Source organism: Heptranchias perlo, chromosome X (assembly GCF_035084215.1).
Source record: "Heptranchias perlo isolate sHepPer1 chromosome X, sHepPer1.hap1, whole genome shotgun sequence".
Taxonomy (NCBI): Eukaryota; Metazoa; Chordata; class Chondrichthyes; order Hexanchiformes; family Hexanchidae; genus Heptranchias; species Heptranchias perlo.
In genome coordinates, this window is record NC_090370.1 from 8,541,544 (window position 1) to 8,602,491 (window position 60,948).

At 44.9% G+C, this 60,948-nt stretch overlaps 1 protein-coding gene across 1 annotated transcript; it reads left to right on the forward strand.

Annotated features, from left to right (window-relative positions):
* Positions 1-26,861: 26,861 nt before the first annotated feature.
* Positions 26,862-60,438, forward strand: smarcd1 (SWI/SNF related, matrix associated, actin dependent regulator of chromatin, subfamily d, member 1). The gene is made up of 13 exons (XM_067976678.1): positions 26,862-27,071; positions 35,254-35,447; positions 37,008-37,050; positions 37,979-38,101; positions 39,744-39,866; positions 41,721-41,837; positions 42,530-42,631; positions 44,403-44,564; positions 47,474-47,571; positions 48,124-48,259; positions 49,868-49,990; positions 54,796-54,897; positions 57,173-60,438. Exons 1-13 carry the CDS (start codon positions 26,907-26,909, stop codon positions 57,224-57,226), a joined length of 1,542 nt encoding a protein of 513 aa, XP_067832779.1. The 5' UTR covers positions 26,862-26,906; the 3' UTR covers positions 57,227-60,438.
* Positions 60,439-60,948: the final 510 nt, after the last annotated feature.

Consider the following 60,948-nt stretch of genomic DNA (forward strand, 5'->3'; position numbering starts at 1 on the left):
GTCACATTAAAACAGTGACGCAATGATGTCTTACACTGTAATTGCATAACACAGATCAATGTTCTGGAAAGGATTTGTGAGGGAAAACAAACAGTTTATAATACTTCCCCCCTCCCCCACTTGAGGCTTCGTTGAATAAACAGAATGTGCAATACATAGGTGTGAAATGAATCCAATTAAATGTTGATGTACATGTAAGTTCCTGTTAAAACCGTTGGAGGCTCCAAAAAGGAAAGTAACTGCAGGCAGGATTTGGACTGCACTCCCCCATTTGTGTGTCCTTATACGAGATGGTGTTCCATCTTCAAAGAAGGAAAGGTTGACTGATCTGCCTCCCCATTCCCCCTTCCTGCTGCCATCTAAGAAATATGGCAGCCATTTTGAAATTCAGCCAAAAAGAGCAGCAAGCCAATAAATTGTTGATGAAGTAATCTTGGAGTCGTTTTCTCCTTTTGAATATCTACATCAGGTATTTCTGATCCTATGCTCATCATAAGAAAATAAAAAGGGCATGGCAGAAGAAAAGGTCGTTTAGCATGTCAATCCTTCCACAAGCTATGTACTACTGGTCCTCCCATGGACTCTGCCAAACCATCACAATCCTCGAGAGGAGAGACTAATCAGGAGTAAAACTTCCAAGAAAATTAAGCTCTGTGAAATTTCTCCCTGGCAATCAAGCAGAATTGCAGGATATCAATCCAACCCCTACAATCAACATAATTCAGCCCTGACAAGTGCACCTTTGACACAGCGTTCCGTAGAGTACTCAAATGATTTATTTCTGCACACACCCTTACCCTCTTCAGTCTCGTCTATATCCTAGTCAGATATTTATCCAGCTCTTTTTGAAAGGAACTAATCAATGCAGCAGTAACTGGTTTTAGGCAAGACTGTGACAGATGGATTTCGACGCGGGTAAGTGTGAGGTCATCCACTTTGGACCAAAAAAAGATCGATCCGAGTATTTTTTAAATGGTGAAAAGCTGGGAACTGTGGGGGTCCAAAGAGATTATGGGGTCCATGTACACAGATCACTAAAATATAGTCAGGTACAAAACATAATCAAAAAGACTAATGGAATGTTAGCCTTTATAATTAGAGGGCGAGAATATAAAGGGGAGGAAGTTTTGCTACAGCTTTACAAAGCCCTGGTTAGACCACATCTGGAGTACTGAGTACAGTTCTGGGCACCGCACCATTGAAAGGATATACTGGCCTTGGAAGGGGTGCAGTGCAGGTTCACCCGAATGTTACCAGGGCTCCAAGGGTAAAACTATGAGGAGAGATTACATAAACTAGGCTTGATTTCCCTGGAATATAGAAGGATAAGGGGTGATTGTTTGAGATTTTTAAGATTTTGAAAGGAATTGATAGGGTAGATAGAGAGAAACTTTTTCCTCTGGTGGGGGAGTCCAGGACTAGGGGACATAACTTTAAAATTCAGGAGAGAAGTTAGGAAACACTTCTTCAGGTAGAAGTGTGGAATTCTCTCCCACAAAATGCAGCAGATGCTAGCTCAATTAATGATTTTAAATCTGAGATCGATAGATTTTCACTAGGCGAGGGTATTAAGGGATATGGAGCCAAGGTGGGTAAATAGAGTTAGGATACAGATCAGCCATGATCTAATTGAATGGTGGATCAGACTCGAGGGGCTGAATGGCCTACTTCTGTTCCTATATTCGTACGTTATACTTGGAGTCTGTTCCACATATCCCCAATTTTGTGTGGGGGGGGGGTGGAGGGGGGGTGTTGCAGAAATCCAATTTTTACTCTTGGCCAAGACTTGTGTTACATCTTTGGGTTTCCATTCTGGATCATTTCTTTGGGTTCAGCATCTCAGACCATTCCGATAGGTGAGCGCTCACTCCCTGTGAGCCTTTCCCTGCCCACTAACTTGGAGCCAGTCCATGGCTAGGCCAGAAAACCCTCAGCACTGTATTTCAGCTACTGGTTATACCACTGCCATCATGTGATCTTACTCGACTTTGCAAGATGCTAAAATGAACATTGTCCAAAGTTTATGATGTGCAAGAGGACAAAGCAATGCAGTCTGTCTGCCCAGGGACATCTGGTTTCACTGCACTGGTTGTCCCAGCCATTTCATGCAAAGTGATCTGGTTGAAATTTGGGTTGTTTCAAATGACAGCAGAAATGGCTCATTTTGGGATCATTTTGCATCTGGAACAACTTCTCTGACCACTTCATCGTAATAATGGTCTCCGCACATAACATTAATCACTTAAACGTAACCTATATGTCGGTGATAACTGCATTTTTGTGGTAGTGATCATAATTCAGGTAGATTTAGCGTAGTTATGGAAAAGGACAAAGATAGACCAGAAGTAAAAGTTCTCAATTGGGGAAAGGCCCTGGAACTCACTGCCTGAAAGGGTGGTAGAGGCAGAAACCCTCATCGCATTTATCGGGTACTTGGATGTGCACTTGAAGTGCCGTAACCTACGAGGCTACGAACTAAGAGCTGGAAAGTGGGATTAGGTTGGATAGCTCTTTTTCGGCCAGCACAGACACAATGGGCCGAATGGCCTCCTTCTGCGCTGTAAATGTCTATGATTCTATGATTCTAACTGCGACTGTGTTATAGCACGATCAAAACAGGCATGCGTATCAATTTTTTCAAAAAGGCCAGTCACTTCAGGTATAGCATGTAGCAGTTTATCCCAGCAACGTTAATTAAGAAATGTTCAGTGGCTCTGTAATTCCACTCTCTGCTGTTAATTGGTACAAAGGACATGGGAAATTAATATTTTAATGCTGTAATGGGTACAAATCAGCAATGTTGTCACACAAACACTTAACGGCTTGTACCAAATTTGTCTCGCTGGTATTTTAATGGGGAACATTAACTCATTTCAAATTAAAATAGCCCAGAAAGGAATCTGGTGCGGGCACATTAAGCATTTGTTCAATAACATCGCAGACAGTAATTCCTGCCCTCAAGTCTCAGGAAGGTCCCCAGATTCAGTCCTGTGTCTAGCGCTGGGTTAGCTAATCTCGGCCTGTTTGGCAGTTGGGGACAGACAACATTGGATCAATCCTAGGTGTGAGACTTCAGGTCCAATTTCAATGGCCGGACCTCATTTGAATGCCGCCTGTCAGCTGCTCGGCCATTTCCAGCGGAAAGTGGCAGGTGGGGGAGGACGAAGATCAGGTGGCCCAGCACCTCCTGCTCCTCCATGGACCCCACAAAGGAATTTTTTGAATTTAAACTTACCTTCAGTGGTCTCGCTGGCTTCCCGACAACTTTACCTGGCGGAGCGACTGCAGTGGGGGCCACAGGAGTGTGTTAAAATGGCCATCGGGGTCCCATGTGCGTCACCGAACCCCGATTTGCATTTTTATTAATGAAGCTCCTGCCGGAGTCCAACAGGAGCCTCATCCGCTGCCAGAATCAGCAGCGTTAAAATCATCAATTGGCGGGAAATGGAGTTGCTCCATTTTAACTGCTCCCCTTCTCCATTGGGGAGACCTAATAGAGGTCTTTAAAATTATGAAGGGGTTTGATAGGGTAGGTGTAGAGAAGGTGTTTCCACTTGTGGGGGAGACCAAATATGGTATTGAGATAGAGGATCGGCCATGATCATATTGAATGGCGGAGCAGGCTGGAAGGACCGAATGGCCCACTCCTGCTCCTATCTTCTATGTAAAACTAGGGACCATAAATATAAGATAGTCACTAATAAATCCAATAGGGAATTGAGGAGAAACTTCTTTACCCAGAGAGTGGTTAGAATGTGGAACTTCCTACCACAAGGAGTAGTTGAGGTGAAAAGCATGGATACATTTCAGGGGAAACCAGATAAGTACATGAGGGAGAAAGGAACAGAAGGATATGCTGATAGGGTTAGATGAAGTAAGGAAGGAGGAGGCTCGTGTGGATCATAAACACCGGCATGGACCAGTTGGGCCGAATGGCCTGTTGCTGTATTGTACATTTTATGTAATACTATGTAATTACTCCTTTACAGTCATGAGCTGTGTTTCTGAAACCTCAAACTGTGAACAAGGTTAAAAGCGGCAAGCTATGTCCATCACCAGCCCAGTCCCTACAGACCTGGGGCAAGAGAATGGTGATCCCACATGCAAGATGATAAGCATGCAGTTAGGCTTGGCTTTGATGCCCTCCGCAGACAAATAACTGGCTGATAATCAATGTTTGGTTGAAATGAGGAATGCCCACTCCCACTTGAGTGAGATACCAGAGAGCGGCTGGCACCTGTGGAACTGTGCCGTAGATGGAGCCAACACCTTCAGGAGAGAAGGGAAGAAGAGACTGAAGAGGAAAAAGGATTTGTCTGTTCAGCATTTGAAGGGTTAGTTTATTACATTCTAGCTTTAACACAGCAGACACTTACAAGCCATAGTTGAGTAGCAAGTGAATCATGTCATGTTTGATCACTATCCACTGGGATTACACATTAAACAGACGCAGGTTACAGCTTTACATCTGTTTGATGTGAAAATTGGCTCATGGGCTTCATTATATGCCAAAGGACATGTGTCTGAAATGCATCCAAATCTATTTAAAGGCCCCAGTTGAGCCCTCGGAGCCAGGCTCACTCTGGAAACTGAAACGGTGCCGGTGTCCTGGAATTTCCAGGATTGTGCAGTTGACATTCTGAAGTGGACCAGTTTTGACTCCAACTCAAGCAAGCCATGGTGGGGAAATGTGCTACATATGTGCAAACATGGAGCACTAGCCCTCACTCGGGTATGTCTATGGTCCTGTGCTCCACATATGCACACGAGTACCCTGAATTTAGGCTTGATAGAGCAATACGTATTGGAATGGCAGGAGAAACAACCGTTCTAGCAATGTGACCTGACATGGAACTTTGGAGGTGCTAATGTCTGCCCTTCATTCAAGACTAGTTTATGGGACTAAGCTTTAGGACATTGGGAGGAAGTCAGGATCGGGCCCAAGACCAACCAGCCCACTGATAGTCATGGTCTAAGTTCACACGTGAAACATGACCTCTTGGCTGAGGAATCAGAGAACTGCTGGTGACAATGGAACTGCCCCCCCAGCAGAGTCAGCGCCTTCGAGGGTGGGGGGAGGGGGGGTAAGGAGAAGTACTTTATAAAACGGGTTCCTGTACTGGGTGCCATAAGTTTATTATTCTCTCTTGAACTTCTGCTTAACATCAACCATTTTTCCATAGTAATTTCAACTGATTGAAATGATCCATAAAATATGTCAGGATGACAGAGAAACCCTTATTAGGACCAACAGTGGCAATGGAAGAGGACAGACACATTACACAGGGGCCAATGGCTTTATTTCAAATCCTATTTAAATTCTCTTTAACTATTAATGTGAAAGTCATTCCAATTTTAATATTTTTCTGTGTTTATATTGATTACGTGTCACTTGACTCAATATAAAATTGACCTGAAATTCTCAATGATATTATCAAATATGATAATTGAGTCCTGTACATAAAGCTAAGGGATTATGGTGCAGTATTATCTTTTTATATTTTATTAAATTATAAAGAAAGAAGGAAGAAAGACTTGCATTAATAAAGCGTCTTTCACATCCTTAGGATGTCCCAAAGTGTTTCACGTCCATAATACTTTTGAAGTGTAGTCCCACAAACAGGAATAAGATAAATAGCCAGATAATCTGTTTTTGGTGTTGTTGGTTTGAGGGATAATATTGACCAGGATACCGGGGAGAACTTCCCTACTTCTCTTCAAAAAAGTGCCATGGGATCTTTTGCATCTGCCTGAGAGGGCAGACGGGGCCTCAATGGACCTCAAAGTCAATGGAAATAAAAATCACTATCACCCATTTTACACTATCGCACAATGTCAAGATCTACCCTAGGGAGTCAGGACCAAGTGCAGTCTTCGGGTGAAGTGGTGCTAGAGGGCAGTGGGATAATTGGACCAGGACATGCAGGTTTAATTCAGTCCCTATTTTAAAGTCATACATTCTGTCCTTATTCCTATGTCCACTCTACTAGGGAAAAATGTAATTGCAGTGTGACAAGTTTAGGTAGGCAGTTTCAATTATAAATTATAATGATAAATGTTGAAAAAGTGTGTAGAGGTAAATTGAGTAGATCGATAGATACACAATATGTGTTCCGTAACATGCGATGAATTAATACCCATTATCACTACACCTCAAATTACGTGATACAAGAACATTTCTGTTCCCCTGGAGACTACGATTTGCCAATGGCAGCTGCTACTGAAACGAGAAAAGCAAAATTCTTGCCAAAAAATGATACGACTTGCCTCACTTTATGAACAAGGTTAAATGTTGTTATGTTTCAAAGATGTGAACACATCTCGAGTTCATTTCTTTTATTGAGAAACGCAGGTGAAAGGCCAATGTTGAGTCAGACTGAGGGAAGTGAGGAGTTCCACAGTTTTGAGGTCCTGGGAAAGAGTTAGTGTCGGAGATGGTGCAAGTAAGGAGGCGGATGGGGTATTTATGGGAGCTTAGGAGGAACAGGAAAGGGATATTCAGAGGAACACTGGTCATAGAGAGATAAGAAAGATTGCGAAGGAGAGAGAGAATGTTGTGCCTGCTGATCTCATTAAGCCCTTCTATTTAAAACAACAGTATTCAAGAATTCACAGAAATGAATGGAATAGGGATGTTCATATCAATGATAATTCTTTTTAAGTGTCTGTTTTTTTTAAAAGGGGTCCCGATGATGAGATACTCTTGAAAATCTGATGGACATTATACACTGCACAGAAACAAATTACTGGTAATTGCACACTTTAGCAGGGAAAAGTTTAAATCAAAGCCTAAATATGAGTGATTGGCAGTTGCCCTTTATTAGGGGGCAAAATCTTGATTGCCTCTTCAAATGCAGTTCTTTTGAAGGTCAAATGCCGGGCCACAGCAGTACAGAATTATTACTGGAGATGTCCCATTTACAGCTGATCATCATTTAAATGACTTTTAACTGGAAGGATACATTTAAAATGGAATGCCTCTCAATGTATTGATTATAAAAGCCCTTACAGAGCAATCAGAGCGAGACATCATTTGTCAGTTCTCTCATTGTTAGGAAGCAATATTACCACAAAATGTGGCTGATTCTGAACCCTTCTGTGATCAATCTTCAATAAAAGCGTTTGGACGCTATTTTGAAGAGGCTTTTGTTGCTAAACAATGGTTGGAAGTGATAAAGAATCAAAGTGAGATCCTCCACTGGTACTGATGGGAGGGGTGGAGGGGGACAACTGCTCTAATTTTTGGTGCCACAAAAAATCTATTTCAATCAGAACCAAAAGATAGTAAAAGATCCCATGGCACTATTTTGAAGAAGAGCAGGGGTGTTCTCCTCAGTGTCCTGGCCGATATTTATCCCTCAACCAACGCCTAAAACAGATTATCTGGTCATTATCACATTGCTGTTTGTGGGATCTTGCTGTGCCTAAATTGGCTGCCACGTTTCCTACATTACAACAGTGACTACACTTCAAAAATACTTCATTGGCTGTAATGCGCTGAGGTCGTGAAAGGTGCTATATAAATGCAAGTCTTTTTTTCTTTATCTATCTATTTATCTAGCTATCCAGTTATCTTAATTCATCTATCCAGAATGAGCCCAAAATCCCTCTGTTGCTGCTTCTATTTTTTTTCTGAGAAGATTTCAGGTTTTGCCTCCAGTGCTCTGACCAGGAGTCCATTCCATGTGTGAAGAAAAACTCCCTGATATCAGTCCTAATTTTGCCTTTTACTAGTTTGAACCCGTGGCCCCTTGTTCTGCTCTTGCTGTTTAATTTAAGGTAATTTTCCACATTTACCTTTCCCATAGCCGGGAGGGGGGGCGAGACAATGGCTTTGGTCGTTGCAATGTTTAATTGGGGGGGGAATTTCAGCTCATTCACAACTGGATGACGGACAAGCATGCTGACAACACAAAGGCAGTGGAGGGGGTCAAGCGAGGTGCTGATGAGGTAGAGCTGGGTGTCGTCAGCGGACATGTGGAACCTGACGTGTTTTCGGATAATTTTGCCAAAGGGCAGCATGTAGATGAGACAGTTTCCTCTGCTCTGTACTCTACTGTTTTGACTATATTTTGGCTTCGTTGAGCATCAAGCCTACTAAAACCCCTGGGCCTCTTTCAACTTCATCTTCAGCTACTTCAACACCATTTGTGGAGTACGCGTGTTGCCCATTTTCCTTCTGATGTGCAGTACTTTACGCTTGTCTGTAGTAAATTTCAACTGCAACTGTTCTGCTCTCTTACATATTTTGTCCAACTCATTCTGTATTTCTTGAGCTGCCTCCTCCGATTTCACTGCCCTTCCTAGTTTGGTTTCAACTCCAAACTTCTGAGGCCAAGCCATTGATTTAAATTAGAAAGAATAGTGGTCACGACTCCGAGCCCTGGAGCACCCTCTCAGTACTCCTTCCCTCTGCCCACCTGTTATAACTCCTCTAATAAGTATCTGTTGTTTTCTGCTCTTCAGCCAATTTCTTATCCATACCTTTGAGCTTAGCTAACAGTCTTTTGTGTGGAACTTTGTCAAATATCTTCTGGAAGCTTATCACATTCCACTTCGGATGTCACCTCCTCAAAGAAGTCAAGGAGATTGGTGAGGAAGGATCTTCCCTTCTGAATCCATGCTGACTGCTGTTAGCTATGTTATTGTGCAGATAATTTTCAAGTTTACACCTGACAATCAATTCCATTATGTTAAACAGCATGGGCCTGAGTAAGACTGATGAGCTTATAGTTGCCTGTTTCTCATTTGTTGCCCTTTTTGAATAGGGATATCACGTTGGCCTGCTTACGATCGACTGGTGCCTCCCCAGTGTCCAGTGAGTCCCTCGTAGTGATTGTTAACGCCTCCACCAATTGCTCAACTATCTCTCACTGTGTGGACTCACACATGAACAATGACCACTTGGTCAAGACACTAGACAGCTGTTGGTGCCCATGAATTTGTTTTTACATGCTCTTGAGATTTGAGCGACGCATTTATTGCCCTGAGGAAGGTGGTGGCGGCCCTTCTTCTTGAAGCGATTGTGTTACAACTGAGTGGCTTGTGAGGCCGCTTAAGGGAGCATGAAGAGTCAACCAGGTAGAGTGGATTAAAGTCATGTGTAGGGCAGATCGGTTCCCTTCCCTGAAGGACATTAGTGAACTAGTTGGGCTTTTAAGACAATCCGGCCTCTTTTGAGGTAATTTTTTTCCTAGTACTAGTCCACAACTTCCAAATTTATTGAACTAACTTTCACATTTGAACTCATGGCTATTGGGTTGCTAGTCCAGGACCATAACCACTGTGCTAATACCCATGCAGAAACTGTACCCCAACATTTCGTGATTTCAGGAGAAAAATTGGAGAGGAGGGGAAATATAAAAAGGGATGCTTGTCCTTAACAAAATGGATGAAAATATTACAAAGAAATATATTCCTTGCCGCAGCCATTCTGAATTACGTAAATATTAGAATAAGGAACACCACAACTGTGTAAACACAACAGCTCTCACTTTCAAACAAGACATTTGTTTTTTATTTGATGAAATGTAATCCTGGAAGCATTGTAATATCAAAGGTGCCAATGAGCAGATTGAGAGCTGGTGATTCAATATTAAATAGGTTGGACCGTTCTGAAGAGCAGGGACTTGCACATAAATCCGTTTTTATGAAGATCTCACTCACATTGGTCCGAAATATACATTTCCCCAAAGTTACATTTCCTGTTACTTGGGGTATGGGTCTTAAGGAGGAGAGAGGCTCCTCTCAGTGTCTCATTGAGTAAATGAAACGTACAGAACAGGAAGGTTTGACCCCTGGTCTGGACAATGATAGTGTTGCTGCAATTGGTCTCGATGCCCCTGGGTTGGGGGTAAAGATACCTTGGGTTTCCAATCCCGATTGCTATCCAGTGGCATATTTTGAAAGTGCATGTGTAGATGCCAGATGAGGGGACAATCGGGCTTGGCTGTGATGCTTCTCGTGGTCCATTAGCCTGCCAACATTCCCTGTCAAGGCTAAGCTAGGCGAGGTACCAGAGGGCGATTGTGGAACTCTACCTCAGCAAGGTGTCAATGCCTTCAGGCAGAGAGAGGCAAACATTGGCAAAGAAGATAAAAGGACTAAAGAAGAGGGGCCTATAAAAATATATTGGGCCGGATTTTGCTGTAAAAATAACGGTTATTTCAGTGCGTCTGGTACAGCGACTTCTGATGAGTGCACATGTGCAGTCAAACGCGGTAATCCAGAAGTTGCTCTACCAGATGCCCTGCTCCTCCGTAAGCATCACAAGAATGGCATCTCGCCTGCTGGCTCACCGTTCAAACGAATGGAACAGTGTGAAGTTCCTGCACTGACCTGATGGATACGAATTAATCTCACCAAAAAAAGTTATTTAAATCTAAGCACACTTTTAACGGCGTGGTAAATCTTAATGGCGGCCAAACAACCTCTCAGGCACTGAAAATTAACTTTTACAAGTGTGGAGTCTCATTCCTTCAGATTTTAATTGTTGTTGAACATTTTTTAAAAAATATATTTTCTTTCTGTCTCTTTTATCTCTCTCTCTTTTATCTCTCTCTCTTAATTCAGTATTTCTTATCATCTCTTTATTTCACTTTCTGTAGATCTGACTTTGAATTCACTATTCGAACTTACACTTCCTGGTTCAGGCTCTTCGCTGCTCATCAGATGCTTTAATCAGAGTGGTTAAGGGGATAGATGGTTGCTTGCCCCGTTCACACAGGTCCCAGATGCCCTGTAGAGGGTACCGTTTTGGATTCAGCGCCCAATAAGAGGAGCTTGCCATGAAACAAAAAACAAGTAAAGTTTATGGGCAAGTGCAAGTCTAATGAATGGTGGGCACTGTTCGTCCGCCACTCAGAGGAAAATCCGAGCCATTGTCTACCTCATTTCTCGTGGGTCTATCATGCAAGATGTTTAATTGACCCCTTTGAGAATCAGGAAGCCATTTCACAAAATTTTCCCTTGGAGACTTATTTGTGGTCTTCACCTCCACCAGGAGATTATGTCTCCCTCTCCTCTCCTCCCCTGACTAACTGTGGGAAAGTTCACACATGATGACAGCTCTCTGGTACCTCATCCAAATGGCTGCTCTTTATGTTTGAGCCTTGAGGGGGAGTTGGGAGGAGGGGTTGTGGTGCTTCAATCACTCTTCCATATGCGACCCCAGTTCAGAGGTATTCCACTCACTCTGGATCCTGTTCACAGAGGCAATGCACCCGATCCAACTCCCCACCGTTTCACAGAGTCTTGGGTGGGCGGTTTTAGCCCTACACGTCTGGCGGAAACCAGGCAGTTAAAATGGCCCAGGTTAATTCCCCGCCCTGACTGTTCACGATGAAAATTTGTTTCACATTTCCAGCACTTGCAGTGTTTTGCTTTTCGGCCATTTAAATGGTTGCTTTGGTGACCAACGCAGTTACAAAGCAGATTCCCTTTACATTGTTGGTTTTTATGCTCCAATGAGTCACCACAACCAGAAACATTATTCAGAGTTCATGTTTTTCAGGAATTTGACTTGTTTGCCACAAAGGTATTACTGTGAGTCTATTGTGTGCTCCTCTCTCGATTTTATCCTGCACTACTGAGCAGGCAGCAAGGACACCTCCACCCCCTCCCCCCGCCCCCCCCCCAAAAGCCAGTGGGGTCCTTTTTTACATATTCAAATGAAGACAGCGGGCAAGAGGATTGAGGCCAGAAGAGGCCCAAAAACGTATGGTTTTTTTACTTCCCCTGAGGGGCTCGGAGGAGCAGGAACTGGTCATTTATCTCCTTTGCTGTTTTGTGGGATCTTGCTGTGTGCAAATTGGCTGCTGCGTTTCGCTACCTTACAACACACACTGCACTTCAAAATAATCCATTGGCTGTGAAGCAGGACATCCTGAGGATGTGAAAGGTGCGATATTAAAACATCACAGAATTAGAATTGTCATGAAATTGTCTTTTCTCTTTTCAGATGCTGTTGTGTACTTCCAGCGTTTTCTGTTCATGCCAACATGCTTTTTGTCTCTTGCGTCTTACTTAACAAGGGGGTGGACATATGAGGAGAGGTTGAGTAGATTGGGACTCTACTCATTGGAGCTCAGAAGAATGAGAGGCGATCTTATTGAAACATATAAGATTGTGAAGGGGCTTGATCGGGTGGATGCGGTCAGGATGTTCCCAAGGATGGGTGAAACTAGAACTAGGGGGCATAATCTTAGAATAAGGGGCTGCTCTTTCAAAACTGAGATGAGGAGAAACTTCTTCACTCAGAGGGTGGTAGGTCTGTGGAATTTGCTGCCCCAGGAAGCTGTGGAAGCTACATCATTAAATAAATTTAAAACAGAAATAGACAGTTTCCTAGAAGTAAAGGGAATTAGGGGTTACGGGGAGCGGGCAGGAAATTGGACATGAATTTAGATTTGAGGTTAGGATCAGATCAGCCATGATCTTATTGAATGGCGGAGCAGGCTCGAGGGGCCGATTGGCCGACTCCTGCTCCTATTTCTTATGTTCTTATTAACTCACTCTTCTCCCTGACTTTGGATCTTTTCAGACTTGGCTGGTTCAGGCCAGTTCAGGCTTCAGATGACACATGCTGGCAGCATCAGGTAAGTGCAGCTACAGATAGCTTCAGCCAAACTGTCTCGGCTTAAATGCTTGTGCTGCTGTTATGCCAACGTGCTATGCCCATGCGTCGTGCCAAGCCCTTGCTCTTAAAAATAAACACAGCTCCATATGTTAACACGGGTTTCAGTGCCACGTCTGCCAATCAGAGATGTCACTGGGATGCTGGGATGTAAGTCTGCAGCCAAGATCCTTTTAGATTAAATGACATATTGTGCATCAAAGTGCAGGGGAATGGAACGTTCCAACTCCAGGCACCTGGCATCAAACACTCCAGGTTAGATCTAGCATGGTTAGATGCCGAGAAAAGCTCCCTCTTCCCCATTTCAAACGCCCCCCTCTCCCCCCTTCGCCCCCACCTCACCCCTCCCTTACCCCCCTCACCCCCCCCCCCCCGCACCCATCTCAATCCCCCTCACCCCCAACCCCCCCTTCACCCCCTCACCCCACTGCACCAGCGTGCCATTTTCCCCACACCACCCATACCATGCACGTTTAAATGAGATTCTGATTTGGATTTTCCGATTTGAACGTCAGATTTGGGCCCCTTCAGAGTTGCAGCCTCTTAAAAAATGTTAGTTTACTGCTCTTGGTGCAGGGCTTTGCGTAACAGGAACACGTAGTGCATCGCATCAGTGGCCCAGGCCATTTTCGGTTCCTCATGGGACCTGGGACTTTCCTGGGCTGTATAGCCCAGTAACCACACTGGCTGCACAGATACCCACTCAGCCAGAGCGTGGAGCTACCGTTAGCATACGATTAACTTCAAGGACGATAAATCAAATAAATTCCCGGAGACAGATATGATCGCCACCTGTCATTGGTAATAATGTTATTGCTTTGGTGATCACATCATTGCACTCTCCTGTATTTACAGTATTGTCTTGCACTTGGACCAGTTAAAATGAAACAAAAACAGAGAATGCTGGAAGCGGAGGGAGGTGGAGTCGACATTTCAGGTCGATGACCTTTCGTCAATCCACCAACCTGATAGATTGTGGCAAACGGATAATCAGGTTGATGACCCGATGAAAGCTCATCGACCTGAAACGTTAACTCTACCTTCCTCTCTTCACAGATGCTGACTGACCTGCTGAGTGTTTCCAGCATTCTCCGTTTCTGTTTCACATTTCCAGCACTTGCAGTGTTTTGCTATTCGGCCATTTAAATGGTTGCTTTGGTGACCAACGCGGTTACAAAGAAGATTCCCTTTACATTGTTGGATTTTATGCTCCAATGAGTCACCACAGCCAGAAACGCTATTCAGAGTTTATGTTTTTTCAGGGATTTAGCTTGTTTGCCACAAAGGTATTACTGTGAGTCTATTGTGCGCTCCTCTCGAGTGTATTACTGATGTTTCATAAGTGCTTATTAGGCTGGATTATGCAGTGTTGATGGGACCAATTGCGGTGCATGTACCATGTGCACTTTGAGCTCCAAGCTGACCTTTTGTGATTTTGTGAAGTCAATTAATTGTATGAATTTGTATCTATTCCACGTCAACATTGGCCCAGTGTAAGTGGGATGTACTCCTTCAACTTACTGCATTTCAAGGCGACTTCTCTGACTGCACAAGATAGCACATAATGTAAGAGGACAGGTCTGAACTGGAGGAAAGCCCAGAAATGACAGGTCCCTTGACTCCTTCGGAGTAGACTGGCCTGGACATCCTCTCACATGAAAGCATGGAGGGAGTAAGGAAGCTTGAAGCAGCAGGCTTCAAACAAGCTCCAGGCCTAGTGCCACCTTGCTCTTTTGTCTTGTCCCTTTCTCACTCACTCCCACACAGGCACATGCACAAACCCACAAACATCATACACAGGATCGTGGAATGCGAGCTCTCTTGAAGCCAGCATTCAGTCACCTGCCTCTGACCTAGAGGCAAGAGTGCTACCACTGAGCCAAGCCTGACGCCTGAGGCTTGTGTGATGTCTTCCTGCACCTCAAGGCACGCTCTCGTCCCAGTGTTTTGTTGCTAGTCTCCTACAGCCTCTAGTTCTGTGGTGAGTGTGGTCCAAAATTGAATCTAATTTATATTTTTGAAAAACGAATGGGACACGGAGATGACACAGTATGCTAGAGCTCTATATTTGGAGTTTCTCCAGATGCCTTGAATTCTCATTTTTTTAATGCTAATTTGGCAACTGTTTGAGATGAGTAGCACCTCACCATATGTGGAGCTGAGCTGAAGGCAAATTCCCCCCACTACTTACCTCTAGGGGGTTGCCAACTCTGGTTGAATGTATTCCTGGAGGTTTCATCACATGACCTCCAGCCCCCACACTCCCGCCATTGGTCACCCGACACGCCCATCCTCACGGTGCCCCGCCTTCTCACGGCCAATCAGAAAGCGAACAGTCTCTTCATTACCTGATTGGATGGTTCTTGACTGTCAGTCAAGCAGCCTTTTTTCCCCTAACTCCAATATTTTTATAACGAATAAACAAAAGTGTTCGAAGGAAATGAAAAAAATGCTTTCTTAATGCCCCCATGATTTTTCTCCTGGGTTTTGCTCACAGCAGTGTCCAGAAGATTAATCTTCAATTCCTGGAGACTCCAGGCCACTCCTGGAGGGTTGGCAACCCTACTTATCTCCCATTCTAACCAGAATCCTAGATCTTGACTAGAAAAAAGCATAGAATGCGAAAAGGCCACTTTGCCCAAAGCCAATGTTAAATTTTGTGGGCTTCACCAGATAGTTCTCATGTGCTCTGTGCCAAAAGCCACTCCAGTAAATGGGCCAGTGCACTCTATGAACTAATGGGTGACTATATACATGATACCTGTCAAAGTAACATTGCCCAGCGTCCAATAGAAACCCTCATTACTGAGATTAGTTCATTGCGAATGATACGTGCCCACTCCTATTCTCCTTGTATTCTGATGCCAGAAGATTAACCCCACCAGACCATGCAACTTAGGCTATAAACTACAGTCAGGTTTATTGAAAATAAAAATTAAGCAGGAGCAGAAAGTCAATACGGCAAGTTTCACTTGACTGCAGAACATTTAACTTCCGTGTTCGTGGATATATACAAAATATAGAGACATTTTGCTAACTCTCTTAATACTGAAGCCTGGACCAATCTCTGTAACAGAAACTTATATTGCCCCTCCCTATCTCTGTAACCTCCTCCAGCCCTACAACCCTCCGAGATCTCTGCACTCCTCCAATTCTTGCCTCTTGCGCATCCCCGATTTTCATCGCTCCACCATTGGCGGCCGTGCCTTCAGCTGTCTAGGCCCTAAGCTCTGGAATTCCCTCCCTAAACCTCTCCGCCTCTCTACCTCTCTCTCCTCCTTTAAACTCCTTAAAACCTACCTCTTTGACCAAGCTTTTGGTCACCTGTCCTAATATCTCCTTATATGGCTTGGTGTCAAATTTTGTTTGATAATCGCTCCTGTGAAGCATCTTGGGCCGTTTTACTACATTAAAGGCGCTATATAAATGCAGGTTGTTGTTGTTTGAGACAGAAGATAAATTCCTTAATGTTAAAAGTGGGGAAAAAAATCAAGAAACAAAAATACAAAATTGCAGATTTAATAGTCAGCAAGATAATTAAATTATTTTGGGGCTGTTTGGTACAAAATGTCAGAAACAAAAGATATTTTTCTTTAAATGGTTTGTGCTGCTGGGTATATTTTCCATTTGCAGCTTTTTGCAGTCAGCCACAGAGGAGACTTAAAAACGGTTCAAAAAGCAGCACTATTGATGCGTTTGAATGATGGGGAATCAATGCAAAGTAGCTTTGCAAATCTCTGGGTCCCTGGGAGATTGTTTCAGGCACAGTCTGCACGACACAGAGTGAAGAGCCTTTCAGAACACCTTTCACCCCGGGAGAGCTGCGACCTGTCAGTTGATATTAAATCGAAATACACTGCTTCAGATCACTGAAAGCTTTGTTAGGCTAAATGATGACGATGAATGCTGTTGCGGACCCGTTGTCCCCTGCAGGCTATCCTCTCTCCTTTGTTCAACCAGCGACATGGTGCACGCTGTTAAAGTTACAAAATCAAACGGAGACTAAGGGGCGCGGGGAGGTGGTTCAATTCTTAAACCTACTTCCGGTTTAACCGGGGCGGTCTGGAGGACGGGCGAGTAAGCTGCTCTCGAGAGGCAGGGCGGTAATTTTAATATGTTAATGAGGCTGCGTGCCTCAGATCTTAGCAGCCTTTTGGATTTAGCGTCTGCAGGCCGGGTTTCCCAGGACTCAGGGTAAATGCTTTTCCAGCACTTCTTGTGGGCCAGGAGGAGCAGGAGTGCTTCCCCCCCCCCGGACCCTTAAGCTAACCCGCCTCCCTCCCCGTGATCTGCCGGCCCCCTCCCCGCGATCCGTGCCGACCCGTGACCTCCCCTCCCCCCCCTCGCAATCTCTCCCTCCTCTCCGGTCCCCGGCTGCGGCCTTCCACCGCAGGCCTTCCCGCCCGCCAGCCAGCCAGCCTCTCAATCTGGTCGGATGCTGGGCTGCAAACAGAGAGAAAAACAATCAAATGAGGGCCTGCCGTTAAATTCGGCAGGACTTCCGCGTTCCCCGTATTTGCGGGTTTCCCGGCCGCTGAAAGTCGCCCCTGCTCCCTCCCTACCTCCCTGTAAATATCAGGACCTAAAGGAATTATCAGCACAAACACAGCTCCAAGGCTCAGAACCATAGAACCATAGAAAAGATACAGCACAGAAGAGGGCCATTTGGCCCATCGTGTCCGTGCCGGCTCGAAGAACAATCAAGAAATAGAAGAAAAAGCCAAGAATGTGAATAGGTCATTTAGCCCCCTGAAATTCATACCTCCAATACTCTTAAAAGATCTCACCCATTCTCATATCTAACTGCATTTTGAATGTCTTGAAGATCTTTGGGCGTGAAATTCCTGGAGTGGGAAAGGACACAAAACAGGCAGATTAGGGGGACAGCCATTTGGGGCTGAAACTTGGATCCTCTGGATTTCCGCTCCACCCCAAATTCCGGTAAGGTAGGGGCGTGCGACTCTTCCTCCCTTTCCAGGCCACTTCGAGGCCTTGTCTGGGTGCACCTGGGTCTACCCTGGCAATTCCCCTCAGAACGTGACCTAATAGGCCTACGCCACCTGAGAGCTTGTACGGGTCCTTTTCTGGGCCTTGGGAAGGGAAGGGCCCAAGAGAAAGGCAATCAATCTCAGAGAGGATCGATCACCTTTAATAAGAGGTTTAGAATAGCTATGGAAAAGGACACAGACCACTCTAAAGTAAAAGTACTCTATTGGAGGAGGGACAATTTCAATTTCAATGAGAACAGATCTGGCCCGGGTAAATTGGAATCAAAGATTGGCAGGCAAAACTGTAATTGAACAATGGGCGGCCTTTAAAGAGGAGATGGATCAGGTACAGTCTAAGTACATTCCCATGAGGGAGAAAGGTAGGGCAACTAAAGCCAGAGCTCCCTGGATGACAAAAGAGATAGTGAGTAAGATGAAACAGAAAAAAGGGACATATGACAGATGTCGGGTTGATAACACAAGTGAGAACCAGGCAGAATATAGAAAGTTCAGAGGGGAAGTGAAAGAGGAAATGAGTGTATGAGAATAGACTGGCGGCCAACATAAAAGGGAATCCAAAAGTCTTCTACAGGCAAATAAATAGTAAACGGGTAGTAAGAGGAGGGGAGGGGCCGGTCAGGGACCATAAAGGAGATCTACTCATGGAGGCAGAGGGGATGGCCGAGGTACTAAATGAGTACTTTGCATCTGTCTTTACCAAGGAAGAAGATGCTGCCAGAGTCTCAGTAAAGGAAGATATAGTTGAGATACTGGATGGGCTAAAAATTGATAGAAAGGCTGGCTGTACTTAAAGTAGATAAGTCACCCGGTCCGGATGGGATGCATCCTAGGTTGCTGAGGGAAGTAAGGGTGGAAATTGCGGAGGTACTGGCCATAATCTTCCAAACATCTGTAGATACGGGGGTGGTGCCAGAGGACTGGAGAATTGCAAATGTTACATCCTTGTTCAAAAAAGGGTGTAAGGATAAACCCAGCAACTACAGGCCAGTCAGTTTAACCTCAGTGGTGGGGAAACTTTTAGAAACGATAATCCAGGACAGAATGGACGAGTGTGGATTGATTAGGGAAAGCCAGCATGGATTTGTTGAAAGCAAATCGTGTTTAACTCACCTGATAGAGTTTTTTGATGAGGTAACAGAGAGGGTAGATGAGGGCAATACAGTTAATGTGCACAAATCGTTGAAGTTGGCAGGGCAGTTTGAGAAAGCAGTTAAAAAAGCATACGGGATCCTGGGCTTTATAAATGGAGACATGAAGTATAAAAGTATGGAAGTCATGATGAACCTTTATAAAACATTGGTTCGGCCACAACTGGAGTATTGTGTCCAGTTCTGGGCACCGCACTTTAGGAAAGATGTGAAGGCCTTAGAGAGGGTGTCGAAGAGATTTACTGGAATGATTCCAGGGATGGGAGACTTTAGTTACGTGGATAGACTGGAGAAGCTGGGGTTGTTCTCCTTGGAACAGAGACGGTTGCGAGGAGATTTGATAGAGGTATTCAAAATCATGAGGGGTCTAGACAGAGTAGATAGAGAGAAACTGTTCCCATTGGCGGAAGGGTCAAGAACAAGAGGACATAGATTTAAGGTGATTGGCAGCTTTACTTCACCTTGACCGGTGCAGGTCACCTGCCCTACTCTGGAAATGACCCCATGCCCGCAATTTGCGGTGGGGTCAACGTCTGGCTCAGTAACAGAGCAGGGACGCTGGAATTTCAGGGCTTTTAACTTCACTCCTTTACCTGATAGATTATTACACTTCCTGCACCTTGCGTTGAAACCACAGCCCCAATTTTAACTCGCTCAGCCTGGCGGAAACCGGGCTGGGGAGGCGGGGGGGGGGGGGAGAGCGGGGAGATGCAGTTAAAATGAGAGGACCGACTTACGCCTTCCGATCCCGCTGCTTTCCCGACGAGTCCGAATATTAACCTGCTCTTTTGAGCAGGCGAGCGGGACATCTGCAGGAGGGCAGAGGGGTCCTTGGGTCCGTCTTTAACTATGCCGATCAGGTCCTGACGATGTTAGCGGGACCCGAACGGCAATTTTAATCGGAGGCCGGAGTGGGGGAGCAGTGGCGTCTTCTCCGTCAGGCCAAACCTGCCGGGAGCTGGATTGTGGGCCAGAAGAGGCCCAGGCAGATTAAGTTTGAAAAATTTGATTTTAGGTTTCCTTGTGGGCAAGGAGGGGCATGAATGTTTCTCCAGGCCTCACAAGAAGCCTTTCCCCCCTCCCCCGATGGCCTTTGCCCCCCCACCCCTCCCCCGACTCCACCCCCCCTTGCCCTTTACCATTTACCTGACTGCCGGGGACCAATCTCACAGGTCACTTAGTGACACATAGAAAATAATATATTTCTTTCTTTCTCTGTGACTGCAGACAAATCTGGTTGTGGAGTTTCCAACAGTTAGTGCAGGACCAGCATTACAGTCAATCCTTTGAGGCCTCAGTATGGCGACCCTCCCTCAACTGGTGAACTGTCATTGCCCTGGTGCGTTAAAAATGCTGCTAGTACTGTAAGACAAATTGTTAAAAGGACTGCAGAGGAATTTGCCACATTCAATATTGAATAACATTTTGTTAGTTCAACATGGGACTCAACGTCATGGAACGTTGGAGAGTTTTATACAAGGTAAGTGTAGGGGGTTTAATTCTCAGCCAGACGCACGAAGGGGAAGCTATGTTGTACCTTTGTTGACGATACGTGGTCCGTAGAGTTGGCCGTATTGATGAGGATGGCTTTGAAATAAAGGGGAGGTTTAGATACCATTTACCAATGAAGAGTCCATAGGCTAGTGCTGATGGGAAAAGTAGGTATGTTGCCGTAGAAAATTAAAATGACTTTCCATTCCCTTTGTCGTTATAAGTAGATACAATTGATCAGCTGAACAAGAGGAAAGGCTTAAAAATTAAAACAGAAAAATACTGCAAACACATAGCAGTCAGACAACAATAACAACTTGCATTCATTTAGCGCCTTTAACGTAGTAAAACGTCCCAAGGCGCTTCACAGGAGCGATTATCAAACAAAATTTGACACCGAGCCACATAAGGAGATATTAGGACAGGTGACCAAAAGCTTGGTCAATGAGGTAGGTTTTAAGGAGCGTCTTAAAGGAGGAGAGGCGGAGAGGTTTAGGGAGGGAATTCCAGAGCTTAGGACCTAGGCAGCTGAAGGCACGGCCGCCAATGATGGAGCGATGAAAATCAGGGATGCGCAAGAGGCAAGAATTGGAGGAACGCAGAGATCTCCAAGAGTTTTAGGGCTGCAGGAGGTTATAGAGATAGGGAGGGGGCGAGGTCACGGGGGGATCTGAACACAAGGATAAGAATTTTTAAATCAAAGAGTTGCCGGACCGGGAGGCAATGCAGCGAGCACAAGGGTGATGGGTGAATGGGATTTAGTGCGAGTTAGCAGAGTTTTGGATGATCTCAAGTTTACAGAGGGTGCAAGTTGGAACCCCGGCCAGGAGAGCATTGGAATAGTCGAGTCTCGAGGTAACAAAAGCATGGATGAGGGTTTCATCAGCAGATGAGCTGAGGCAGGGGCAGAGATCAGGGGATGTTACATAGGTGGAAGTAGGCGGTCTTGGTGATGGAGAGGATATGGGGTCAGAAGCACAGCTCAGGGTCAAATAGGACGTCATTCTTGGTATCATTCTAGTGAATCTTTGCTGCACCCTTCAAATGGATCTAATATCCTTCCCGTTATGGTGTGCACATAATACTTCAACTGAGGCCCAACCAGTGTCTTGTACAAATTCAAACTTACTTCTTCGCAGTAGACGTTGGAGCATATTCATTTCCCTATACAACACAGATAGGATTCTCCTGTAAGAATAAACAAAATCTCTCATTGATCCAAGAACATTGCATTGATATGTCATTCACCGGAACAATGATCGGGCGGAAGTACCATTTCCGACCGACAGGCGGCGCTGTCATGGGAGAGCACCTGCCGATGAAGCTGCACAATTTCTGGCCGGTGGGAAGTGATCTGTCGAGAGTACAGACCCCGCCCTGTAGGTGGCGCTTTATCGGGAGTACAGACCCCGCCCTGTAGGTGGCGCTCTATCGGGAGTACAGACCCCGCCCTGTAGGTGGCGCTCTATCGGGAGTACAGACACCGCCCTGTAGGTGGCGATCTATTGGGAGTACAGACCCCGCCCTGTAGGTGGCGCTCTATTGGGAGTACAGACCCCGCCCTGTAGGTGGCGCTCTAGTGGGAGTACAGACCCCGCCCTGTAGGTGGCGCTCTATTGGGAGTACAGACCCCGCCCTGTAGGTGGCGCTCTATTGGGAGTACAGACCCTGCCCTGTAGGTGGCGCTCTATTGGGAGTACAGACCCCGCCCTGTAGGTGGCGGTCTATTGGGAGTACAGACCCCGCCCTGTAGGTGGCGCTCTATTGGGAGTACAGACCCCGCCCTGTAGGTGGTGCTTTATTGGGAGTACAGACCCCGCCCTGTAGGTGGCGCTCTATCGGGAGTACAGACACCGCCCTGTAGGTGGCGATCTATTGGGAGTACAGACCCCGCCCTGTAGGTGGCGCTCTATTGGGAGTACAGACCCCGCCCTGTAGGTGGCGCTTTATTGGGAGTACAGACCCCGCCCTGTAGGTGGCGCTCGATTGGGAGTACAGACCCCGCCCTGTAGGTGGCGCTCTGTTGGGAGTACATACCCCGCCCTGTAGGTGGCGCTCTATTGGGAGTACCGACCCCGCCCTGTAGGTGGCGCCCTGTCGGGAGTACAGACCCCGCCCTGTAGGTGGCGCTCTATTGGGAGTACAGACCCTGCCCTGTAGGTGGCGCTCTATCGGGAGTACAGACTCCACCCTGTAGGTGGCGCTCTATTGGGAGTACAGACCCTGCCCTGTAGGTGGCGCTCTATCGGGAGTACAGACCCCGCCCTGTGGGTGGCGCTCTATTGGGAGTACAGACCCCGCCCTGTAGGTGGCGCTCTGTTGGGAGTACAGACCCCACCCTGTAGGTGGCGCTCTATCGGGAGTACAGACCCCGCCCTGTAGGTGGCGCTCTATTGGGAGTACAGACCCTGCCCTGTCGGTGGCGCTCTAGTGGGAGTACAGACCCTGCCCTGTAGGTGGCGCTCTATTGGGAGTACAGACCCTGCCCTGTAGGTGGCGCTCGATTGGGAGTACAGACCCCGCCCTGTAGGTGGCGCCCTGTCGGGAGTACAGACCCCGCCCTGTAGGTGGCGCCCTGTCGGGAGTACAGACCCCGCCCTGTAGGTGGCGCTCTATTGGGAGTACAGACCCCGCCCTGTGGGTGGCGCTCTATTGGGAGTACCGACCCCGCCCTGTAGGTGGCGCTCTATTGGGAGTACAGACCCCGCCCTGTAGGTGGCGCTCTATTGGGAGTACAGACCCTGCCCTGTAGGTGGCGCTCTATTGGGAGTACAGACCCCGCCCTGTAGGTGGCGGTCTATTGGGAGTACAGACCCCGCCCTGTAGGTGGCGCTCTATTGGGAGTACAGACCCCGCCCTGTAGGTGGTGCTTTATTGGGAGTACAGACCCCGCCCTGTAGGTGGCGCTCTATCGGGAGTACAGACACCGCCCTGTAGGTGGCGATCTATTGGGAGTACAGACCCCGCCCTGTAGGTGGCGCTCTATTGGGAGTACAGACCCCGCCCTGTAGGTGGCGCTTTATTGGGAGTACAGACCCCGCCCTGTAGGTGGCGCTCGATTGGGAGTACAGACCCCGCCCTGTAGGTGGCGCTCTGTTGGGAGTACAGACCCCGCCCTGTAGGTGGCGCTCTATTGGGAGTACCGACCCCGCCCTGTAGGTGGCGCCCTGTCGGGAGTACAGACCCCGCCCTGTAGTTGGCGCTCTATTGGGAGTACAGACCCTGCCCTGTAGGTGGCGCTCTATCGGGAGTACAGACTCCACCCTGTAGGTGGCGCTCTATTGGGAGTACAGACCCTGCCCTGTAGGTGGCGCTCTATCGGGAGTACAGACCCCGCCCTGTGGGTGGCGCTCTATTGGGAGTACAGACCCCGCCCTGTAGGTGGCGCTCTGTTGGGAGTACAGACCCCACCCTGTAGGTGGCGCTCTATCGGGAGTACAGACCCCGCCCTGTAGGTGGCGCTCTATTGGGAGTACAGACCCCACCCTGTAGGTGGTGCTCTAGTGGGAGTACAGACCCTGCCCTGTAGGTGGCGCTCTATTGGGAGTACAGACCCTGCCCTGTAGGTGGCGCTCGATTGGGAGTACAGACCCCGCCCTGTAGGTGGCGCCCTGTCGGGAGTACAGACCCCGCCCTGTAGGTGGCGCCCTGTCGGGAGTACAGACCCCGCCCTGTAGGTGGCGCTCTATTGGGAGTACAGACCCCGCCCTGTGGGTGGCGCTCTATTGGGAGTACCGACCCCGCCCTGTAGGTGGCGCTCTATTGGGAGTACAGACCCCGCCCTGTAGGTGGCGCTCTATCGGGAGTACCGACCCCGCCCTGTAGGTGGCGCTCTATTGGGAGTACAGACCCTGCCCTGTAGGTGGCGCTCTATTGGGAGTACAGACCCCGCCCTGTGGGTGGCGCTCTATTGGGAGTACCGACCCCGCCCTGTAGGTGGCGCTCTATTGGGAGTACAGACCCCGCCCTGTAGGTGGCGCTCTATCGGGAGTACCGACCCCGCCCTGTAGGTGGCGCTCTATCGGGAGTACAGACCCCGCCCTGTAGGTGGCGCTCTATTGGGAGTACAGACACCGCCCTGTAGGTGGCGCTCTATCGGGAGTACCGACCCCGACCTGTAGGTGGCGCTCTATCGGGAGTACAGACCCCGCCCTGTAGGTGGCGCTCTGTTGGGAGTACAGACCCCGCCCTGTAGGTGGCGCTCTATCGGGAGTACAGACCCCGCCCTGTAGGTGGCGCTCTATCGGGAGTACAGACCCCGCCCTGTAGGTGGCGCTCTATCGGGAGTACAGACCCCGCCCTGTAGGTGGCGCTCTATCGGGAGTACAGACCCCGCCCTGTAGGTGGCGCTCTATCGGGAGTACAGACCCCGCCCTGTAGGTGGCGCTCTATCGGGAGTACAGACCCCGCCCTGTAGGTGGCGCTCTATCGGGAGTACAGACCCCGCCCTGTAGGTGGCGCTCTATTGGGAGTACAGACCCCGCCCTGTAGGTGGCGCTCTATCGGGAGTACAGACCCCGCCCTGTAGGTGGCGCTCTATTGGGAGTACAGACCCTGCCCTGTAGGTGGCGCTCTATTGGGAGTACAGACCCCGCCCTGTAGGTGGCGCTCTATTGGGAGTACAGACCCCGCCCTGTAGGTGGCGCTCTATCGGGAGTACAGACCCCGCCCTGTAGGTGGCGCTCTATTGGGAGTACAGACCCCGCCCTGTAGGTGGCGCTCTATTGGGAGTACAGACCCCGCCCTGTAGGTGGCGCTCTATTGGGAGTACAGACCCCGCCCTGTAGGTGGCGCTCTATCGGGAGTACAGACCCCGCCCTGTAGGTGGCGCTCTATTGGGAGTACAGACCCCGCCCTGTAGGTGGCGCTCTATCGGGAGTACAGACCCCGCCCTGTAGGTGGCGCTCTATTGGGAGTACAGACCCCGCCCTGTAGGTGGCGCTCTATTGGGAGTACAGACCCCGCCCTGTAGGTGGCGCTCTATCGGGAGTACAGACCCCGCCCTGTAGGTGGCGCTCTATTGGGAGTACAGACCCTGCCCTGTAGGTGGCGCTCTATTGGGAGTACAGACCCCGCCCTGTAGGTGGCGCTCTATTGGGAGTACAGACCCCGCCCTGTAGGTGGCGCTCTATCGGGAGTACAGACCCCGCCCTGTAGGTGGCGCTCTATTGGGAGTACAGACCCCGCCCTGTAGGTGGCGCTCTATTGGGAGTACAGACCCCGCCCTGTAGGTGGCGCTCTATTGGGAGTACAGACCCCGCCCTGTAGGTGGCGCTCTATCGGGAGTACAGACCCCGCCCTGTAGGTGGCGCTCTATTGGGAGTACAGACCCCGCCCTGTAGGTGGCGCTCTATCGGGAGTACAGACCCCGCCCTGTAGGTGGCGCTCTATTGGGAGTACAGACCCCGCCCTGTAGGTGGCGCTCTATCGGGAGTACAGACCCCGCCCTGTAGGTGGCGCTCTATCGGGAGTACAGACCCCGCCCTGTAGGTGGCGCTCTATCGGGAGTACAGACCCCGCCCTGTAGGTGGCGCTCTATCGGGAGTACAGACCCCGCCCTGTAGGTGGCGCTCTATCGGGAGTACAGACCCCGCCCTGTAGGTGGCGCTCGATTGGGAGTACAGACCCCACCCTGTAGGTGGCGCTCTATCGGGAGTACAGACCCCGCCCTGTAGGTGGCGCTCTATTGGGAGTACAGACCCCGCCCTGTAGGTGGCGCTCGATTGGGAGTACAGACCCCGCCCTGTAGGTGGCGCTCTATCGGGAGTACAGACCCCGCCCTGTAGGTGGCGCTCTATTGGGAGTACAGACCCCGCCCTGTAGGTGGCGCTCTATTGGGAGTACAGACCCCGCCCTGTAGGTGGCGCTCGATTGGGAGTACAGACCCCGCCCTGTAGGTGGCGCTCGATTGGGAGTACAGACCCCACCCTGTAGGTGGCGCTCGATTGGGAGTACAGAACCCGCCCTGTAGGTGGCGCTCTATCGGGAGTACAGACCCCGCCCTGTAGGTGGCGCTCGATTGGGAGTACAGACCCCGCCCTGTAGGTGGCGCTCTATTGGGAGTACAGACCCCGCCCTGTAGGTGGCGCTCTATTGGGAGTACAGACCCCGCCCTGTAGGTGGCGCTCGATTGGGAGTACAGACCCCGCCCTGTAGGTGGCGCTCGATTGGGAGTACAGACCCCACCCTGTAGGTGGCGCTCGATTGGGAGTACAGAACCCGCCCTGTAGGTGGCGCTCTATCGGGAGTACAGACCCCGCCCTGTAGGTGGCGCTCTATTGGGAGTACAGACCCCGCCCTGTAGGTGGCGCTCGATTGGGAGTACAGACCCCGCCCTGTAGGTGGCGCTCTATCGGGAGTACAGACCCCGCCCTGTAGGTGGCGCTCTATTGGGAGTACAGACCCCGCCCTGTAGGTGGCGCTCTATTGGGAGTACAGACCCCGCCCTGTAGGTGGCGCTCTATTGGGAGTACAGACCCCGCCCTGTAGGTGGCGCTCGATTGGGAGTACAGACCCCGCCCTGTAGGTGGCGCTCTATCGGGAGTCCAGCGCAGATGTCCCGATGCGCTGCGCGCGCCGGAAGGCCCTGGTCCGTTTCCGGTGCGAGCGGGTTCCTGCTCGAAGATGGCGGCGCGAGGCTTCCAGACAATGAGCCCGGGCGCGGCGGCCGCCATGGCGGCGGGGTCTGGGCCCGGCCAGGGACAGGGGCAGGGCCAGCCCCCGGGTCGGATGCCGCCTAATCAGCAGCAAAACATGTTCCGCTCGGCCATGCCGGGCCAGGGTTACCCGGTGAGTGTGAGGGGCGGTTGCGAGCCGGGTTTTTGGAAGTTTGTATTGAGGAGGGGGGAGGCGGGAGGCGGGAGGCCCTTTTCCCCTCAGACTGAGTGCGGCCCATCGCGCCGATCAAAGCGGGCACAGCAGCAGTCGGCCTCTCTCCTCCCTCATGGAAGGGTTGGTCTCCGATCTGTGACCAGCCCCCTGCTTTCTTTGTTCCTTCGGCCGGCTGGACAGTTCCCACCGCCTCCTCGGCCTCTCGCATTGTTCTCTGGCCCTGATTCCTTGTCACTTTTTTTTTTCAAATGTGATTGTCCAGGGGCTGGAAAAGGGGTTTTTTTTTTTTTTTTGGTTGCAAGAGCGATTTGATTCTTATTTTTGAAGTTTTAGCAGAAGTGTGTTGAAATCAAAACAGAAAATGCTGGGGGACACACTCAGCATGTCAGGCAGAGTGAGAAATAGTTCATGTTTCAGCTCGATGGCCTGCAATCCATCTCAGACTCTAGTTCTGGTCATGCTGCTCCAGCCACCATGAGGTGTGGGGGACGCTTGATGGTCTTTTCTGCCCGTTAATTTTGTATGTTGGTATTGGGCGCTATTAGTGTTGCTTCAGAAAACATGTAAGGAATCTTACAACACCAGGTTATAGTCCAACAAATTTATTTTAAAATCACAAGCTTTCGGAGATTATCCCCTTCGTCAGGTGAAGGGGATAATCTCCGAAAGCTTGTGATTTTAAAATAAATTTGTTGGACTATAACCTGGTGTTGTAAGATTCCTTACATTTGTCCACCCCAGTCCATCACCGGCATCTCCACTTCAGAAAACATGGTAGTGTTTTGAGTTCCCTTTCAACAAATAGCTTTAACGTGTTATGTGCTGTTTTCTGTGTGTGTCTGATACAGTTACAGTGGGCAGACTCTAGACCCTATGCCCACTGGGCTTGGCAGAACAGCTTGTGTGTGTGAGATAAGATTGGCGGGCTCAGACCCGAGTTCAGTTTTGATCAGGGCCACTGGCGTGGAGATAACATCACAGCAAAATTCCAGCTGTTTGAAAATTTAAGACCGAAGCAAAAGTCAGGTGCCAGCCAAGGTGGACGTAACTGGGGCCAACGATGCTTCAAGGTGGTGTTAGTCTTGGCTCACCTGAGTCAAGGTGGTAGTCCCACTCCAGAGACTTGAGCACGTAATCCAGGCTGACACTCCAGTGTAGTACCGAGGGAGTGCTGCACTGCCAGAGGTGCCATCTTTTGGATGAGACGTTAAATCGAGGCTCTGTCTGCCCCCTCAGGCGGACGTAAAAGCACAGCATTATTCAAACGAGCAGAGGAGTTCTGGCCAACATTTACCACTCAGCCAACGTCCCTAAAAATAGATTATCTGGTCATTTATCTTCTTGCCATTTGTGGGCCCTTGCTGTGCACAAATTGGCTGCCGTGTGTCCCTACATCACAACAGTGGTTTCAAAAAATACCTACTTCATTGGCTGTAAAGCGCTTTGGGATGTCCTGAGGTCATGAAAGGTGCTATATAAATGCAAGGCCGATCCTTTCCCACACTATCTGCTTTTACTTGTATTTTGAGGGGGTAAGGTAAGCTTCTTTAAAGGAATCCAGTATCTGATGATTCTTTGCTCTTGTGCAAGTCAAAGTATTTCCCGGTTGGAGAGGAATACATCTGTACGTTGACTGACCATAAGTTTGTCATGTTTTATGTGGTTGCACCAAGGGTCAGGAAACCCTAGTGCATTCCCCAGTGATTAGCACTTAATTTGTGCGTGCATTGTACTGTATGTGGTGGAGGAATTGTACCAGATCTGTCTTTTGGCAACAACTAGATTGAATGCTGCAGGAATAGTTTTTCGACTGTGATTGAATACATTGCGGAACACAATAGTTTCAGTCCTTCTGGGACCCTGGGAATGTCAGTCGTGGAAGCAACCGATCTGGGTTGGATAATGTCACAATGATATCAAAGTTTTGGTCATCAGGGCATTGAGAAGAGCCTTCAGGTTTTATCTCATCATTCACATCTTCAGGAGAGTAAATAAAACTGGGGGAGTGTTCACAGCACGTATTGTTCTTTGCAAAAGACAAAGTACAAACGTTATCACTCATCTGGCCTGTTCTCATTATTTACTTAAGACTTTAAACGTATATCTTGTTGCTATCTAGTTCACTTTTTATTTTAAAAAGCTGTCTTTCTATAAGGCCTATCTCACTTTTGATATTGTGTCATCATTGACAACTGGATTGAGAAGTTGCTAAGCCTGGCTGAATCCGTGCTTGTCCCTGCCCCATTGTTGCATTCCAATTTTTTTTTAAATCTCTGCTGATCTCCATTCCAGTTTCATTATGGAACTCTCTGTGATTGTAGACTTAGCTCACAACAGATGACAGCAACAGTGTCACCAGTGTTCCCATGTCTATGTCAAAGGCATCAGAAAAACGCTTAAAATGGCTGCGAATGACAACGCCCTTGATCTAAAGAGGTGAAAATCAGCCTGGATTCTTACTCCTGATTGCAGTCCAGTGACTGCTTCTGGAAAGCTTGTGTGGAGGGATGTCTGCTGAGAACAGGATTGAGTTTGGCTGTGATTCTTCTCATGGTAGAATAGCCTGCCGACAATCACTGGGCTCATGCATGGATAATGGAGGATGTCTAGTGCCCGTGGAGCCACAGCCCAGGAACAGTCAATGCCTTCGGGAAGGGGAGAACCAGAAAACAAAAATCTATTAGTGGCTGCAAAAAGCAGTTAATCTTTTATTATTTTGTTAATTGAACAGCCCTGGAAACTAATGGGAATAGTGATGGGATAACACAAAATAAAACACTTAGATTGTGGGTCTCGAATAACTAGTTATGTGGCTTGTCACTCAACCACATGTCACAATCCATCACCTTCCACCGTGTATACTCTTTTTATATATATATATATATATATATATAGTTATCAGCTTTTCATTCCTTTGTCACCTTTTCCTTAGTGCCTGATGTGCTTAGGTCCCGCTTTGGTTCGCTAAAAAGATTCTGATATTGTTTAATGGCAAGGTTTTATTTTTTGCAGTAAATTCTGGTGCATGTTGGTCCTCATGTAGAAATTTTGAAAGCAGCATTTAGCCACTTAATTGTATTTGTATTTAGTTTGTGATTGGTGTGTATAGCATTTCATTATATAATGCTGAATGTCCAATCAACCCAAATCTTTTTTGCAAGATCGATTGTGGTGCTTGGTTGTTCCTACTGGTGACATGGCAATAGCGCACGGCAGACAATAAAGCACTTTTTTCATATTGATTTATTTTTGATTTTGCTCGTGCTAGTTTGTCTTTTGCGGAAATAGCACTTTTGGAAATCACTATGGATGCTGACAGAACCAGGTTAGTTTCAAATGCATTCTCCTCCTCCAATAAAGGTTGCATTAGGATTCCGAATCCTGACTTGACATCAACGACTAATCAACCCAGCAAAAAACCCATCTCCCAGCAAGTATCATTTTCCAGCTTTTTTTCTTCCACCAGTCCATGGCCAATCATTTTTTTAAGTGCTTTGAAATTTGATAATCTTCCTAAATCCTGAAAAACTGCTGCTGCATGACAGTAACCAGAAGACAGTAAACTGAAAAGTGCCAGCACATAATCTAGGCTAACACTTCGATGCAGTACCGAGGGACTGTTACATTTTCAGGTGTTCTATCTTGAATTAGATTTTTAACCAAGAGCCCCGTCTTTTAGATCAGGTGGACGTTAAAAATTCCATGGCACTATTCGAAAGAGAGCAGAGTTCTCCCAGTGTCCTGGCCAAAATTCCTCCCTCAACTAATGCCACCAAATGAAGATTAGCTGGTCATTCCTTTTGTGCTATCTTGTGTGATCTTGCTTTGCACATATTGGCTGATGGCTAACATAATAGTGCCTCTCCTTCAAAAGTAATTCATTGGACGTGATCAGGCACGATATGGAACATAGATGATTGCAGCACAAAGCTAGGCCATCGTGTGTGTGCCAGCTATTTGCTGGAACAATCGAAAACTATTCCCACTGCCTTGCTCTCTCCCCGTAGCCCTGTACCCTCCTCTGTTTGAAATGTTTATCTACACTCCCTTTAAAAGATGCTGTGGTTTCTGCCTCAACAATTGCCTGTGGTAAAGCATTCCTTCTTGCTATCTGACAATTTTAAATTGATGACTCCTCCTTACTGACCTCTTGACCAGAAGAAATAGTTTTTCCATAGTCACCCTATCAGAACCCTTGATAATTTTAAAAACCTCTATAAAATCTCCTCTTGGCCTTCTCCGTTTCAGTATAAATAGCCCTCGTGTCTCAAGTCTCTCCTCTTAACTATAGTGCACTCACCCCTGTTATCAACCCGAACGCAAGTTCTTTCTAATAATCCCTGTTGCGTCGTTGCATTTTCATATAGTCTGTTTGGATTTCAGGTTCTTCAGCACCATTTTCTCATTCAGTGGCCTAACAATTTCTAAAAGTGGACCGGATCCCTTGGAACTTGAAAATGGTATCTTTGGTGAAGCTAGGAATTAACAATTACCCTCATTATGGTAAATTGTGTACTGGAAATTACGTAGGATTCCCACCATGTCTTCAGTCTATTCGAGTAAATAGAAATGTTGCTCGCAGACCAGAGATTCAAAACTAATCAAATTTACACACAGAAATTAAGCACAGTTATAAAAGTGAAATAGTATAACAGTATAAAAGTAACACTGCAAGATAATTGGGATAAATAATATACAGTACATCAAAGCTCTGAAACCCTTGTCCAACAGTTAGAAAGGCTATTGCAATTAAAACAATCTCTTGGAATAAAACAAAGTCACGAGAGATAATACAGTGAATATTAACAGAATGTTGTCTTGAGCCATATCCCTTAGGTTGAGAGCTTCACTTGATTTATATGAGCCATATGTTCACAGAGCACTCTTCAGAATTCAGGATAAAGGGTGAGTGGAATGTAATATTCATAAATTACCAGGCTCAGGTGCTGCACACTGAGATGGGTTGGTGAAATATCAGAAGTATTAACCATAAAATTCCAGAATTCTTCAGAAACAGGATTTTCACCGAAGGACTGAATGGTAAATGTTACAATAGCATCATGTTGGTAATAGGAATACTGCTGGAGACCATTGTAAGGGATAACACTAGTGACAATTTGGACCGGTGTGGGTTAACTAGGGACAGTCAAAATGGATTTGTACGGGGCAGGTCATGCTTGATTAATTTAATTGAATGCTGCGAGGAAATTAATCAGCAATTATAGACAATGGGGATGCAGAGGTTATGGTATATTTGGACTTGTAAAAAGTGTTTGATAGTGTGGTTAAGAACTGTGGTATTAAAGGCAAAGTGACACCATGGATGGATAGATGGCTAAAGGATAGAAAGTAGAGAAGTCGAGTAAATGAATGTTTCTCGAATTGCCAGCCTGCAGCTAATCGTGTGCCCCAGGGATCTGTGGTGGGACCTCTCTCGTTCTCCATTTTTAATTTTTTTTTATATATGTATATATATATATATTACACACAAATGATTTGGACATGGAAAAATAGAGAGAATATCATCGAAATTTACTGATGCCACCAAATTAGGCATCATAATAAGCTATGAGGAAGCATGCAGGAAGACCAAGGTAAAAGAAGTGGGCAGGTAAGTGGCAAGTGCAGTTCAACGTCAATAAATAAGTAGTAGCACATTTTGGGGAAAGAAACGGATTATAAATGTACCCTAAATGGTAACATTCTTCGTGGAGTGAGGAACAGAGATCTGGGGATATACAGATCTTTAGAAGCTGGTTTGCAGATTGGAAAAAAAACCATAAGAACAACAAATATTGAAGTACATGGGGAAAGAAGAAGAAAAATGGGATTGGAATTGACAGCTCCGATTAAAGCTAGCACAGGCTCAATGTGTCGAAGAGCATCTTGCTGTGAAATATCGATATTCAGCAGCAACTGAAAAACCTGCTTTTGTTCACCTAACAGCTCCTTTGGAAAGAAAGAACCTGCATTTATATAGCGCCTTTCATGGCCTCAGGACGTCCCAAAGTGCTTTACAGCCAATTAACTACTGTTTTAGTGATGTTGGTTGAGGGAGGAATATTGGCCAGGGCACCAGAGAAAATTCCCCAGGTCTTTGAAAAGTACGGTGGGATCTTTTACGCTCACCTGAGAGGGAAGACAGGGCCTTGGTTTAACGTCTCATCCGAAGGGTGGCACCTCCGACAGTCCAGCACTCCCTCACTACTGAACTGAAGTGCCAGCCTAGATTCTGTGCTCATGTCCCTGGAGTGGGGCTTGAACCCACAGCCTTCTGACTCAGGCAAGAGTGCTACAACTGAGCCATGGCTGCCACCAAGCAAAACACGTAATGTTTATATACAACAATGACCCAAATGAGCACTGGCTGACACCCCCTTTGGCTTGGCATCGATTTGTGCCTGGTTATGCCTCTGTGAAGTGCCTTAAGATGTTTTTCGATGGTAAAGACGCTAGACAAATGAAAACTGCAGTTCTGAACATTGTCAGCCATTTCCTGTCCACTTACTATTCTTCTGATGAGACAGTTTTGAATTGTTTAAATTTTCTCAATTTAAAATTCTCTCTTCAGTTCAATGGAATTTAATTGCAACCATTCACTTATCATTGTGCCAACATTCAGGGCTTTTCCTGAGCATTCTTCTCTGCTGGCAACTGTTTTGCTGTGTGCAAGCAGGGCTTTTTTATCCTTTGAGTCTTGATGTTAATTAGCTGAGACCTGCAAGAGCAGTAGTATGGAGAGTGACGCGACAGCCTCTGCTACAAGGTCTTTCACTGATTCATTTCTTTGTGGTGTTTAGAATGCACATCGTAGGGCCTTGGACTGAACAATGTAATGTCATCTTCTGGCGTGCCAGTTGCTCTTGTAGCTTGACTCTTGATTTGCTGAATTTCTTGTAAAAGTTGAGGCGATTGCATCTTCCCGACAATAAAATGTCGGATGCCCAAGACCGACAGCACCAGCTTGTTAAACGAGAGTGCAGTAAAGTAGAGCATAGCACACGGACAAAGGGTGTTTGAAAGGGACGCGTGGCATGCAGTCAGCAACCAGGAGCAAACTCTTTGAATTTCTTGCTCACGGTTTGGTAAGGATCTGTTTTCAAATTTAAAAAGCCTTTCTTTATGACTGTGGTAGCAGATTTTTGTAAATTGTAATGCAGCGTTTTGGGTCCATGCGGCTTACCTATCAGCTGACTCTTGTCCTTAAAGAGGAAGAGGTATTAGTGAGGCCAAGCACAGTCGGGTTGTGTTTTTCTCTAGTTGATGCATTTCTTAGCTTGACTGCAGGATTAGTTGTGGCTTTATGTAGAGCAGACTGAATGATTGGATTGATTATGTACCTTATTGTAACATGCCTGTACTGCTGTAATAATTTAATTATCTGCCAATTAAAACATTTTAGTGCTACTAATTTTTATTGGATATTTTTGTTAAGTTTTTTTTCCCCCTTGAAGATACGCAACTGGGGCTTTTCCTAATTCAGATGTTGGGTCACACTGTAGTAATTGCCTGCGCTTTGACAGCCAGGAGAGAAGGCATTAGAACTGGTGACTTGTCAGTTTCATTCCTTGCTACTGGAATAAAATTCAGTCAAAACTTGTCTAAATTTGCATATTTTAAAATTTAACTGACTGGAACTGTTCTTTTCCCCATTGTTCTGCCCCCCTCTCGCCATGGTAACTCGAGAATATACTATTCTGTAGACGAGAGGGCAGTTAGTCGGCCAATAGATAGCCACCCCACACCTTTTCTCGGGACAGGTCTTTAATCTGTCGTCTGGAGTGCAGGTTTGACGGGGCAGCTCAACCTTTGAGTTCCCATCACATATAAACTGAGCTTGCTGCTACCCTATCTTGGTGTCATAGTTTTGTTTCCCAGCGCCTGACTCTGTTTCTCTGGCTATGTGCACTGTGCATATGTCGCGGCTTGTATTATGTGGCTGTTTTAATTAACCGTGTTCAGATTTGCCCTCTTGTAGCTTCCAGTATTTTGTGGCATTTTCTTATCAAAAATCAGACTGTGGGCATAGTGGTGTGGAAGTTGGCTAAGTTGATTTCTTTGGCTCTGTTTGCTGATTTCAGCTTTCCTGGTAAGGACAAATCCTTTTTGCGTCTCATTTTGTTTTCTTCCATTTAACTAGCGTCCAGGGATGCCTCCGGGCAGCCGCATGCCCCCTCAAGGTGCTTCTATGGGTCCGCCAGGTCCTTCGTACAGTGGGAGCCCAGCGGTGCGACCAGGCATGCCTCAGTCGATGATGGACCAGTCTCGCAAACGGCCAGCTCCACAGCAGATTCAGCAGGTGCAGCAACAGGCAGCCCAGAACCGCAATCACAAGTACGTCCAATACCTCTTAAGAAATGAAGTTTCTCGTTATTCACTGCAAACTAGCTTTGCCAGAAACGCTGTACTTTTAAACACTGTGTTTTCAGCGGCAAGGGTACCAGAATTGTTCTGTGTCCCAGGAATGAATTTTTTGTTACTAATTTTCTTCCCTGCAAAGTGCAGACACGTGCTGGGTGTGGTTCCGCTATCTTCAAATACTTCGCCCGAGTGACCACACTTTGAGTCAAGAAAGTGAATGTTGGCTGGCTATTCTACTGTAGATGGCATCACAGCTGAGCTGGATATAGGGCAATCCTGCCTCCATTCAATGTCCACATGTGTGCACCTCCTGGATAGTGATCAGGAGCAGGAACTCTGGCTGATTTTTTTTTCTTTTTCTCCCTCTCTCGCCCAAAGCATTATAGCACCCCATAACTGCTGAACTTTTTTTTATTGTGTCAGCCAGAGTAGTGGTCTTACTAGCAGCAAACACAATGCTTCTACGGAGTTGCATGATGAACACAATTTCAAAATAATAAAATTGATATTCTTCGTATAACAGGACTCTTACAATCTGTACAGCCAATGTCAGCCATTCAGATGCTGCAGTTATTTCATCTTCTTTGTGCTTCATCATATTTATCTTTGCCAATCATTAATATCGAGAAACCTGCATCGAAATGTCCCTGTTGGCTTAGACGGTAAATGCATTGCTTAATGTACACACCATGTACAGTCCCCACCGTTTATAGCGGGCGCGTTGGTGTTAATGATTTGCCCGCTGTAGGCGTGGACGGTTTAAGTGGTGGGAACTGTAGTGCAGAAGATCGATCCCTGCTGTGTGCTGAGTTAGTTGATTTCTGCCAGGGGAGCAATTTGGGCACTGCATTTCACTGCTGTACTCCTGGGCTGATTTTTTTTTTCCTCTCCTGATTACTATCTAATGACTCTTACTGAATTGCACACGGGCAGGATTCAACATTGCTATGATTTCTCCCCCATACTATCAAATAGCCTGTTGACACGCATTGTCCAGGCTCACACATGAAGTATAGCCACTTAAGGTGAGGCATGTATCCATTGAGCTTTACCCCAGAAGAGGGAGATGGAGGGCGTTAGGGAGGGAATTCCAGAACATAGGGCCTAAATAGCTGAAGGCACGGCCGACAATGATTGGGGGAAGGGAAGGGAGAATGCAGCAAGAGCCACTTCTTTAGGGGAGAAAACTAGAAAGGAAAATAGTTTAAAAGCATAAAAACCTATTGGGAGTAAAGTTCTTAATCCATAAATGCTTTCACTTTATAATGACTGGATAATTGTGTGATCTCATTTTAATTTGACATTTGAACAGTTTTGTGATTATTTCCCAGAAGTTGCTGGGAACTCGGGTCATCTTTCTATAGTTTTGTCAGTGTTTTAATATCTATTTATTCCAGGTAACCTCTTATGGTGCCTTGTGGGTCTAATGGTCATTGCACTCTGTGTCTGAGTATTAAAAGGGCTCCATTTTGGAGTGGCAGATTTTGGAAGATCAGTTGCCAGAGTAATGTGTTTATTCTTTCATTTGAATAGTGCAAAGAAGAAGAAAATGGCAGATAAAATTCTACCTCAGAGGGTAAGTATTTCCTTTTGTTGTTGTTAAAGGTTTTCCTGCACCACATTCTTCACCTCGGGCACCTGATCCAAAAGTTTTGGATTTTTTAAAAAAATGTAATTTTCGCATACCATTCCCTAGCTGAAGGTAGGATAGGTGAACTGATCGTAAGCCTGTGCAAATCAACGTGTGTAAAGTGGCCACTAGGGCTGATGGGGGAGCAAGAAATTTTTTTGGTTAATGCTGGATGTGTCTAGGCAACTGTATAGTGCAGTGGGTTTGACGTAGACTTTCACTACTGAGACCTGGGTTCAAATCCAATTCAGAACATTCTGGTTCAGCCTGCAACAATTGCTGGGGAGGTGGGGGATGGAATTAGTGACGAGGGTACGAAGTTTGTGGCAGGGCTGAAGACGGTGGCTTTGGTCTTCTCAATGTTTAACTGGATGAAATTGTGATTCATCCAAGACCAAATGTTGGACAAGCGGTCAGACAACACTGAGGCAATAGAGGGGTCGAGAGAGATGTGGAGAAGTAGAACTGGGTGTCGTCAGCTTACGTGTGGAAGCTGACCCCTTATCTTCAGGTGATGGCTTCAAGGAGCAGCATGTAGTTTGAAAAAGAGGAGGGGTCTCAGTATAGATTCTTGGGGGACTCCCATGGTAACTGCGCGAGGGCAAGAAGGGAAGCCATCGCTGGAGATTCTCTGGCTGCGACTAGATAGATGAGAGTGGAACCTGGCGAGGGCAGTCCCATTCAGCTGGACAATGGAGGAGAGGTGTTGGAGGAGGATGGTGTGGTCGACCGTGTCAAAGGCTGCAGACAGGTGGAGGAAGGCAAGGAGGGATAGTTTACCACAGTCACAGAGGATGTCATTTGTGACTTTGGATAGGGCTGATTTGGTGATCATCAGTGATGATCATTGTGCACGTTATCCTTTTTATTGTAGATTCGGGAGCTTGTGCCAGAGTCTCAAGCCTATATGGATTTGCTGGCATTTGAGAGGAAGCTGGACCAGACTATAATGAGGAAACGCCTGGACATCCAGGAAGCATTGAAAAGGCCAATAAAGGTAAAACATATTGCACTATCTCGATTATTTACCGACAGTCTGTACTTTGGCCTACTAAAATCTAATTTTTAAGCCATCAGATCCTCTGACACTTTTTAATCAAGTGTTAAAACCTGGTATTAAACTGTTTCTGACAACAGAATGGGACTCCTTGAAGCCTTTCTTTACGGAAGGGGTTTTGCATAACCGATAGGACCCATGTGTTACAACAGTTTCATTTCTTGCAGTTATTCATTTTAATGTAACCGTTGTCTTTTGTGTGACAATTTAGATTGCATATGAGCGTGTGATGTTTTTTTTTCAAAATTTATGGCTAGTGTTTGAGTGCCAGTTCATCATTACGTGAAGTATTTGAACTTTGGATAGAATAAATAGCATGCATCAAAATATTACTTAGCGTAGGGGTGTAATAAGGCTTCCTCCAAGACTGTTCTGTGTTGGGCTTCGAAGCTCCGTTCTGGCTTCTTTTCTTGACCTTGATCTCGCATCTAATTGCGATTTAATTTTTCTTACTGGTCACACAAATCGATCTGCTTGCAATAGTGTACCACTAGATTCATGCCCTGTGGGTTAATTCAGCAGCATTTAATCCATTTTAACAGCATAACTAGCCAAACGAGGTAATTAATTCTTCATGGACGCTGGTATGACTGCCCAAGGTGGATAATTGATAAATTGGGTCTCCTTCTGAGAGCCAAAACATTGGGGTGTAATTTGCAGCAGAGATTTTGGCAATCTATGCAGTAACCATCACCTTTCTGCTACTTTTTAAGAAACCCCAATGTTGTCGGCACATTTTAAATATTCAGAGTTTCTCTGATGACTCATGAATGGAAATGCTGGGTATTGTGGTATTGGACCGTGCAGCCTTGCAAGGCTTTGGAGTTGATCTTGGTTGGAAATCTGGAACTCTCTCCCCAAAAAGCTGTTGAGGCTGGGGGTCAATTGGAAAATTTCAAAACTGAGATTGATAGATTTTTATTAGGCAAGGGTATTAGGGGATATGGAATCAAGATGGGGAGGTGGAGTTAAGATACAGATCAGCCATGATCTAATTGAATGATGGAGCAGGCTCGATGGGCTGAATGGCCCACTCCTTCTTATATTTCTATGTTCCCTGCTCTGTGCTAAATTAGCTGATCGCTGGTGTTAAAATTGATCAGTGTCCCAGAGTTAGACAGGAAAACAAAAAGAGGCTGATGTTACCCACACTGGAACATTGAATGAGGATTGTGATTTTCTACAGTTTAGCATGGCACCAGTGCTCACCATCTAGACTTGCCTATTAAAAGTAAACACGTAGCTCAGGTACGGTAGGGCTGCCATTACCTAGGGAACTGTACCCCTTCAGGGGAGGAGGAGTAACGGGAAGAATTCAAAACTCAAGAGAAATAACAGGAGAATAGAATAGTGATCAAAATTCTTTCTTTTTAAAGAGATCCAGATACTGAAACGTAAGTGGGATGTGTCAGAAAGGGGGAAAGAACATGCATTCTATACCAGGCAAACCTAAACTACTTGTGTGGATTCCTCTGTAGCTTGGTTCAGAGACTCTTCAGTATGACGACCGATATCCAGTTGACCGAGAAAACCCACTTTGTTGAAATAATAAAAAGCTAAAACTCCCTCCTTGTTTGTTCAGCAAAAGCGAAAGCTTCGTATATTTATTTCCAATACGTTCAACCCTGCAAAACCGGACGCAGAAGATGGGGAAGGAACGGTGGCATCCTGGGAGCTTCGGGTAGAAGGAAGGCTCCTAGAAGATGTAAGATTTGTATTTCTCTTCTCTCTTTCTCCTCCCCATCCCCCCACCCCCTCCTCCCAACCAAAATGGAGGTAGCACGATCAGTTAAAAGGCAGGATTAGTCAAGGAAATGTCTGTAACTTTCAACTTTCACTCTAAAGATGTCAGCCATGGCTCTGTGATTGCATTCTCGCCTCTGAGTCAGAAGGTTGTAGGTTCAAGTCCCACTTCAGAGACTTGAGCACAAAATCTAAGCTGACACTCCCAGTGCAGTACTGAGTACTGTGGCACTGTTTAGAAGAGCAGAGGAGTTCTCTGCATCTCTCATGGGAGCAGGTGTCCTGGCCAATATTTATCCCTCAACCAGCATCACCAAAACAGATTACCTAGTCATTATCTCATTGCTGTTTGTGGGACCTTGCTGTGTGCAAATTGGCTGCTGCGTTTCCTAAATTACAACAGTGACTACACTTCAAAAGTATTTCAATGGCTGTAAAGCACTTTGGGACGTCCTGAAGTTGTGGAAGGTGCTATATACATGCACGTCTTTCTTTTAACTGTAGAGAGCTTTTTAAGTTTTGCGGATGGAATGCCATGAATTTTTGTATCGACTATTGGGAAGTCCCAAGTTATACCACACAAAGGGAATTCAGATTTTTTGTTTGAAAAATTGTGCAAGAGTTGTTCACATTTGTAAGTAATTGTATGGAAAACTGAGAGGCTAGACATTTATTCGACCTTGTATTTAGTAGAATTTCATTTTTTAAAAAAAGAAAACGCTCTCCCTTTTTATTTATTAGCCCCAGATCTTGAGGTGTTTTATCCCCAATTGTATTGCAACAGTGGGGGCCCAATTTGGTGTTGAAGGTCCTATCTTTAAAATAGGTATAGTATGATCTTTGAATTTCTGGAGGTTTTGCATTTTGTAAATGGCAATTTTCAAAAAAAAACTCTGAATTCCTCTTTTTCCCCACAGCATGAACTAGTTCCTGTCTGTTCTGCTCCTTACCCTTGCTTGCTCCATAGCCATTACTAGAAGGCACACAAAAGAAAAGCTGAGTTATAGTCCAGCAATTTTATTTTAAATTCACAAGCTTTCGGAGATTTTCTCCTTCCTCAGGTAAACATTTACCTGAGGAAGGAGAAAATCTCCGAAAGCTTGTGAATTTAAAATAAAATTGCTGGACTATAACTTGGTGTTGTAAAATTGTTTACAATTGTCAACCCCAGTCCATCACCGGCATCTCCACATCAAAAGAAAAGCTGGGATTGGTTTGTCATCTGATGAATTATTGATGTTCTTTGTGTTAAGTCTTCGCATAATTTCTCCCCTGATATCTCAGCCAAGATCTCACAGTTGCCGAGGGAGGGGGTATATCAAAGATCCCCCAATCCATGTCGTGCCAATCTCCACGTTCCTTAGCAAAGGTATCATGAATAAGCCAGTCGGGTTCTGTTTATGTATGTCGTCAAGAATTTGCTTTGTTGCACTGATTAATATGGAGTGGTGGCTTGTAGGCCTCAATTCCACTTAGATTTTGATTGTAGCTTGACCTGCTGTGGGAAGACACAAAACAGGCCAGGCATAGTGGGGAGGAAAGTTAGAGGGTTAGTTGTTACAGGACCGCTGTTGCATGCGTGCACCCCAACTAGAGGCCGGGAGCAGGGTGCTTGCCTTGGCGCTCGCTCACAGGAGGCACATCGCGTTTGCAGACCACAAGAGAGCTGTAGGTGAGGGGGCATTAGAAGATGGGTACTGGAAATTGATAATGGAAAAACGGCAAGGCAATCGGTATCTTCAGTTTCACTCAATCAACTACTGATCTGTATTAAGCGGCAGACAGCTTATGAAATCTTTGTTTTGTGTATGTGTAGTCAGCTGTATCGAAGTATGACGCTACTAAACAGAAGCGGAAGTTTTCCTCATTCTTCAAATCCCTTGTGATTGAGCTGGATAAAGACCTCTATGGACCTGACAACCACTTGGTTGAGGTAAGCAGACTGGAGTGATGTGTACTCCGTGATTGAATGTATGTCGTCAAGAATTTGCTTTGTTGCACTGATTAATATGGAGTGGTGGCTTGTAGGCCTCAATTCCACTTAGATTTTGATTGCGCTACATTTTATTTGTTTCAATTTTAATGCCAACCATTGGACATTTGAAGGTTGAATTGTGCCTGAGTATATTCTGTTTGCAATGAAATGGTAACATCATGGTGACAGCCTCTGTGACCCCATCAGTTTGGGTCTCTTCTTTCCTCAGGCAATCTGATGATGTAGGTTATGGGAAGGGCCCGCACGTGTTCTGTAGTGTATTCATTTATCGCAATGGAAACTGACTGGGGGCTGCCGTACCCCAGTAAAAGCCTTCTGGCTGGCTGTCGTACCGTAATTTGTGAGTGTATTTTATTTTAAAAATCAGCCTTGCAATCCTGGCTAGAAATGGGACTAAATACTGGTAAGTGACACAAAGGACCTTGAACCATTAGAGACAAAACTGATTTGTGGTTCAAATGCTCTGGGATTCTAACTGTTGGTTAAAATAGGGACATCCTTTCATGCAATTGTATTGGCTGTGAGTGAGCATGATTGAGCTATGGAGAATCCTATTAATGTAGATGCTGAAAGAATGAGTTGCTCTTAGTCACACAAAGTGATAACTGTACTTCATTAACTCCACTCAGTGGCACAGGACAGCCACAACTCAAGAGACTGATGGCTTCCAAGTGAAAAGACCAGGAGATGTGAATGTGCGCTGCACAGTGTTACTAATGTTGGATTACCAGGTAAGCAAAATGTGTTGAGTGTGAACAGAGTTACACATAATCATTTATTACCTCTAGACATGCTAAGTCCACAAGTATATTTCATAGTTACATAGAATGTACAGCAAAGAAACGGGCTATTCGGCCCAATTGCTCCATGCCGGTGTTTATGCTCCACACGAGCCTCCTCCCTCCCTACTTCATCTAACCCTATCAGCATATCCTTCTATTCCTTTCTCCCTCATGTGTTTATCTAGCTTCCCCTTGAATGCGTCTATGCCATTTGCCTCAACTACTCCTTGTGGGAGCGAGTTCCACATTCTCACCACTCTCTGAGTAAAGAAGTTTCTCCTGAATTCCCTATTGGATTTATTAGTGATTATCTTATATTTATGACCCCTAGTTCTGGTCTCCCCTGCAAGTGGAAAAATTGTTTCTACATCTATCCTATCCAAACACTTTCATAATTTTAAAGACCTCTTTTAGGTCTCACCTCAGCCTTCTCTTTTCTAGAGAAAAGAGCCCCAGCCTGTTCAGTCTTTCCTGATGGATATAACCTCTCAGTTCTGTTAACTGGTTTCCTTTAAATATTCGAATATGGTTTAAAAACCCAGTGCCAGAGTTGGCAGAGATTATAAATTGCAGTTAAGTATTTGAAAAAAAATGGCATTTGAGCGGCCCAATGATAAAAGGCATTGACTAGCTGAAGCACACAGAGTATAAAGGATCTAGGTTTGATCTCTGGTCTGTGCTGAGATTAGTGGATCCCAGCTGAAGTGGCAATGGGTTGCCCTCTGCTCGTGCAAGAAAAAAATAGCCGGGGTTGTTGCTGCTCCTGATTGCTATCGGGTGACTCCTGCTGGGAACTGCGCCTGTGTGGACATCAAGGGAGGATAGGATTGGGCTTTCTGTGCTGGTGCTCACAGTCAAATAGCCTGCCAGCTATCACCGTCTTAAGTTCACATGTGGCCAATCGGGTACAGTATCAGAAAGCACCTGTGGAACCCCAGGATGAACCACCTTCGGGAGAGGAGGAAATTGGAGGGGAAACCAAAAGGGACGATTCAAATATGATGGGAGTCAGCAGAAAGCAACTCACTAACTTGTAGCCTTGCCCCTTCCGAACTTTCAGCCACCACTATGTCCCTGGATACTTCAGGGTGTTTATCACTGTACTGTGTACACACTAAGCCCTTACAATGAGCCTTATTGACTTTTGGACAAAGTTCAGGACTCGATTCTCTTGCTGATTATCACTTCTCGTTCCACTCAGCCAATCTCTAAAATTGAGAAACCTAAGTAAAGGGCCAAAATCTGTAGTGCGAGACACTACCACGGTTGAAAAGAGAAAGATAAATCAGTAAGTAATGCTTGGATAACTTCTGCTGATTGCAGTATTTCATCATCCTGCCCTTTGCTAAAAGGGTCAGTTTGGGCAGTGAGCACTAGAGAGATGTTGTACGGCAGTGATGAAATTAATACTACCACTTGGTAAGTGAGTCACTGAGCCAGTTCTGGACCTAGCATGGGCCCAAATCCTGGCATATTTGGTTACTAGAAACATTGAATTTTATTTTTTGAAATTCTTGGATGGTGTAAACGACCGGGTCTGCAGTGTCTCAGTGCACCCTCAGGATGGCAGCAAGCACATTAACGTCACCAGCAGATCAGAATCTCTTGCATCCAGACACTCCTGGCAGCCTGTAAATAGAATAGATCAAGTGTCTGATGGGCATGTACTTTGTGGCATTGCTGGGTCTGTATAATGATTCATTTATATATTTTTTCACAGCCACCCCAGTTTAAACTGGATCCACGACTGGCACGTCTGCTGGGCATCCACACTCAGACTAGGCCCGTCATCATCCAGGCTCTCTGGCAGTACATTAAAACCCACAAGCTGCAGGACTCCCATGAACGAGAGTTCATCAACTGTGACAAGTACCTTCAGCAGGTAATTATCAGTGTGCTCTGTCTGGATGCTAATGCAGTGAATCAGCAGGGATGACCAGGTAAAGAGAGTGCTTAAATGTCAGTGAAACCCCACACATCTTCCAAATTAGTTTAATAACTAGTATCTGTGAAAGTAAAGGTGACAATACTTTTGATTTATACTCAATAATGCAGGAATGTCCAAGCTTTTTGTCTTTGTGGGCAATTAATTCCCATATATCTCGAGCCGTGGATACTAACCGATCTTGGTGTTCTGATTTAGGATTTATCCACCAAATTATGCACATCTCCAGGTTCATGAAATTCGAGCAGGATAAACTAGCAAATAAGAAATATAAGTGCAAATAGAGCTGAGCTGCTAGGGTTCTGGTGGCTGGTTTGTCTGAACTTGTGGGCTGCATATGGCCCACTGGCTGTAGTTTGGACACCCCTGCGTTGTCCTTTTTAAAATGGAGTAAAAATGTAACTTTATATTCAGGCAGTGCTAAGTGATACTGTTGCACAGGCCAAATGTTGCTTTTTTTTAACCTCCCCCTGCCTACCACAAAAAAAAATTACGAGGGGAATCCATTCAATTTTTATTGCATTGATCAAAATTATGTTTTTTTCTCCATGTTCTCACTTCATTGTAGGCGTCAGACTCAAGGTAGGAATAAAGGGTGCATTAAAAGTGGGTTGCTTTCACCAGCTGGATTTGAACCGTTTTCTTCAGAATTGGTGTTAGGCATGCATTGGAATGTGGGAGGTTCTACTTCAAATGAACAAGAGAAAGCGAAGAGCCTGAGTGTCATAATGGATTAGCACACTGCCCTTTGACCAGATTGTTGTCTGCTGACTGTAATACTACCATGTGGAATGAGTTTAATGGAGGCTTTTCCACACATCTACTGCAATATCGAGAGGATTGTAACCCTTAATCTTGGTTACAGCTTGCTAATTTTTTACTGAAGTTGTCTAGCTCTGAAATTACAGTTTAAATGGCCTCAATGTAATTTTACAGCAGTGGATCATGTTCTCTCATCTTTTCTCCAATGAGCATGTCAGTCTCTCATAACTTGAGACTTTAAATCAATGCACAAATCCTCATGAGGGTAGGGCCACTCAAAAGCTGCATACAGTATTCTAAACATGGCCTTTGTGAGATGTAGAGCAAAGTTGCCCATTAGGGACAAAAAGTCTGGACACCCCTACTTATAAACTACTCTCCAGCATTTTCTTTATTACTCATGTAACTGATCTATATTGTCATCTGCTTGTATCAGTATCAGCATATCGTAGATATAAATGTGGAAAATGACCAGGGATGATAAAATGACTGTTCTCTTATGGCTTGAACTGTGCAGCCCCTGAGTACGAAGGTTTATTCTGACATAAGGGATGTAGCTTCCACTAGCTAGATTAGTACTCCTGGATCTAATCGTTGTAAATACTAATCTGTTGAACATGTGCTTTACACACGTGAGCTGCAAAAATACTCAATGGGCAATTTCATAGGATTAATATTTTCTAGGAATACTGAGATTAGACAGATTTCTGTTTTACTGTGGAACGCCACACATGATAATATTGAGATTTCAGTTGAATTTATTTTTGTTAAAATCTTCCACCTTCCATAAATTTCAGCTCACTCAAAACTCTGCTGGCGTTATCCTATCCCGGTGCCCCAATGCCCCCAATTTGAAATTGTCATCCTCATGTTTAAATCCCTTCATGGCTGCGTCCCTCTCTATCTCTCATTAACATCCTCCTCCAGCTCTACAACCTCCACCCAAAGTCTCCATTCATCTGACTGTGGCATCTATATGTGTTCCCCTCCCTTCGCCCCAGCTGCCTAGGCCCCACGCTGTGGAATTCCCTCCCTAAACCTCTCCACCTTCCTCTCCTCTTTTATGACCCTCCTTAAAACCCACCTCTTTGATGACCAGGCATTTGGTCACCACTCCTAACATCTCCTCTGTCTTTACGGCTCGGTGATCGGAATGACGGGTTGGCACGTTCTCTGAATCTAATTGCTATTGTTCAAGTAGACTACTACCGTGGTCAGCCGTAATTCAATTTAAACATCAAGACAGAGTAAGTGCTTGTGGGACTTTAGAATGAAGTGTTATTGCTCGGCCGTTTTCATGCATTGGTACAAATAGGCGATAGGGAAAGGCATCATGGGTAAGCCAAGCACGTGACCTGGCTTTTGAAAAATATTGGGAGATTTTGTTTTCCAGTTCATAGTGGTTAGGACTCTATAAGCATTTGATCAAGCAATTAGATAGCATTGTATATCGAAATATCTCCAATCTCTTCACATAATGAATAACTTTTTGGAGTGCAGAGTGTATCTGTGATTTATATCAATTAGTGTTAATTGTATTCAGGTGATGCGTATCAATTGGGAACACTCATATCCATTTATGAGTGTGCTGATTGAGGGTGTGGTGTGGGTGTAATGTGGGTATAGGCTTGGAAGCAATTGAAAACTAGGCTCTAGCAGTCTATCCTTCACCACCTGGCCATCCAATTTATAACAGAGGTTGTTATGTAAGCGAATGTGCAGCCATTCTGCACCAGTAACATTGAATGACCTGTTGGTCTGTTTTTTTTAATGTTAGTATTGGTTGAGACCTAGTCCTAAGGTAGGGGTTGATCCGGATGCTGGATGTGAACAGTGCAAAAGGTGTCCACATTTCTGAATAAATCTGGGCTACTAAATGACTGCAATTAGACATTGTAGTTGAGTGAAGTAGATTTGAGTAGTTATGTTTAGTTTGGAATTATAGTTGGTAGAAATGTATTTGGATTTTAATATTCATTGTTTTAGCATTGCAAAAGTGGTGGGTTTTTTTCAAAGATATATGCAGCTTTTATTTTTAAATGAAAACAGGATCCTGTTATTGAATGTACTTTTATTTGTTGCAGATCTTTGAGTGTCAGCGAATGAAGTTCTCAGAAATCCCTCAGCGACTACATGCTCTGCTGATGCCTCCTGAACCAATCATCATCAATCATATTATTAGGTGAGTATTGCTGACATCGGACCTGCTGCCCCAGAATTAGAGCGCTTGATCCATTTATGAAAAGTTCTTAAGAGTTCTGACAACCATACTGTAAATGTGTTTATCCAAATACACTCTACTAATCTGTTTGGATGCAATGTCTTGAGTTTTCATTTCACTGGGTTCTATATGCAGGGGAAATGCATCAGGCTGTGGGTCTTAGTCAGAATCTAGCTGTGTATTTTCGCTGGTTTAAGGCTTTGCAAAGTGTCAGCATTATATACTATTAGACCTTTCCTCGATTCCAACTCAGACCTACGGCCTGATGGATTTACCCTGCAGCAGACCCATTGAGTTAAAAGCCAGGAACTCCTTGTGGAGAATCACGAGTGTGAACATGTAGCCTGTAACTCCATAACCTATTGGGCTGTCAGTGTTGTATGCTTCTTTGAGTTTGATGTTAAATTTGAGGTATCTATATCAGACTAATGCATGTAGTGAACTAATATAACTGCAGCTTCAGTGCATGCCATTGTGTTCTATAATATAATCCCATGCCGTTTGATGTTTCAGTGTGGACCCAAATGATCAGAAGAAGACTGCTTGTTATGATATTGATGTAGAAGTGGATGACACACTAAAAACGCAGATGAATTCCTTTCTCCTTTCTACTGCTAGCCAGCAGGAAATTGCTGCTCTAGATAATAAGGTTAGCTTGGAACATTTTAACTTAAGAGTTCATTTGTGGTTCTGGGCAAACAGCTTTGACTTTGCACTGGCACTAAACTTCTGTAGCGTGGTTGAGACCTGACCTAAATCTAGAGTGAAGACTCTCGCTCTGGTGAGATGACCTTATTGAAACCTTAAAGATGGTGAAAGGAATAGATGCCATGGCTGTATGTTTTTTGAAAACAGTTGTAGTCTTGAGACTAGCAATTGTAGATTCAAACTAGTCAAACCTCACGCAAGGTTCGTAGGAAATTTTTTTTCTCTGATTGGTGTGTGGAATGGACTTTGTTCAGAGTTAGTCGTTGCTAATTCGCTAAGCTCCTTTTAAAAAGTAGTTGGATGATTATCTCACCGAAAGTGGGACTGAATGCTTGTGGCATGTTTGTCGATGCATGGCAAAAATAGTTGGAGAAAATTCATTGCTTTGGATTTTTGTTGCTTTTATCTGGTTTAAATTCTGGGTTGAGTTGTGTGGAGGCCCTGATAGTGTGCATGATATATTGGAGGGAGTGCACTCCATGAGCCAAATAGCCTTTTCCCATTCCATGATTCCTTATTAACTTTATAAAATTAAATGCTAATCTCGATACACGTACAAGATAAAAACACATTTGTTCTTCATTCAGAGCTTCCATACACTGTAGGTATGAAGTCTAGCTTGATTGTTTCTTGGGAATCCGTGTGCTTAGTATGCACATAAAAATGTCGTGATATTACAGTTAGGGGGTGCCTTTTGTGGTCTCTTCCCATGGCATCGAAATCCCTTAGAACATGTTTCTTCCCCCAGTGAAAAATGTTGTGTTCACATCACTTTGAAGAGTGAGGCAAAGCCTCTGGTTTCTCCTTGGGTATAGATTAGGCTAGATCTTTCGTGTAGTCTTACAAATGCAAGGTCCTTTTTCAGGCTTTAACCTCTGAATTGAGATGTTGGCATTAATTGACAACCTGTGCTTGTGCATCAGCTCCTATATGATTTTTTAAATTATTCATTTCAGGGGCACAGTATTGAGAATCTTAATGAGAGATTAAGATTAATGATAAAAGGCTACACAAGAACTTTGTGTAACTGTTGCTATTCCTCCACAAAGTGAATTGAAGTGATGGGCAGCATTTTTAAAAAGCCACATGCCTGATAGCAAAGGGTTTGTAAATCTTTCACAGAACCGACAGAACTGTCATGCAAACTGTAAAAAGAAAATATCTAACAGTTAAGGCTTGTTCATGTAAAACAATTGTTTAAAGTTATTAGCTAAACAATCACTACCAGTCTCAGTGATGAGAGAAGTTCTCTTCCCCACCGCACCCAAAGCCAGCTTATCTGTGTTGTCTGAATATTTATGTAACATTTTTGTCTGCATTCTTTGAAGATAACACAACATTGAGGAAGGAAAGAAAAATTAATAAAAATTGTGATTTGCTTTAAGAAAATACTGCCCCTAACTGTTGGGGTTTTAATTATTAAGCTGAAGAGCATGTACAGACAAGATTATCCAGGTGATTTCCACAGACCAGATAAATAGTGCATTTTCTGAGTTAATTGCGAAAAGAGATCTGAGTAGCCTGTAACCCTGCTGTTTTACTCTCTCAGATCCATGAAACAATAGAGACCATTAACCAGCTCAAGACACAGAGGGAGTTCATGCTGAGCTTTGCCAGAGATCCGCAGGGTTTCATCAATGACTGGCTGCAGTCACAGTGCCGTGACCTGAAGGTATGTATTTTACCAGCTGAAGCCATGTTTAGCTCCTCTTTTGGCTGTGCATTCTTCGGACACTACATCACCGTGCATTGTATTTCTGAGGGAAACTAGTTTGTAAAACTATTAATTCAGACATGAGCATTTATTGGAATAATGTTTATTTACTAAGGCACATACTTCCAAGTTACAGGAAGCACTATTCAAAGTTCTTTATTTTCTTGCACCAGGAAAGGGTATTGTGCGGAAGCGGATTCAACAAGTAGTTCATATTTGACCGAACCTGAATTTTCTTTTATTTGACCCAAAATACTGTATTCCCAATCTGAGCTGTGTCTGTGGTGAATTGCTGAATAACTTAAAACTTTAGATTTTTATTTTCCATTATTATAACACAGACCTACAATTGTACATTGTTGGCACAGTATACAGGAAGCATAGTTCAGTGTGCACAATATTGAAGTGCAGAACGAGAGGGAGTAAGCCTTATGTAGAGGCATGCGCACAGCCCATATGTTCTGGTGAGAGGTGTTGGTGATTAAGTATACTCCTGGTGGCTGTCTGTGACAATCCTATCGATGACTCTTGATTCTCTTAGGTATGTCACTATAACTTTGTGAATTGCCACAGGCAGGTGGGTTAGCACATGTTCCTTTTGCATGGCACCTGGGCTAATTAAACTCCATTAAAGAACATATTGCAAATGTGCTCTTCTAGATTAAAGGACAGAGATTGCTGCTTATGATTTCAACGCAGGATACATTTCTGATCTCCCTGTATCCAACTTGAACTCAGGAATCACATTGTGTTGCCTTATTTTGCACTGCTGTAGTCCTCACTGATTCTCCTTATTACTGTTTTATAAAAACCCAGAGCTGGGTTTTATTTTAAATCCCAAAAGCCAGACTCTTGCTCATTGTTGCATCCCGCGCTTGTAGCAGTCAACATAAGAGCATAGGAAGCCGAGAACGGGAAAATGCCATTCAATCTGCCGAGCCCTTTCTTTCCATGGGCCGTGTACAAACCACTCTCCTGCGCCATACAAAAATTACAGTTGACACTATCAGCAGACATTGCCTAATGCATTTATATGACATTCCTGTGACTCTTCGTTTAGCGGCGATGTTAACCCATCTTGTGTCTGCGTGCACTTTCTGTGAACTTTTCCTATTATAAATTCCTATGTCCCCATTTTGTGGTGGAGGCTGCCAATGTGGACTTGTTTTGCTGTCATTACACCCTCTTCAGGCCCCCCCCCCCAATAGTGCTGCTTCAGCACCACCACTGGCGACAGGATGTAATTACAGCGTGGTGCATGGGTGGTTTCCATTATACACGTGGACATAGGAAGTTACATTAAAATATAAAATAGGGACACAATGTATGACTTGAAAGTGGGCATGGAATTACAGCGGCAGACCCTGGTCCAATTATCTAACCCTGCTTCACCTTAAGACTTGTTCTTGACTCCATCACGGGAGTCATCAAGAATGTTAAAAAGCAGACAGAGGAATGTTTTATGAATGGATTAAGCATTTGTCCACCAATATCACCGACGGAAGAGGAGTAGCGGAGTTCTCCCAGTGTTGTGGCTAATATTTATCCCTCAACCAACACCTAAAAGACGATTATCTGATCATTATTTCATTGCTGCTTTGGGATCTTGCTGTGCGCAAATTGGCTGCCGCATTTGCCAACGTTACAACAGTGACTACACTTCAAAAGTACTTCATTGGCTGCGAAGCACTTTGGGATGTCCTGAGGTCACAAAAGGCGCTAAATAATGCAAGTTCCTTCATTCTTTGTTTGACAGCCAACTGTAAGCAGAGAGTGTGTATTTTCAGAGGGATGATCTGTAAACCAGTGTGACAATGACAAGCCGAGATCCAAATCCAGACATGAGGTGCAGTATTTTTGGACCTCCTGCGGAAAGCAGCAGAAGTTACCTACAGACCATTAACAACAGATTTAACTTTTCCCTAGTAGTTTGCTTTTCATAGCCTCAAATGCCAGCAAACATTTCTGTTTCCATGGCAAGTTATGGCTGCATTATGTTTAAGGTAATCGGATCTTTAAAGGAATCTTAAATTTGACTCATAAATTTATAGAAATTTCAGCTCAGAAGGAGGCCATTTTATCCCACTATGCCTGTGCTAGCTCCATACTAGTGCTATCTAATCACATCGCCCTGCTCTTTTCCTGTAACCTTTAATACTTTTCCTCTGAGTGTATTCCCTCTTAAATGCTGTGATTGACTTGGCTTCAACAGCCCCCAGCTGCGGTAATGTATTCCACATTCTGATCCTGTGTGTGAAAAAAATTCTGTTTAACCTCTTTTTTCCCCCCCCCCCCCTTATACTGTACTAATTCCAAATTTATGCCACAATTCAACCGCTGGAAACAATCTGACTATCTACCCCCTCAAACCCTTTTTAAAATTTTGAACATTTCTATTTGGTCCTCCCCTTAGCCTTCTCTTCTGATGAACGCGCCTCTAGTTTTTCAAGTCTCTCATTATAACTATTTCCTCTTGTCCTCAAATCTGTGTTGCACTGTTTTCATGGTTCTCGTACCCATTCTGTAAAACTGCCCACAGTACTCCAATTTTAACCTAATCGACCGATTCATCATCACCTGCTTGCCTTTGTATTCAGTGCCCTTATATATAAAATCCAGGACCGCATTAGCCCCTTTTATGGCTTTTTCCACTTGCAGTCCTGATTTTAAAGTTCTACATATCTGCACCCCGTGATCGATGTCACTCCACTCCATTGAGAATTTTATTGTTCAGGGTGTATTTCTGGCCTTTTCCCCAAAATGCATTCCCTCACACATCTACATTGAGCTGCATTTGCTACACAGCTGCCTAGTCCTTATGTCCTTTTGCATTCTTCCTCACAGTTTGCTACACCCCTAAATTTGGTGTCATCAGCAAATCTTGATATTCTCTCTATGCCCATGTCCAAATCATTTATGTCTCAACACAGATCCCTGCTATTCCTAGCTTTTTTAAAAAAAAAGTTTAAAAATGTACAGCCAAACTTTGTTCCACTAGAAATAGAAACTATTCCTTTGTTGGAACTTGAGCGCGCAAAGCAAAAGTAAAACTTGGACCCGCGAATTGTCATGGTCAGTACTGGTCTTGTTCTAGACTTATACTGTTGGATACAAGGGGTTCACAGTTCATGATTCATTGGTTCCTTCTTGACTATTCAACTGGGGCACTTCTATCTCCGTTCTTGCCAAATACTAACTAGATTTGAGTATTTAACTTTAGATATCAGTTGGCTGCAACGACATTTCTTTCTGCTTGAAGTCACGATGATTTACTCCTTACTGTCCACATTCATGCAGTCATTGTCTCGAGAGTGATTCCGCAATGCATTGGATGCTCCAAATTTATGCCATTTATGCTGCCGAGCTAAATTCAAGGCACCAGCAGCACCAAAGCAACTACACGTGATGGGACGGTCCATACAGACCAGCGACGCCAAAAACGCATTGGTGGCCTGAGAGTGGCTGAGCACCCAGCCTTTCTGTGGCCAGAATAAAATGGCGGCATGTGACCGCCAGCAGCGGTCTGCTCGAATTTGACAGTGGAGTTTTCATCCGAAGTGAAACCACATTTTAGGATAGATATCAACAACGCTGCAATATAAATGAAGCATCATCTTGCAGAACCACTTCAGGAGATAGTTCTGCAATGCTGAGTCCTGGATGCTGTAGATAATCCCTGAAACCAATTTAATGTTACATGGTGGTTTCTACAGTAGTTTACACTGCCTCTTTGCCACTAACAGTGGTGCTGCTGTTGGCAGCAAACAGGCTATGTAAAAGGGTACAATCAATGACAGGCCAGCCAGAGGTCATGAATTCAAATCACACCGTGGCGAATTGTGAAATTTAAATTGAAGTCTAGAGATTGGTAGGCAGGTATCAGAACAAAAATGAACATGGAAGCAAACTGCTGAATTGTTTTAAAAATCTAACTGGTTCTCTAATGCCCAGCCTGACCTTGCGTGGCTCAGTCCCACTCCACATGGTTGACTCTTACTGCTTTAGCAAGCCACTCCGATGTAAAAAAATCGCTATTAGAAGGCCCACCCACCTGCCACGGACACATTTAAAAAAATATATATCTAAGTAGTTAAGCACCTGTAAACCAACACAGCATTCAGAAAAATAGCAAAAGCAAGCACTTGACTTTTATGGATTTTTTTTGCAAGAGATAAAACTTGTGAAATATGATGTCTCAAATCTTCTAATGTTGCAAAAAAGTAGAGACCCCTCCTTATGATACAGATCAGCCACGATCTAATTGAATGGCTGGAGGGGCTGAATGGCCTACTCCTGTTTCTATGTATGTACCTATTATAAGACAGTTAATCATAATCTGGCTGCCTTACTAACAGCACACTTATCTTTATCCCCTCATGCCCCCATGCTTTCTGCATTGCTCCCAAAACAAATTTGAGCACCTGCTTCACTGTTTACAACCAATTTACATTGCAATATTCGCAATTTGTGCTTTGTTCTACTGCATGAAGTGGCAGGGTGGTGCCTTTCAACTGCATCTCCGATCATGTGTTTCTGTGTGAGGCGCTAATAAAATGCAAAGTGCGATTGCCAACAAGCCTTCCTTCTCTTTTCTCTTCCCCACCCCCCCCCCCCCCCCCACCTTGCCAAAAATGACATTTTGATAGCGAATGAACTTGGCCTACGCTAGTGACTTGCATAGAATCTTGGGAGCCTTCGACACCATTTATTTTGAAATTGTGTCTGTCTATTCCAGTCACTTGTTTGATATTTTGTATTTGTAGTCTATGACTGATGTGGTAGGAAACCCGGAGGAGGAGCGCAGAGCAGAGTTCTACTTCCAGCCCTGGGCTCAAGAAGCTGTCTGCAGATACTTCTATTCCAAGGTAAGAATATATTAAAACCTACCCATCATTGGATGAAATCTTTGTTCTAATTACTTTGCATAATAGAACTTGGAATGGGGACTGGGTGGCACTGTTGGTTTTGATTATTATCTGTTCATCCGAAAACCTGGGTTTAGATCCATCCTGTATTGATGGGATGAATGTCTCGTACCTCTGCCACGGAAGCCCTATGTGAGATTGAGTTTGGGGTAGTGTCAACCCTCTTCCTCGCGAATACAGGCCTATAGCACAAAATTGTCCACAATTAGGCACAAATTGGCAATCGTGCTCAGGTCAGAAAAATGGCTGGTTTGGGAAATAGGGGAAAATACACTTGTGCTATGAAAGTGTTTTCTGAAGTTAAGGCACATTGTAGAAGAGGGCAAGTCTGTTTGAGGCAGCTCGCTGGTAAATAGCAAACGCTGACCAAACAACTTCGAACAAGTCCGTCCCATCAGACGGTAATACAGAGGGAGTGTAACACAGCAGGACTACAGGCCCCATCAAAGAAAGGAAGAAAGACGTAGATTTAAATAGCGCCTTTTCACCACCTCAGGATGCCCTAAAGCACTTTACAGCCAATGAAGTACTTGTTTTTTTGAAGTGTGTCACTGTTGTAATGTAGGAAACGTGGCAGCCAATTTGCACACAGCAAGGTCCCACAAAAACAGCAATGTGATAATGACCAGATCCTCTATTTTAGTGATGTTGGTTGAGGGATAAATATTGGCCAGGACACTGAGGAAAACGCCCCTGCTCTTTGGAAGAATGCCATGGAATCCTTTATGTCCATCTGAGGGGGCAGACGGGACCTCCAACCATGCAGCACTCCCTCTGCTGCACTAAATTGTCAGTTTAGATTATGTGCTTGAGTCCTGGAATGGGGCTTGAACCCATGATCTTTTGTCTCAGGCAAGAGTGATATCAACTGAGCCAAGTTAATACTTAGACTGATATTTGAAGCCCTGAAAATCATGGCTAACAAGAGAATGAGCAATTGGGACAGATGAGCTAAAAAGAATGTTAGCTTTAATGGGGACATTTACATAAATATAAGATTCATTCCCCCCCCCATACATTCATTTAACTGTATTATCCTTGACTTTTTCCCTTCTATTATATGCAGTAACTATGGCCTTCAAAACTGTCATAACACCAGTTATTACTACCTTTTTCATGGTCTTATTTTGTGATTGTCACATGCAGTACCATGTGACCAGCTTCAACACTGCTGCTTCCAATCTCTCGAGTCAACTTTTTAAAGGGGAAAAAAATAAACTACAGAATTCAATCATCCCAACACAGACTGTAAATAAAGTTAAATGTTTAGAAAGATTTTTTTTAAGAAACCTCTTGAAACTGCAGCCTTTGAACCATCCGCACACCGTGAGCAGATGACGCAACTGGTGGTGTACCAGCTGAGTCACTGTGTAAATATGGTTGTCCTCTCTGTCTACAGGGAAGGTGAGTCTGCAGTTTTTCATGTCTCTGCGTTTTAAGCAACAAAGGCATGTTAGCCATTGTGTAAGTGGAATACCATTTGGATCCTGGTGTGATACAGCGTTGCAACAACTTGTGGGATCCAACTGAAGTGACATCTTTGGGTCATCACTGCTTGTGTTATGCAAATACTTGTTGAGGTGTGGGTTCACATCAAGACCCACGTGGTATCCTCTATCCCATTTTAAGAGATATAGGGATAGATTTCCCCCCCCCCCCCCCCCCAACCTCCTCTCGATAGCCCCCCAGGGAGGTCCGGTCCATTTTGTTGGCCTCATTGGCTTCGGGATGCTGGACTGCGACTGGATATCCAGCACTGCCCACCCCGATAACTCGCTGACTCCGGGCATGAAGAAGGTAGATTGATTGGGGGCAGGGCGATGGTGGCCCAGGCTGACTTTCATGGAGCACTCTGGCTCCTCCTCACCCCACAAAAATAAAGAGGAACTTAACCTTTGGGATCCTCTTCGGCTGTGTTGCCAGCTGACGCGCTCTGCCTAGTTCAGTCCAAAGATGGCAGTTGAGATCTTGTGTACGTAATTTTAAATGGGCCTGCCGCCTGTTCATGGCCCCTCTGGTTGCCCGGCGGTAGACTCTGGAGAACACGGTGACCATGGCAGTCTATCATTACCCACCATTTCTGGGGCGCCACCAGCTGTTTCTGCCTGGCTACAGACCTGAAAATTCACCCTCTGGTTGTGTGTTATATCTGTTGCAATGCATTTGCCCTAAAGCTGGATTAGCAACTTTTTCTCTTCTTTCTCCTTTATTCTAGGTCCAGCAGAGAAGACAGGAGCTTGAACAAGCCCTTGGCATCCGCAATACATAAGAGATCTGTGTGGCCTCGTCCCATGAGTGGCAACGGGTTGACACGAGATGTCTGGGTTCAAGGTTGAACACAGTTTTATACGTGCACAAAGATTTCCGTTACAGTATACAAACTGTAAAACTACATGCATCACTTGCACAAAATAAATCACCGCATAGCCCTTGTACTCCTGAAGTGTTCTTTGCTACCTTTTAGTACAACTGACACGTTCCCTTTATAAAACAGCATAGGATTAGAAAATAAAGTTAGCTTATTATATTGGCATTTGGGGAAGTATAAGCCACAAGTGGTGACCTCAGTAACTATGTAAAATGGTATTTAAATGACCTAGTAGTACTAATAGTGACACATTAGCAAACTAGATCAGACAGATTTGATGTTATATTTGCTTCCTTTGCTGCATTTTTTTTTGTAAGTGGCTTTGTGTTGTAAGTGGCAAGTATTTTGACCACAAACTGTGATTCCAGCTACCTTCCTTAACACCTGCCCTCAAAGAACCATATGCTTCTTTTAACTATGGAGTGTTCCTTAAAATCAGTGAGACAGTGGTGTACTTGCAGCAGTATTGGTACCTGCCTTGAAAGCGGGTCAGCGCTTCTTTACCCCTTCATGTCAGGGCTAAACTATGCCACTCGCCAACCGTTAGGGGCCATGTTAGATTGCGTTTTTAAAGAAAAATCACTAGCTTGCAAGCAACATAGATTTATTAATCCCTCTATCTCCAATCCATTCTTCCTCTGCCTTCTTGTTCCTTCCGAAGGCTGTGACAGCTCTTCGATTCTACGGACTCGCTTCTAATTTACACCGAAAGGTTTCTTTTCTAGTTTCGTTTTCTCTGGTTTGAAATTCGTCTTGTTAGTATTTGACAAGTAAAGAAGTTACATGAGTTTAAAATGAGTTTTACTCTCAAATTAATGAATGACTTTAAAAATCACTCCAGTGCTGCTTTATATACTGGGTCGAATGTATTTTTCTTTATTCCTCCTGACTCCTATCAGAAGTTTCAAGGCCAGAAATGAAGGGATAATTTTGTCTGGCTTTAGACAAGAAAACTGTTGTGTACAATTCCAATTTAAAGGGGCCGACTGGCTATAGTTGCTTTATCTGATGCATTGATAAAGGTATTGCATATGTTCCCTTGTTTATGTATCGTTCAATTCTTTAAACTTAAAGGTTTGTGTGTGCTGTACCCTAAACATCACCCTTGTACTTTGCATTAGTCTTAATAGAACTCAGTACAATTCTACTAAATGGTCACAGTAATAACTAGCAAGATGTTGGTGTTTGGGAACTTTTCAAAACACACTTTAATCTTGATCAAGGCACAAATGGTCAGTCAACTTTTGTCCTTGCCATGTAACCTCTTACCTCTGTGAACAAGTATGTAAATCCATGTAGTGGTGAGTGAAACCCAGACCAACAGTTGTACAAACTGCAACAGTTGGATTAAGTCTTTGAAGAGTGCAGCTTCATAGGAGTCAATATTTTGTAGCGATTTAAAGGTTAGTTAGTTTTAAAAAGTGAAGGGGTGATAAACTGATACACAACCATTCCGTCTTCGCAACAGCATTGTAGCAGCTTATGGCGATCCGTGTGTGATCCCTCTTCTATGTGAACCACAATTCGCCAAGTTTAACTTTGTGGCATTGAAATAAGTTTCTTCACCTAAGCCCGTTATAACTTGATTCTACCACTCAACTTGGAAAGAGTCGATACCACCCTCTTAACCAGGTTTCCCCCGCTCCCTGTTTAAAAAAAAATAATTGCAGGGGTAAATCATACAAATCGCCCCATAGTTTAAACAAATGGATTGTGTATGCTTTGACATTTAATTTTCAGCGATCAGTAGTGTAATATCCCCTGGATCGGACTCGGCTCTAATGCCCTCTGTGGCTGTGTAGCCCGTTGACACTCATTGTCCAGGCTGTCAGATAAAGTGTGACCAGCTGGGCGACGATACTGGAGGGTTGGATGGTGCCAGGAATCAATGGCTGAAAAATGGAGGGGTAAAAAAGTAGGTTACGGACAAAATGTGTGATTTGTAATGCTAATCTGAATGGGAAATGGACAGTTTTGTTCCACCTTCCCATTGCACCCGAAGCAGAAACTGTTGTCACGCTGATACTTTATTTCTGCAATGTAAACTGAAAAGTCCAAACATTTTTACACCTTGTTGATCTGGTTTCCATCTTCAAATTTTCTTCATTTTAAAATCTGTATCCTAAGGTTAACCATTCCCCTCCAAAGAGAATCTCTTTTTAAAAAAAAACTCTCAAATGGGTGGCGGGGTGGGGGTATCCCTGATGGCTGAATGGATAAATGTACCTTATGGTATGATACCCTTTCAAGCCATGCATGAACAGGAAAGTTCCAGGTTCACTTGCTAGTCTGTTCTGAGTTGGCCAGTTTTCAGCTGGGACAGGATTAGGGGCCCTACAGTTGGCCTCAATGTCCCCCAGCTGGAAAGGGAAAAGGAGGAGCTAAGTTCCCACTCCTAATCACTGCCGAGTGACCTTTGCTGGAAAATGTTTGTGTGGATATCTGCCACAGACAGAATCAGCTGTTTGGCTCTCCATCATTGAATACCGTGCCAGTATTCCGTATCTACGCTTGCACATGAATAGTTGCTTTGAGAGGGGGACTGCCAACACCCATGAAACCATAACTTAAGGAGAAAAAAGGTTTGGATGGGGCGGATCTTCTAAAAGATGTCCTTGAATAGAATATGAAAGTAACGGCAAGTAGCTTTCTCCATCAGTAACTGACTAGTTGGGTGTTGCACCCAAGATAAAATCAGTTACAATTCCAGTGACATTGAAAGTTTTTGTAGTTACATTGCTATTGAATACATAAGTTGAAACCACTTACTCAGACTGACGTTTGAAGTGGTCGCCGTGTCTTTGATGGCGTAAGTCTATTGAGAGGTGTTCTAGGATTGATTTTATTCCAGTTAGCCAACTCTTCCAAAAGTAGAAGAAACAATATGAAGGTAATTTGATTTCAAATTCTTCCTTGCCGTCTCTTTCCAAGTATGGTATGACTGTGGTTAGGATGGGAGCAGTCACTAACAGAAGCTGCATTTAGACAGTTGAACCTCTGCAGTTGTTGCTGCAATAAGCTGTATTTTTACTGAGTAGTATTTTGAGGGACCAGACTTTTGTACTGTATGCTTGTATGTGTCACTCAGTTTTAATAAAACCTTCAATACTGAATGTTACTGTCTTGATTTACTGCAGCGTATATCTGCATTTAATGGGGGGGGGGGGGGGGGGGGGAAACATACCATCATTGGGCTGATCCTGCTGCATCGTGATACATTTTTGCAAATTTGCTTTGTGCATGGTTTTTCAATTTGTGATTTCTTTTAGAAAAAAGTACCTGATTGACCTGCAGCTTCAGATGTTGAAGTGGTTTGCAGTAAGTGCAGTATTTATCTGTTACACTAATGAAGGGACAGGTTTTCTGAAAATATAGTAAATTGCAATGTCACTGGGTTATTTCAGTAGAGTTTTGGGTCCAACCATATTTTGCTGCATTGACATAAATGACCAACACTGAAACATGCATGCAAAATGAATTTCTTGATTAGCAACGAGAATTGAACTGAACTGACACCAAATACGAGTGAGAAGCCTAAAGGGTGATTTTTAAAAGTTTTTTTTGGTTTGCAAATTTGGCGATTTGTTTCTTTTTACAGATAGTGACTATGATAAATCAGATGT

What these genes read in the sequence shown, in the direction of transcription:
- smarcd1 (XM_067976678.1), top strand. Translation starts at nt 26,907, where the DNA reads ATGGCGGCGCGAGGCTTCCAGACAATGAGCCCGGGCGCGGCGGCCGCC. An exon ending in GCCCAGAACCGCAATCACAA is followed by an intron (nt 35,448 to 37,007) that starts GTACGTCCAATA and finishes TCATTTGAATAG; the next exon opens with TGCAAAGAAGAAGAAAATGG. An exon ending in CACAGTGCCGTGACCTGAAG is followed by an intron (nt 49,991 to 54,795) that starts GTATGTATTTTA and finishes TTGTATTTGTAG; the next exon opens with TCTATGACTGATGTGGTAGG.